Source organism: Populus nigra, chromosome 18 (assembly GCF_951802175.1).
Source record: "Populus nigra chromosome 18, ddPopNigr1.1, whole genome shotgun sequence".
NCBI lineage: Eukaryota > Viridiplantae > Streptophyta > Magnoliopsida > Malpighiales > Salicaceae > Populus > Populus nigra.
This window is the reverse complement of record NC_084869.1, coordinates 6551535-6623623: the sequence shown is the minus strand read 5'-3', so window position 1 is coordinate 6623623 and position 72089 is coordinate 6551535. Positions and strand designations below refer to the sequence as shown.

Sequence of the window (72089 nt, the reverse complement as noted above, 5' to 3'; positions counted from 1 at the left end):
ATTTGTGCAATTCTTTGCTCTTTCTCCCTTCTTTGCATCTCTTTTCCACTTCTCATCTAAAACAATGGACACCACTCTTGAAAAATTAAAAAAGTATTTTCTCGCTCTGCCTCAGAATGCAATTATAAAAATTTACAGTGCTAGGTGCGAGAGATTAAGATTGTTAATGAACCATGGAATTCCTGAACATATTCGCTGGCTAATTGAAGCAAAGATTCGATTATCAGGTGAGTCCTCCAATTCTTTCATTTCATACATGCCTGGAATAGGTAAAAGCACTTTCGTAAAGAAACGTCGTGTAAAACGACTGAAAGTCTGTCACAGATGTGCCTGATGGACTTGTAATGCAAAATATCGTTCTTTAGGAATGATATCTGTAGACCATGAAGATAAAATATAGTTCATTAAGGATGGCTTGAGTAAGGGGTCTTTAGATAATCTTCTATTGACTCTTGAGACGCACCCTAGTGGAGATGTGCATCGTAAAATTCATGATTTATGGCCACAATTCCATAGAGAACATGCTCGACATAGTCTTGGGAATCTGACTAAAAAAAAACCTTGTTTGCTAGTTTTTAAGAAAACTGGATGGGAAGCCTATCCCTGACCTATAGAGAGCGTTTAAGCCGTTCTTGGATGTAAAACCAAGGGAATATGTGAGCCACAATCACAACTGCTTGTACATACACATGTTTTTTAAAAAAATAAAAAAGAGAGAGAGAGAGAGAGAGAGAGACTTCAGCTGGCCTACATATAGGTGATATGATTGCATTTTTAATTTCTCATCTATAAAATCTTCTCTTCCTTCCCTTCATTTCTACTTAACCCACACATTCAACAGATATCAAAGTGTGTAGAAATGGCAGGTTCCTCAAGTCATCAAATAAAAAATATTTGTGTTTTCGGTGGATCCAGTCTTGAGAAAGAAAAAGAGTTTTTAGAATCAGCAAATCATCTTGGTCAAGTATTAGCGAAGAGAAAGATTCATTTAGTGTATAGGGGAGGCAGCCTTGGGTTAATAGGGGATGTGTCAATAGCTGTATTTTTAGGAGGCAGTCAAGTTTTGGGGGTCGTCTCTAAAGTTTTGGCAAAAGAGGACCTCCTTGGAAAAACAATTGGAGAGGAACTACAGGTCTCCACAATGTCTGATCGACTGAATACAATGTTTAAACATGCTGATGTCTTCATTGCCTTACCAGGTGGTTTGGGCACCTTGGAAGAGATCTTTCATATTTCCTCTTAGGCCTAACTGCACATTCACTATAAACCTATAAGTTTGTTAAATGATATTGATTTTTATGATAAATTGTTGTCTTTTCTTGATCAAGCTGTGGAACAGAAATTTCTAACATCTTCGGCACGACAAATCATAATCTCTGCTGCTACTACTGAACAATTGATTGACCAACTACAATCTTTCACCCCTGTAATTGATCCCTTCATGAGTTGCATAAATTGGTCAACTAAGAAAAGCCATAAAAAGTTTAGATTGGATTTGAGTCTTCGTTTGTGAAACCTTGTGTCTTTTGGTTTTATTAATAGCATATTATTTTGTTTTGTTATTTCTTATATTTGTTTAAGTGTATTTCAGATGATGTTTTCTATACTCTATCTTTTAACCTTAGGACATTGAGGACAATGTCTTGTTTTGGTTGGGGGGAAATGGTAGTGGTTGATACTTAAAAAAAAATTAACTAACCATGTTTTCTATTTGCAAAACTATTATTACTAAGATGGCAGAGTCAAGGAGTTTTAAAGTGACTCTTGAGACACATCTTAGTAAACATTCTTAACAAGGTTTATCAGAATACTTCTTGAAATATTCAGGTTTACAAACTCTCGCATTATTATCAATTGATTCTGCTTATATACAAATTTAACAAGTATTCTTAAACCTTCATTTTCACACACACTTTAACATATGATTGTGGGTCGCATATTGGATTATTACATTACTTATGTTCTTTTATTAAAGGTAACAACTAAGGGACATGGATAGTAAATAATTTGCAAAAAAAAAAAACAAAAATAATAATAATAACGTACATAAGTTTGGTTTCGTAGCCTCCCTAATCTAAGCAATTAAGCCCGAATGGGTGTTTTAACACCTAATACCCTAAAGTCAACTAACTTGGGAGTTATTGGCCCAACGCTTGTTACATGGGTTAAGGAGAAAAGCTTAAGGGAATTAAACATTGCACTGTCTATATATCAGTATCTACAACCTGGGTTACTAAGCTCGAAAGGGTGTTTCAACACCTAGCCCTAAGACCAACTAGTCTGGGAGTCAGTAGCTTAAAGCTCGTTACATGAGTTAAAGATGCATTGTGTTTTAAGTTATATGTATATAACTTAAAAGAACAAAAAAGAAAATAATCTCAACCCAAGGAAGTTAACCTTAAACATTAGAACAAAATATTGTTTTCTTCCAATAAAAACCCCATCATCTATGTTTTCATACATTTGAGCACATAAAAAAAAAAGAGGTTTATTAATATTTTATTTAAGAGGTATTGAGCAGATATATATAAATTTAATGAGAGTTTGTTTACTTGGATAGATTAATGGAAGTTGAATGATGAATGTCTTGTTTTGTGGAACTTGCAAATTGTTTTTCTATTTTAACGCTTTGATTACTAGGGACTAGTAATAAGTTGGTTAAGGGGTGTGATTAGTACTTAAAAGTGTATTTTTATTAAGGTTTTATATTTTCATTTTGCACTTGAAGTATCAATAACTCCTTAACCAGAAAATGTTTTATAATAACAAATCTGATAATATAAGATAGCTTTAATTTATGTTAAATGCTCATTTTAAATGTAGGCATATCTCACAATTCAAAGGATTGATTGATGTGAATAACTATTGAAAATGAAAGGACAAAGAAAAGGCTAAGTTTAGAAAGGAGATACCAATTCAATTCAAATTGGAACACTATTCAGTTATTGGGTCATATCTGGAGCTATAGATCTTGGATTTCAGTTTGATTTATATGGATAGAAAGCTAAGAAATAGGCCTACAATGTTTATGAATAGTGAAAGACCCAAATCAGTCTTTTTCAAATTCAAAGTTTGGCCACAAAAGAGAAGTCAAAATCCGTTCTGCAATCCAGCCCAAACACTGCTTAGAATTTTACCCATAGCTGGAGTTCTAAAGGCAAAATGACGTCAAATTTGATGGGTAGAAGGATAAGACAATTTCCAACAACTTTCATGAGACAACCTGCTCAAATTCTGATGTTAGCAATGACATTTCATCTAGACAAGAGTTTGAGGGCTATCCACCACGTCTACCACAAACACTACTCAGTATTTTAGCTATATCTCTGACATTTCATCTAGATAAGATGATTTCCAACAACTTTAATGTGGAACACTTTGCCAAATTCAGATTGCATCAATGTCATTTCATTCAGCCAAAATGCTTGAGTGTTGTTGTCCACCAAGTCCACTAAATCAATTACCAAATGAATAGTTCTAAATTTTAGCCTATAAAAAGGAGGCATTTACCATTCATTTAGGAATCTTGGTTCTTCAGATCAAGATCTTGCTCTTGCTCTCTTTCTTTGTAATGTTCAAGTTTTATTCCTTAATCTCTTGTTTATGCTTTTCATTTCCTTTACTATACTTAGTTAACTTATATCATGTTTATGTTCTTATATTATTTATTTATGTTTTTCTTCTTTATAATGTCTAGCTAAGTTAATTATATCAAGGTGAAATGGTTTCACTAATAGTGTTAGAATATGTATAATATAAACTCAACATGGACTTTAATGTTTATATCCAAGAAAGTTTGCTATTAACATGTCTTATTATTTTTATTTTATTAATTCTTAATACCTTGCTTGCTAAATGGTTAATCTAGATTTGTGTTGTATAACACTTGGTACATCAAATACTTGATCCTTCATAGTTTTCAGCCGACATCGTTGTTATGAGAGGAATGTTTTTTGTTGTCAACATAAGTTAGCATTATGAATACCTGATAAAATTTATAAGTATGGTGTTACGTAAATAAGATGATTAATATGATCATGTTGATAATTTATAAAGAGTTTATACTTTACTTATCTCTAATACTATTAGTGGATCCTCTAACCTTGACATTTGTTTTTATCATTTTTAATCTTCACATTTATCTTACGTCTTAAAGTCCTCTTTAACTCATCATCATCATCATCATTATCATTGTTGTTGTTGTTGTTGTTATTGTTGTTATTATTATTATTATTTATAATTCATATAGTTCACCTCCCTGTGGTTCTATCCCAGTCTTGCCAAGTTATTTATTACTTTGACACTCCTGCACTTGAGATAAGACATCAACTCTTTGATCATGTCAGCAGCAACACAAATTTTCCAAATCAGATTTTTCCTAGTTTATTTAAGACTTCTTAAGGGTGACAAATCTGATTCTAGTATATTTAGCATGATAATTTTCAGATTTTTATTATTTTCTTTTTAGTTTTTGGGTTATTATTACTTATTTGGGTCAATTATAAGTGGGCTTCATATAAGTTCACCTAAGGGGGGTCCATTAGGGTTTCTTTAAGTCTATAGTCAGTATAAATAAAGGCATAACCAAACATGTAAGGTTACACAAGTTTTAGATCAATAAACTTCTTTGCTACACTTATTGTGTGTTGGTGGGATAATCTCCCTTCCTTGATTCTCTAAAGAACTGAAAATGACTTATCGAAGAACAACTGTCTTCGTGGCGTCATCCTTATACTTCTCGTTCGCGAATCAATATTCATTGGGTGGGGGTCTCCGTTTCCAATAATGCTGGTGCCTAGGTACAAGTTATCTTTGTGTCACACTCCTATCAAACCTGATTTTCTTGGCTTTTCTGGAATTGGTGTCTATGCATGTGGGTTGCGTGACCATGTGATCGCGAGGTTCACATCACATAGTATAACGAGTGTAAGAAATTAGTTCCGTATGAAAAAGTTTCAAGGAAAAGTCTAACTTCTCGTCCATCTTTTGAGGAGAGCAAAGAAAACAACTATTACCACTTTATTTCTCCTTCATTGAGAATGTTGGGAAAATAATTTTAACGTCTGAGTCGCTACCCCTTCTACGAAGAGCAAAACAACCTTTGCATTTCAAAATTCTAGCACTTTTTTAAGAGAGTTACAAAGACAAACCTAAGCTCTCAAAATTTTCAATCTTCTAGTCATAAGTTTTAAATCATTCTTGGCTATAAATATTTGAGATGACAATCCTATCAATTAACATTTTCAATTTTCAAGTCATTGAAATGTTAGGAATGTTAGGAAGACAATCCTACCTTCAAAATCTCAAGGTTATGAAACGAGAATTATCAAAATCATTTCTTTTCTTTTCTTTTATTCTTTAAATTGTTTGTTATCTTCTTATAATTAGGACGACAAGCCTAATAATTTATTTTTATTTCACTCAAATTATTAAAATTATAGGGAAAAAAATCTTTCTTTCAAAATTTCCAAGTTATGAAGATAATCACAGCTTCTCAAATCTTTCAGCCCTTCTTCACATGATTCTATTTTTATTTTTATTATTATTATTGGATTATGTGAAGTCCAAGCTATTGGGAGAGTTATCATGACACTTTAACCTCTAAAATTCTTATTTTCAAGGATCCCTTTGCCTAAAATGGCGCGTTGTGACTTTGCATGTTCTCTAACTCTTTAGAACGTGTAAAGTGGCAAATGTGGATACCCCCATTTTGTCCAATTTATTTGAAATCATATTTCTTGCAAATTTATTTAGAGTATTCTCATATTATTATGGATTGAGGTCAAATTGAGTGAATAACCTACCTTGTGGATTAATATTTAGTCTTATATCCCATTGGGGGACCAAGTTTAAATCTTTAAGTTAAAAAAAAAAGGAGGAAGAAGGAAACCGATACTCACATCTGCTTTCCCACAATAGCTAGCTCTTGCTCAATAATGGATGTCATCCAAACCAGTCAATGAGGAGCATGGATTTTGCCTAAAAATAAGCCAAACAATTGCTGCAAAAAGGAGGGGATTTACACAGATACAAGAAAAAAAAATATTAGCTTCCTTTCCTTTTCTCGATTTCTCTCAAATTCTATTTTGATTCTAGATCTCCTTTAACAACACTTGAACCAAGAAAAGAAGATCCAAAAACCTAATCACACAAGACTTTCACTCGTTGTACACAAACCACCTTCCCTTTTAATATGTTGATCATTCAGATAATTTCTTGGTCATTTATGTTATCTATTCATCATTTCTTCTTTTTTTAACAAGGAGAAACTACAATTAAAATTTTAATTTTTAATAAAAATTTGATAACAGTCTCACAAATCAAATGAAGTATAGGCATCAAATATTCCAATTCTAAAAAAACTTAAAAAAAAACTATATTGTTTCAAGTGATACCAAGTAAAAAAATAAAAGGAAAACTCTTAAAATAAATCAACAATAAGGAAAGATAAATTTCAAGAAAGCTGTAAAAAATGTATATATCGAGCTAGTTATTTTTCTAGTAATTAAATGATCTATATGTTGAGTTTTTCAAAACACACATATGCAGCGAAAATGATGAATTTAAAATTTCTTAGGAGTCTCAAGGATATTGTTAGACAGATCTAGAGTTGTTTAGGGTTTATGTGAAAATTACCTGAAAATTAGATGTTCTTTTCAACTTTGAATATTTGTTTCAAGGCTTGGTTGTCTCAAACCACAAGTCTTTCATGTGTCCACCTTCTAACGATAATTCACACGAACCACCAATGAGAAATCTCATAAATCTTTTTAGAAGAGAGAGATTGATATACCTTATAATGCTAGATATTTTTTTTTGTGTGTGTTTTAGGTGTTTACATACTATACTTTTCTCATCCTTCACTTTTTAAGAAATAAGAGGCATATCATTCTATTTATAAGGAAACTTAAAAAACTCTATAAATGCTAAAATATCAATTTTCCCCTTAAGTAATATTATATATATTATTTTGGAATAATTTTAGAAAGTTATTCAATCAAGTCCCTACTTGATTTTTTTTTAGGTCTAGAATTGTAATACCCTATATTAATTATATTATAGTCCTTAATTTTCTAAAATTTATTTACAATCAAGTCATAACTTGATTAATCATCTCATTTTAATTTCTGACCAATGATTCTTATGTGTATAACTCTTTAGGTTCCCTAATAAGTTAGTCTAAATATAAATCATAATCCTAAATAAAATAAAATTAAATAATTTAAATAATTTAATTTATTTTCAATTCAATAATTGAATCTTCAAGTACAATGTCTAACAATTTGTCATGATCCCTCAAATATTATGAAAGTCATAAGTGGTTTGATTTAACTTTTTAGTGACTAATTTATCAATGTAATTAATATCTCTTCATTAAGAATGTTCTGATTTAGACAATATAATATATCTGCTTTGTCAAATCATGTTAATTCTCAACATTATAATTATTGATTCTTTAACTAAGATTTTGAAACTCTTTTCAAAACTCATTCCACCTTGGCCAAGGATTTCGTAATCAAATATTATTTGAGAACACATGTAACATTTTTTCTAATTCACCTAGGGTTGATGTGAACCTCGTGATCACATAGTCATGCAAGCCACACGCTGGAAAGCCAAGTAAATCAGGTTTGATAGGAGTGTGACACAAAGATAACTTGTACCTAGGCACCAACACTATTGAAAACGGAGACCCCACCTAATGAATATTGATTCGCGAATGAGAAGTATAAGGATGACGCCACGAAGATAGTTGTTTTTCGATAAGTTGTTTTTCAGTTCTTTAGAGAACCATGAAAGGAAGATTATCTCACCAACACACACACACACACACACACACACACACACACACACACACACACACACAAAGTGCGGCAAACAAGAAGTTTTATTAATCTAAATTGTCTAACTTACAAGTCTGGTTATGCCTTTATTTATACTAACTCTACACTTAAATAAACCCTAATGGACCCTTAGGTGGACTTATATGAAGCCCACTTACAATTGACCCAAATAAGTAATAATAACCCAAAGACTAAGATGAAAATAATAAAAAACAATAAAAATCCAAAAAATACCATCCTAAATATGCTAGAATCAGATTTGTCACCTTTAAGAAGTCCTAAATAAACTAGGAAATCTGATCTGAAGTTAGAATTAATTTTGAAGTCTTCTTTCCTTGTTGTATCTAGGATGAATAAGGAATCCTTGTAAGAAAAAGATTTTGAAACATTAATGAATCATTACCACACTTGGAAAACTATATTGCAACCTACTAAATATCCTTGTAGAATTAGGATATTTCCAAAACAAGCTTCCACATCCTTTTAGGAAAAGAATCCTAGTCAAATAGGAAGTCCACAAGTAAAAAAAAAAGTAAATAACAAAATTCATACAGCCTCTGTTGACCAGTATCGTGATGCCTTCTCGAACTCCGATTGGCCTGAAAGTTTAATCCAAGGTACGAAAACATGTCAGGAGACTACATGTGAAGTTGCAGCCCTATCCAACGGTCGAATTAAGAATTATGACCATTTCTGTAAAACTGGATAGTTGCACATTTTACGTTAGAATATGAATTTGACCACCTGGATCGTATCATTCCCTCTCTCTTCAAGATGATTCATCCTCGAATCACTAGCAAGTTGAATGGACAATTCCTTAGCCTCATTTTGAAGCCTTTGGAGTTCTTTTCTTGCCAACAATCATCGCCAACAACTTTGGATGAAAGTAGCAGCCATTCTATTTCATATTTCATCATCGCAACATTTTTTCTCCTCTCTTTCTGAAGCTTGCTGCGCATTGACTGCTGCCGTTAACACATCCTTTGGTATCAAAGCTAGGATCCGAAACAAGGTCATATCCTTTTGTTATTTTTGTTTTTTTTAGTGTTCCTTTAAGTTTTTCAGTGTTTGAATCCATCTTCTTATTCTTTGTGTCTGCGTCATCTAAGAAAAAAAAATGTTATATTTCATCTTGTTACTGAATCTATCATATCAGTATATTAAAAAGAAAAAAAGAAGAGAGAGAGAGAGAGAGAGAGAGAGGGATTAGTTGAAATTTAAAGGATCATTCAATTTTTGCCGCAGAAACACAACTCTTGGAGAACCATAAGAAAACCACCTCGGAGTCAATTGAAACTTCATATTTAGTCTATTGGGGGTGAGATCGTATCATTTGGTAAGAGAGCTTGGCTTCATTAATCAGGTTATATCCTTCTAAAATTTTCATTTCTTGTTTCCGCAAAAAATTCCTTAGTGTCCAATTTCTTCTTCTCCTTGATTTTGCACCATATCAAAAAAAAAATATAGTTATTTTGTTTGGTTACTGTCCAAAATATATCAGTAGCATAAAAAAAAAGAAAAAAAAAGGAAAAAAGAAAAACAATCATTCAAAAAGAAGTTTATTAGTTTCTGTCGTAGAAAACTAAACAAAGGACAATTCGACCAAATTAACTTGGAATTAGCTCCAATTTGACATTCTGATTACCAGGGTTCTAATTGCATCCCATATTGATTTGGGGTCAATTGGATATCGTTTGCTTTAGTTTTCAATTTTAGGTCTAATCAGGTCTGATTCATAAAGTTTTTGCGTCAGTATGTCAAACCTTATTGTAAATTGCTCAAATGTTACATTCTGTCTATTTAGGTTGATATCGTACTATATCTGAAATTTTAGCTCAATTGGACATCATTTACTTTAGGTTCTAGATTCTGACCTGACTTGTCGTAAACGAGTTTGTTTTGCGTCAGCTTTTGAAATTCGCTTTCTTTCTATTGTTTTCATTTCTTGCAGTATATTTTCAACATATCCAACATATTTGGGTGTTGTTTCATCATTTTGCATATTTTTTTTCTGTTTTTATTCGAGTTTTCAGTTTTGTTCATATTTCGGATAGATTCGCTTGCTACTCGCGAGACTATCTTCACAGTTTTTTTTTTACTTATTTTCTAGTTTTTTTTTGCTTCTTGAGTCATATATACATATTTGGATTGCGCTGCTAAGTTGGTTCTTCTATTTGATGTTGGTTTGAGTTCCGAAAGAACAGCAAGAAGGTGAGATGAGAGGTGAGCGTGTGAGGATATTAAGAGTGTTTGAGCGAAACATGAGCGATGTAAGGATTTTTTTTACCACTAACCAATTTTTACAGGTACTATCATGTCAAATCAAAACAACACACCAACCCCTCACGATGTAGAACTTAAATTCCAAATGCAAGCTATGACGAAGATGATGGAAAGAATGAATTTCATGATAGGGAACGTGTGTGACAGACTTAAAAAGGTGGGAAACATGGCAGGAACATTGATGTGCATCATATAAATTATAATCCATCTCGTAAAGTTAAATCTAATATGCAAGAGGATTCAGATGGTCCAGTGACAAGAGCGAGAGCGAAATAATTACAAAGGGCCTTGACGAGTCAAATTGGAATGATTGAAGCTGCGTCAGAGTTAAAAATTAGCAATCAGTTTGAAATTGGTTCAAGGGTGCTTATTTGCCTACAATTGGAACTTAAAGATAGGAAAAGCCCTTAGTGGTTCTTTTGATGCCGGGCTACTTGAATTTAGGTTGATAATGCAAATAAGTGAAGGAATTGATGTTGTTTACGGTCAGAACAGTAAATGAATTTGAACCCGAATTTGAAGTCATCCATTGCATGTGGAAACAAGACTAATCTAGGTGGAATTTAAGTTGAGAATGTGATCTTTCTAGATTGTCCAACCATGATTGCATTGGACTTTTGTGATGCCTTTTCAAACTCTGATTGACTTTAAATTTTAATCCAAGGTAGGAAAACATGTCAGGAGACTCCATGTGAAGTTTCAGCCTGATCTAACAGTCGAATTGAGAATTATAACTGTTACCGTAAAACTAGATAGTTGCACATTTTACGTCAAAATCCGAATTTGACCTTGCCTGGATCGTATCAAGGGTGATGAATCCTCTCTTGATTACTTAAATATCTTTATATAGTTTATGTTATACACAATATCTTCCCGTTTGTTATCCTTGATTAGGATAACGTGTAGCAGAAACACTTCTTATATAAGATAACTTGTGATCTCAAGTCCAAGGATCACTTACACAACCATCACATGAATCTTTCTATAGACATAGGTGATCTCTTCATATGAAATTCTCTTGCGGGTTAGTTTAGTGTACATGTCATCTGACAAGCCCCTATATATTAGTTCTAGGTATTCATCATACCTCAGTTTATAAGAGCAACTGCTTCCTTTCATAAAAGAAAAAAATATAATATGCATTGGTCTCAACAACTCTAATTAATATTCAATCTTAATAGAACATTGACTAAAAGCATTTAGGAACAATGCTTTGATGTAATAGGAATATCACAATTATAACAACTTTATAATTTTCTTTGCAAAACATTTTTGTCCTATAAACTTTATCTTTACTATAGATTCATTAAATAAATATTGGATTCATTAAGCAAATATAAATGAATATAAAAGATAAAGAAAACCTTTATTAACAATAAATTTTTTACATGAATAAAATCAGTGCTACATGTAACCAACTAACTAGCTACAGAGCATATTCACTAATACTATTTCTATTCATGGATTAATTTAAAGTAAATTCTTAAATCTAAGCCTATATAAACTGTTCATATTAGATAAAGGAATTACATGATAAATCCAAATACAAATGAATTCTAACTTATTATGTGTCAGCTTTTTTTTAATTACATGAATCCTAACTTATTCTTCAAATATCAGTTTATTCCATTGAGGACTCTTGCTTTAATTAGGATTAAATATTTTGATAAGATATGAAAACTCATTTTATTGTAGTCAATCACTTTCCTAGTATTGTCAATTAATTATACTTGGAATTGAATATGACAAGACTACCTCTAATAAAATGAAGTGTGGATTTTAGATCTCGGACCCTCAATTAGGGAAATGTAATTCTAAAAATACTATCATATAAAGTAAACACAATAACTCTAAGAGAGAATGAGTTTGTTGAAAACTTGAGTCCTAATAATAAAGAAAGTAGAAAATAAAGAAATAAGAAAGCACTAAAAGAAATAAAAACCTCTTGAAAAAAGAAGAATAAATTGCAGGATTTTGAATATGAGAAGCTAACCATATATGGCTCTATTTATACTATTATAGATTTTGAATCCTACTTACATAGATAATTTTAATCCTATACATATATTAGTAATAGATAAATAGGTTTATTAATCTTAATACAAGATAAATTCTTCTTTTATTGATTACTAATTTTTTTTATTTTTTATTAGTTATTTTGTTAAGGGTCCCACTCTAAATAGGATTGTATTTTTTTATTTGGGTGGGCATTGAAACTTTGGTGGTCAATTACTTTTATTTTTTTTTTATCAATCATAACTTCTAATCGACCAATCGACTACTTCTTCAACTCCCCTGTTGATGAAGGACAAGGAGATTTGTGCTTCCACCAAAATTTCTACAAGTTCCTTCAAACACCCGTAACTAGGTGCTCCAGAATTTGGTGTCGCTTAAAAGAGGGAAAGAGAACAAAGACTTGGCCTCTCACAAAGAGCACGTGGCCTTCCAGCTGCACGTCTGGTTCCATTGTCCCATGTTCTGTTGGAAGCAACATTTTTTTTCTATATTTACTTTGCATGCAAACAATATTTTTTAAAAAAATAAACTTAAAAATCAAACTTATTGAAAGGAAGAAAAAAAATAGAAAACAGAAATGATACCAAACAAAAGATTTATTCTTAAACTTCTTTAGAAAATAGCCCATTCTAACATATTATTTAGGCTAGGCAGAAAATTAATTCGAAAATATTAATGAACTTGAACCAAACTTACAGTATTTTTCAGTTTCGATAAAAAGTCCTAGAACTTGTTGAAAATATTTTTTTAGCATCAGATTTATCTACCAAAAAAGTGCTTCCGCTGGCAATTACCCATGCCAAAGTGAGTGGTCATAAGAAAATACTGATATCATAGTAAAAAAAAAAATTGGAATAGAACAATGTTCAATGTTAAAGCAAGTAAAATGTAATTTTCATATTAGAAAATAAGCTAAAGAAAAACCTCTAAAATCCCAAGCCAAGTAGTTTATGCAAACATTAAAATGAAACACTAAAAAAAAAAAACCAGTAGACACCTAGCTGACAGCTCTCTTTTAGAGGAGTTGATTTAAAAGTCAAGGCCATGATTTTCAAGCATTTTAAGATTGATGAATCTGAAGCAACTTCTTTCACAGAATATTCATTACACACGATGCAAGTGTTTACACATTTTAAGCCAGTTCTCATTCGCTGACAACGGGACTTCAAGCAACCAAGTTCACCAAAATCATTCAATCTTGCACAGAAGGCCATATTCCTAATTCTGAATACCCATCTTCAGTAGCACAAGCACGAAACATCCCAGTTGTATTAAATGGCATGGTGACTTCTCCCCTGGCTGACACAGCAACCAACCCAACATCCCCTCTTGGATTACACTCAACAACATGAGCTGCAGCTTCCTTGAGAGAGAGACCTTTATGCTCCATAAGGGCAGCCACATCCCGAGCAACAGTGCCGCGTATAATTGTTTCCCCTTTGCCTGTAGCGGAAACTGCACAAAGATTGTTGGCATATGTCCCTGCCCCAATTATGGGTGTGTCTCCAATCCTACCCACCATCTTGTTAACAAACCCACCTGTAGAAGTTGCTGTGGCTAAGTTCCCATTTTTATCAACAGCAACGCATCCAACAGTCCCAATTTGGCTATCTCCATTACCGGTTGGACTTTCACTTTTTTCATCTTTCTGAATTGGTTGTGTATAATCCATCTATGGATGCAGAATAAAAATCAAAGCTTCAAATCAAAAGGACCATGGAAGTATTATACAGCTTGCATATAATGTTATGCAAAACACCTGAGAATTCGTGAAGATTTCTAATCAATGATGTTATAACATTTCAACCATTCAAAAGTAATAAGATACAATCATTGTCATACTTTATTCATATTAAATATCAAGATCATGGAAAATCAAGATTTGAATCGCAGATCAGAAAGTCCATTTTTGGGATCGCAAATCACATTGAATTGCAAAGCGTGAGATTCAGTAAGAAATGCAAATGACATTATAAAAGATAAATAACATACTACATAATTATTACAACAAAGGAAAAATTATCATTTATGAAAAAGAATGTACATCAATCATTTGATTTGTTAGTTCCCAGTCACTCAATGACCCCAAAGTCTCAAAGCTTCTTCTAGCTAGTTAAACTACTAAAATGTCCTAGTTTTAACAAACTGTAATATTTTCTTCAATTTTGATATCATTATCACTAATGTCATTCTTATTGTCTTTGGCACTCTTACTTTAATTCACCCTTTTCTTTCTTACTGAAATCTAATTCATCTCAGTTTCAAAAAGAAAGATTTACCAAAGAAAATTGTTTATATGTTGTTGTCATCCATGTCCTCTAGACTTCGCATTCCTATAATTACCCATCTCTTTTAAAATTATGCAGTTTACTTTATTTTCTATTGGAGTTGATGCATTAAATTCAATGAATCATACTGAACTGAATGGTGACTGAATCGCATGATTCATGTAAACCTGCAATTCACCCCATAATCCACATCGTTTCATGTGTGAATTGAGGCGAATTGTAAGATTCAAGTTGTGTATCATAAGTTTATAACAACCATGATCAAGATTCATAGCAGTGGATTTCTAGGATTTTAGTTTCCGAAAAACAAATGAAATGTGTGGCAACTGGGAATACAATGATTGTACTAACATGCATCTTGCAGATTATAAACAGTAAATGAAGCTAAGATATACTAGAGCATGATTCAAACATGCCAGAATCTGATGCTGACCTATAAATGAAAGATGAGAAGCATACCTGGACTCTGTCAGCTTCTTTTGCCTGCTTAAGCCTCTCAATATTTTCTGGGGTAATGAAATGACTGGAATCAACGGTCTCAACACCCTACGGAATTCAAAAGGCCACAGATACACGAAAATCCCAGTGAAAAGATCCACATGCATGGAGATTAGAGACAATCTTTTTACGAAAGTATTCAAGATAAATTTAAATTTGGTTACATTCATTATAACAAATGCTTGAAGTACATCAATTATAATAAGAACATTAAATTATTAAAGCTTGTGAAACAGAAGCATAATAAGAAACTGCTAAGGAGATGGAAAACAAGAGTTAAAAGGAGAATTATTAAAACATCTCTCCAAATTCGCCAAGCATACATCAATTTAGCAGCATCAACCGTGAGATATTGCACAGGGACAAGGATCAGATATCAATATGAATGCTGTAAATTTCAAAATCTTTGAAATTCTATACATTCTTTTCAAGATCATTCCCAGAATATAATTGACAAACATTTTTGAACATTTAGGTCTAAGATAAGAACAACTAAAATGGGTAATTAGAAGCAGGGAATCACACTGAACTTCAATTGGGAAAAAATGAAACAAGGTGAACTTGGGTTGGTGGGAATTAAAAATATCGCAGGAAGAGAGAATGAGTATCACTCACTTGTTCCCTAGCAAAAGCCTCAGCTCCATCAAATCCAAGATATATATGAGGAGTGTTGTCCATGACCAATCGTGCTAGAGATATGGCATTAACAACAGTGGTGAGACCAGAAACAGCTCCACATTTCTTTGAATTTCCATCCATGATACAAGCTTCCATCTCAACAGTGCCCCTGCTAGTCAAAACAGATCCTTTCCCAGCATTAAAGTTTGGATGGTTCTCTAATTCCCGGACCTGTAGCATTCATTATATATATATATAGAGAGAGAGAGAGAGAGAGAGGAAAGTTAACTGATAGAAACGAAGAGTTTGAGCAGAGCATCTTAAGAAAAGCAAAACAAATTGAAAGTATAGAGCTACCAGTTTATTAAGAAGATTGAGGTCAAGGTTTAGGTTTAGGTTTAGGTTTGGTGGGCTTATTGGATCAAACAATAAAAATACAAGAGATCATCACTTTCAACTCCAACGGATTCAGAATATGTTTCAGACATGACTGCGTATAGTACGTACCACAAGTTCGACAACATCGAGTGGGTGCTTTTGGGCTTTGAGAGCGGCGACACCAATCTGGAGGCAGTGATGGAGAGCCGCCTCGCGAGGGAGGCGACGCTCTGCTGGAAGTGAAAGTGATATATCTCCGGCCCCCCCGTGTAGTGCAATTGCCCACCCCATTTTCTACGCTCTCTTGGCTCCGCTCTTCACTGTCTCTCTTTCTATCTACTTCCGTTGGAGGGAAACCCCACTGATATTTTATACCACTATGATTCCAGTGTAAAAGGTGCTCAGCCTAACTTTTACGCTATGAGCAAGTGTTTCAGACAGCGGTAACTTTAATTTTTTATCCGAAACACAGTTTACTATTGTTTGGCAAGTTAAATAAACCTTAGTTTAAGCAGTAAAACACTAAATATAATCATCTCAACGATTTATCAGAGGTGTAAATTAAGCTAATTACAAGAATTAGAGCAAAAATACTTAAAAAAACATTAAATAAGCTTGTACAAAATATATGGAGCAAAATGAATCTAAATAAGCATAGAATATTTAAGGAGCATGGAGAACAATCTCTAATTCATTTAATTCAGGTCCAAGAAGAGCCCAATTCATTTGAAACAAGGGGCTAATATGTCCGGCCTTATACCAGCCTTATTAGGCTTGTTTTTTCTAATGATACAAGGATAAAAAGTTAGCAATTTATTTTCCTAAACAATCAAGGAAGTTTCATCAGATCTGATTCCTAAAGAGGGAAGGATTATTTAATGTTTTTCCTAGCCTAGAAAGAAAAGTAATTAAATCAGCAACAAATGAGGAAATTTTTTTCTTATTTATCCAAGTTAAATAAGGAAATTTAAGCTAATCAAGGATCTAAAAGGGGCGGCAGTACAAATTTTCCAAATCAAATTTCTCATAGCTTATATGGGACTTCTATAAGACAACAAATCTGATCCTATCATTTTTAGGATATTAAATTTGGATTTATTATTGTTATTATTATTTTCTTCTTAGTTTTGGGTTTTATTTATATTATTTGGATTTAATTATAAGTAGGCCTCATATAAGTTCACATAAAGGGTTGAATAGGGTTTGTTTCAGTCTAGAGTCAGTATAAATAAAGACATAACCAGATATGTAAGGGTTACGCAATTTTCAGATTAATAAACTTTTTTTGTCGCACTTGTTGTGTGTTGGTAGGATAATCTCCCTTCTTTGGTTCTCTAAAGAACTAAAAAACAACTTATCGAAGAATAACTGACTTCGTGGTGTCATCCTTATACTTTTTGTTCGCGAATCAATATTCTTTGGGTGGGGGTTTCTGTTTCCAATAGTGCTGATGTCTAGATACAAATTATCTTTGTGTCACACTCCTATCAAACCTGATTTACTTAGTTTTCCTGGAATTGGTGTCTTTGCATGTGGGTTGCTTGACTGTGTGTTCAAGAGATTCACATCATTCAGTATCAGAGCTTGGCTCCATTAATCAGGATCTTTGCTGGAATGTCTAGAACTTCGAATCTAGTCTTTAATCAAATCAAATGTATTATTCGTGATAAGCTTGATTTGATGAGGAATGTCGTACCAACAAATGAAAACAAAAGGATCCAACGAGCTTGGAGGGTGAATAACATAGATTCTTAATTTGATAGTTAGCTGGTTGTATTGGTTTCCCTAACGAATCTAGTGAGGTTTCAGTTTATGGTCGGCGGCTAACCTGTAGCCATATGTTGTTTTATTGTAAATCTGGGGTATGCCCCTTATAATGTTTGTATCTTCTTCTTTTAATACATACGTCAACTTACCAAAAAAAAAAATTTTGTTTCTTATTGATTCCGCAAAAATTCCTTAGTGTCCAATTTCTTCTTCTCCTTGAATTTACGGCATATAAAAAAATTGTTATTTCATTCTATTACTATCCAAAATATATCAGTAGCATAAAAAAAGAGAAAAAAAATCGTTTAAAAAGACGTTTATTGGTTTCTGCCGTGAAAAACTAAACAAGGGCAAATTGGATCAAATCAACTCGGAATTAGCTCAAATTTGATACTCTAAATACTAGGGTCCTAATCATACCACATTAATTTTGGGGTCAATTGGATATCGTTGGCTTTGGTTTTCAATTTTGGGTCTAATAAGGTTTGACTCATAATGTTTTTGCGTCAGCATATCAAACCTTATCGTAAATTTCTCAAATTTTATATGTTGTCTATTTGGATTGAAATCGCACTACATCTGAAATTTTAGCTCAATTGGACATCATTTACTTTAGGTTCCAAATTCGGATTTAGAGCGTGTTTGGCAGTGTGGTTGCGGGTGTTTTTCAAATAACTTTTCGTGCCAAAATACATGCCAACGATGTTTTTTTATTTTTTAAAAATCATTTTTGACATCAGCACATCAAAACGATCCAAAACGTACAAACCATATTAAATTTTAGCAAAAAAAAAAAAATTCAAATTTTTTGGGAACGTGGCCGCAGCCGCGTTCCCAAACGGTGCCTTAGCTTGTCGTAAATGGGTTTGTTTTGCGTCAACTTTTGGAATTCACTTTTTTTTCCTTTGTTTTTGTTTCTTGTAGTATATTTTCAAAATATCCAACATATTTGGGTGTTGTTTCATTGTTTTGCATACTTTGTTTCTGTTTTTATTCGAGTCTTTAATTTCGTTCATATTTCGGATAAATTCGCTTGGTACTCGCGAGACTATCATCACAGTTTTGTTTTGCTTGTTTTCTGGTTTTTCTTGCTTCTTGAGTCATATATACATATTTGGATTGCACTACTAAGATGGTTCTATTTGGTGTTGGTTTTAGTTCCGCAAGTAGGTGAGATGAAAGATGTGAGCGTGTGAGGATATTAAGAGTGTTTAAGAAAAACAAGAGCGACGTGAGGATATGTTTTTACTACTAACCAATTTTTGCAAGTACTATCATGTCAGATCAAAACAACACACCACCCCCACCCAAGGGAGAACTTAAGTTCCAAATGCAAGCCATGACACAAATCATGGAGAGGATGAATTTTATGTTGGGGAACGTGTGTTGTCAGACTTGATAGGGTGGAGAAACATGGTAACGGGGCTGGTACAAGCACCCAAGACATAAGGAGGGTACAAGCACCCAAGACATAAGGAGGGTTGGGGTTGAACCGAAAGCAAACAATGGCAGTAGGGCCGAAAAGCTAAGGTGGGTTGATTATAAGGATTTTGAGGGGGATGTTGATGATATTGGTGATGGTGGTTTTGAGGGCGAGACGATAGGCCATCAGGAAGGTTTTTGGTAGCCTAGAAACCAAAGGGATAATGGGAATAGAACTAGGAGTCAATTCGGCCAAAGGGGAAATTTTCGTAGTGTTGGGGGACATGATGATTTAGATGGTGATTTGGATCCTATCAAACTGAAAAATACCTTTCTTTCAAGGTAAGAATGATCCCGAGGCATATTTGGAGCGGGAGAAAAAGGTGGATTGGATTTTTTTATTGCCATACTATTCGGAGGTGAAGAAAGTAAAATTGGTAGTCATCGAATTCACGGATTACGCACTGATTTGGTGGGATAAGAATGCAATTAGTAGAAGGAGGAGTGGAGAGAGGTCGGTAGCGTCGTGGAAGGAGATGAAAGTGTTGATGAGAAGGGGATTTGTGCCTAACCGCTATTATAGATATTTGTATCTGAAATTGCAGGGTTTGAATCAGGGTTCTAGGTTCGTGGATGAGTATTTCAAGGAGATGGAGATCATAATGATTCGAGCTAATGTGATTGAGGATAGGAAAGCTACTATGGCTAGATTTCTAAATGGACTGAATAGGAACATTGCGAATGTTGTAAAATTACAACATTGTGTGGAATTGGAGGACATGGTCCATATGGCAACAAAGGTGGAGAGGCAAATAACAAGAAGGGGTAGTACGCGTTTTCAAACCAATTCGGCTTCATCTTCCTCAACATGGAGGCTGAATCTAAAGAGAAAGGGGGTTGTCCAACCAAAGCCTTATGCAAAGGCCAAACCACCTAACACAAAAAAGGATGCTCATACAGATTGGAAAGGTAAATCTGAATCTCAACCTACTTGTGATAGAGATATTAAATGTTTTAAGTGTTTAGGGAAAGGACACATTGCATCTTGGTGTCCAAATTGAAGAGTTATGCTTATAAGAGACAATGAGGAGGTTGAATTTGAAAGTGACAATCTGAAAGTGAAGAGATGCCACCTTTGGTGGATTATAGTGATGAGGAGATTGCATATCCAGTTGAGGGGAGGCCTTGGTTATAAGGCGTGCGCTGAAGATGCAAATCAAAGAAGATGATGTAGATCAGCAACGGGAAAACATATTTCACACTTGATTTCACATCCAAAACAAGGTATGTAGCATGATAATCAAAGGAGCTAGTCACTAAATAGCATGATAATCGATGTAGTTGTGCTAATGTAGCTAGTGATACTCTTGTGAAGAAATTGAATCTGAGTTGTGTTAAGCATCCTAGGCCTTATAAATTGCAATGGTTGAATGAATGTGGTGAAGTGAAGGTTACTAAGCAAGTATTGATTGCATTTGCTATTGGAAAGTATTCTGATGAGGTTAAGTGTGATGGCGTCCCAATGCATGCTAGTCACTTACTTTTGGGGCATCCATGACAGTTTGATCGGAAGGCAATTCATGATGGGTTGAGAAATAGGTTCACTATTGTAAAAGATGGTAAAACCATCACTCATGTACCTCATTCTCCAAAATAAGTGTATAATAATCAAATAAAATTAAAAATGTAGTGTGAGGATGAGAAGAGTGAAAATTCACGTGAGGACAATAGTGAGAGAAGACCATCAGATTCAGCTACCTCTAAATCTTTAATTAAACCAGTTGAGAGTGGAGGTAAAACCCGAGGAGTGAAGAAAGTAAGCTGGTGTGATGATAATAGTGTGGAAAAATTAAAGAAACAACCTAATTTTTACGCAAAAAGAGCTCAAATCAGATCTGCGTTTTCATTAACAAGCCGATGATCTTACTTGTGTATAATAAGACTTATTTTAACTCTAACGATCTTGATTCTGCTATTTCTAGTGTGACTGTTTCTTTGTTGCAGGAGTTTGATGATATATTCCCTGAAGACATCGTTAGTGGATTAACACCATTAAGGGGAACTGAACATTAAATTGACCTTGTACCCGAGCTTCAATTCATAATCGTCCAGCCTATAGAAGCAACCCCGAAAAGATGAAGGAGCTTCAAAGGCAAGTAGATGAGCTGATGATGAAGGGGTACATTTGTGATAGTATGAGCCCTTGTGTTGTGCCAATGTTACTTGTGCCTAAAAAGGATGAACATAGAGGAAGTCGACTGTCATGCCGTCAACAACATAACGGTAAAGTATCGACAACCTATTCATAGGCTTGATGACATGCTAGATGAGTTATATGGATCATGTATTTTCTATAAAATTGACTTAAAAAGTGGGTACCATCAGATTAGGATGAAAGAGGGTGATGAGTGAAAAACTGCATTTAAGACTAAGCATGGTTTGTATGAATTGTTAGTCATGTTGTTTGGACTTACAAATGCGTGTAGTACATTTATGCGTTTAATGAATCATGTATTGCGTGCGTTTATAGGTAAGTTTGTTGTTGTGTATTTTGATCTATAACAAGAGCTTAAATGAGCATCTTAATCATTTCGTAATGTACTTAGTGTATTGCGTAGTGAGTAATTGTATCCTAATATTAGGAAGTGTACCTTTTGCATGGAGAAAATTGTGTTTCTTGGCTATGTCGTAACTGCGCAAAATCGGTAAGGCCATCCGGGATTGGCCTACACCAAAATGGGTAAGTGAGGTAAGGAGTTTTCATGGACTTGCTAGTTTTTATAGAAGGTTTGTGAAGGATTTTAGTACTATTGCTACACTTTTAACTGAAATTGTGAAAAAGTCTGTTGGATTCAAATGGAATGATGAACAGGACAAGGCTTTTAATTCGTTGAAAGATAAACTTTGTCCGGCGTCTGTTTTAGCTTTGCCAGACTTTACGAGAGCTTTTGAAGTTGAATGTGATGCATCAGGTAGTGGTATAGGAGCTGTGTTAATGTAGGATAGGAGGCTCATTGTGTATTTCAGCGAAAAACTTAATGGGGCAGCCTTGAATTATCCTACATATGATAAGGAGCGCTATGCTTTGGTAAGGACTTTAGAGACGTGGCAGCATTACCTATGGTCCAAAGAGTTTGTGATACATTGTGATCATGAACCATTGAAGCACGTAAAAGGGCAAAGTAAGCTGAGTAGGAGACATGCCAAATGGGTTGAATTTATTGAAACATTTTCGTATGTGATCAAGTATAAGCAAGGAAAAGAAAACATTATGGCTGATGCACTTTCACGCAGGTGATGATTCGAGGTCGAATCCTTTTGAAGAGAGAGGGGATGATGAGGATTAGCTTAACACCAAACGTAATCATGCCAACGACCAATTGGATGTGCCAATTGGGTCAATTACAAGAGCTAGGGTAAAAAAGCTTAAAGAAGCATTGAATAGACTTGTTTAGAACATATGGAGCAAGATGGACCTAGAGGGGTTTGGGACATTTAAGGAGCATGAAGGACAACCTTTAATTCATCTAATTCGGGTCCAAGAAAAGCCCAATTCGTGTGGAACAAAGGCTGATGTGTCTGGCCCCATACCTTTTTTTTTTGGTAAGTTGACGTATGTATTAAAAGAAGAAGATACAAACATTATAAGGGGCATACCCCAGATTTACAATGATAACAGAAACATAAAACAACATATGGCTACAGGCTAGCCACCGACCATAAAACTGAAACCTCACTAGATTCGTTAGGGGAACCAACACAACCAGCTAACTAACAAATTAAGAATCTATGGTATTCACCCTCCAAGCTCGTTGGATCCTTTTGTTTTCATTTGTTGGTGCGACATTCCTCATCAAATCAAGCTTATCACGAATGATACATTCGATTTGATTAAAGACCAAATTCGAAGTTCTAGACATTCCAGCAAAGATCCTTGCATTCCGTTCTTGCCATACATGATACACTGTAGCTGCAAAACTCAGTTTACGAGAAAAATTGACGAAACTCTTGCGATGCCAAGAGACAGTGGCCCATCGAATCCATTCATCCCAGCCTTTTGTCATTCTTGGAATGTCGCATATGTCACAAACATCCCACCAGATCGCTTTAGTATAGGAGCATTCAAAGAACAAGTGGTTGTGATCCTCATTGTTGCGGAGGCAGAGCGAGCATCTATTGGGACCATGTATACCAAACCGATGAAGTTTATCTTGAGTTGTGAGTTTCTGTTGGACAGCCATCCATAGAAGAAATGAATGTCTTGGAACAACATTCTTGAACCACACAATGTCATGCCATTCAACCATCTGACGATGACGTCTTAGTTGTTCCCAAGCTACTTTGATCGAGAATCTGTGATTTGGCGAATCCAACCAAACTATGTCTGGCCCCATACCAGCCTTGTTAGACCTGTTTTTTTCCTAAAGCTACAAGGATAGAAATCCAACAATTTATTCTCCTAATTAAGTAAGGAAGTTGGCTAGATCTTATTCCTAAAGAGGAGATGATTATTAATGCCTTTCCTAACTTAGAAAGGAAAGTAATTAAATCAGCAACAAAGGAGGAAATTTCTTTTCTTATTTGTCCAAGTTAAATAAGAAAATCCAAGTTAATCAAGGACATCAAAAGGGGCAACAACATAAATTTTCCAAATTAGATTTCTCCTAGTTTATTTGGGACTTCTTAAGGGTGACAAATATGATTCTAGCATATTTAGGATGATAATTTTTGGATTTTTATTATTTTCTTCTTAGTTTTGGATTATTATTACTTATTTGGATCAATTATAAGTTGGTTTCATATAAGTCAACCTAAGGGGGGTCCATCAGGGTTTCTTTAAGTATAAATAAAGGCATAACAGAACATGTAAGGGTACATAATTTTCAGATCAATAAACTTCTTTTGTCGCACTTGTTGTGTGTTGGTGGGATAATCTCCCTTCCTTGGTTCTCTAAGGAACTGAAAACGACGTATCGAAGAACAACTAACTTTGTGGCGTCATCCTTATACTTCTCGTTCACGAATCAATATTCATTGGGTGGGGTTTTCAATTTCTAATAGTGCTGGTTACAAGTTATCTTTGTGTCACATTCCTATCAAACCTGATTGACTTGGCTTTCCGGGAATTGGTGTTTTTGCGTGACCACATGATCACGAGGCTTGCATAAATTTTTATTGGCCTAAAATGAAAAAAAGATGTGCAACGCATATGTGATAAATGCATACCTAAAACACTGATTGACCAAAGAAAACCTTAAATTAGAGAGAGAGAGAGAGAGGAAAGAGAGAGAGTGTGGTGCTGTCGGAGCTACATCTACTCCGTCCAAGCTTCTAATGTTGTTCCAGAAATGAACCATGTGTTGGGTTCTAAAGTTGATGAGGTGAAGGTAGGGTCTCATCAACAAGAACAACTAAAACTTAGACCCAAATTGAATTTTTTAAATGCTTTGAAGGGTTCTGATGTTGATGACAATGAGGGTAGCAAGACCCTTGGCATTAGTTCAGTCCGTAATCTGCACTTTGCTCCCCCTACTATGACTGATGGTCGTGTGACAGTAGCTCCTCCACTTGATGTGTTTGAAGATGGCTGCGAATTTTGGAAATCCACCCTAGTTGGTCATTTTGTGGGGCAGAAATTACCGTATCCCGTGGTTAATTCTATTGCCAAAAGAATATGGAGCTCCTACGGTCTATCAGAAGTTTTGTCTTCGGATAATGGTTTCTTCATCTTCACCTTTGATTCTGTCGATCATGCCACTAATGTGCTGGAAAGAGCCTCATGGCACATGGCAAACAGGCCTTTGGTGCTTAAACGTTGGCAACCGAACATGCAATTTTTGAAAGATGATTTAGCAAGAGTTCCGGTATGGGTTAGGCTGTATAATGTCCCTCTCGAGTATTGGACTATTAAGGGGTTGAGATGTGTAGCGAATGCTATTGGAGTCCCCTTTCATGCGGATCATACGACATTGTTGCGTAAAAGGCTTAGTTACGCAAGAGTTTGCGTTGAGACAGATGCTTCGAAGACGTTGGTTAAGGAATATGATCTTCGCTGTCCAAATGGGTTATTCATAACAATTTCAGCTGAATACGAATGGATACCGTCAAAGTGCAGTAATTGCAATGTCTTTGGACACACCACAGCGCTATGTGCTACTAATAACATTGATAATCCCATTCACGGATTATAAAAACCCTAAATTAGAGAGAGAGAGAGAGAGGATTAATACTTTGTTTTCAGTTAGGATTCAAGGCTTGTTTGGATTAAGTTATGGGCTTTTTAATTTAGGGTTTTGGGTCAGTTTTAAGTGGACCTCATTTAAGTCCACATAAGGGGTCCTTAGGGTTAACTTTTCAAGAACTATTTAAACTCATGTAAGCCAAAATTTCTGCAGCTTTTGATGATAATTACTTCTGAATTTTTTTCAGTTTTAATGTGTAAGAGTGATTCTTGCATTCTTTAGTTCTTGAACGAATTGAATATGACTTATCAAAGATTAACTAGCTTCGTGGCGTCATTCTACTCAATCCAATAGTATTTGTGCCTTGGGGCAGGTTTCCATTGTGTCACACTCCTATCAGACCTATTTTGATTTTCCGGGATCAGATCTCAATCTTGATTGTGGGTTGCGTGATCACAAGGTTCGCATCACAGTTGTTCTTCGATAAGTTGTTTTTCAGTTCTTTAGAGAACCATGGAAGGGAGATTATCTCACCAACACACACACACACAGTGCGACAAACAAGTTTTATTAATTTGAATTGTCTACCTTACATATCTGGTTATGCCTTTATTTATACTAACTCTAGACTTAAATAAACCCTAATGGACCCCCCTTAGGTAGATTTATATTAAGCCCACTTAAAATTGACCCAAATAAGTAATAATACCCCAAAGATTAAGAAAAAAATAATAAAAATCCGAAAATTACCATCCTAAATACGCTAGAATCAGATTTGTCACCATTAAGAAGTCCCAAATAGACTAGGAAATCTGATCTGAAGGTAGAATTTATTCTGAAGTCTTGTTTCCTTTTTGTAGCTAGAATGAATAAGGAATCCTTGTAAGAAAAGGATTCTGAAATAATTATGAATCCTTGCGACACTTGGAAACTATGTTGCAGCCCATTAAAGATATTTGTAGAATTAGTAGATTTCCAAAATAAGCTACCACATCCTTTTAGGAAAAGAATCCTAGCCAAATAGGAAGTCCACAAGTCAAAAGGAAGTAAATAACAAAATTCATACAGCTTCTGTTGACCTGTATTGAGATGTTTTCCTGAACTCTGATTGATCTGAAATTGTAACCCCATGTAGGACAACATGTCAGGAGACTTCATGTAAAATTTCAGCTTGATCCAATGGTCGGATTAAGAATTATGATTGTTGCCATAAAACTTGATAGTTGTACATTTTACATCAAAATCCGAATTTGACCTTTCCTGGATCGTATCATTCCCTCTCTCTTCAAGATGATTCGTCCTCGAATCACCAACAAGTTGGATGGACAATTCCTTAGCCTCCTTTAGAAGCCTTTGGAGTTCTTTTCTTGCCAATAATCGTCGCCAACAACTTTGGATGAAAGTAGCAGCCGTTCTATTTCGTATATCATCATTGCAGCGTATTTTCTCCTCTTTTTCTGAAGCTTGCTGGGATTGACTATTGTTATTAACACATCAAGTTCTTGCTTCATCTCCCCTAGAATACGAGATAAACTCTTAGATTTATTTTTTAGAACACTAATCTCTTTGTTTCTCTCCCTTTAATACCACCTCTCCTTTTGAATCCTCATTTTCTTTTGCCATAACACCTCATCAAAATACATGAAATCCCTTTGGTTTTTAGGCTGCCGAAAACATTCCCGATGCCCTATGGTCTTATCCTTAAAACCACCATCACCAATATCATCAACGTCCTCCTCAAAATCCGCATTATCAACCCACCTTGGCTTTTCGGCCTTACTGTCATTGTTTGATTTCGATTCAACCTCAACCTTTCTCACATCTTGGGTACATGTTCCAGCCATGTTACCATGTTTTCCCACCTTCTCAAGTTTGTCACACACATTCCCCATCATGAAATTCGTTCTTTCCATCATCTTCGTCATGGCTTGCATTTGAAATTTAACTTTTACATCGTGAGGGGGTGGTGTGTTGTTTTGATCTAACATGATAATACCTGTAAAAATTGGATAGTGGTAAAAAAATCCTCACATCACTCGTGTTTTGCTTAAACACTCTTAATATCCTCACAATCTTACACCTCCTCTTACCTTCTTGATGTCCTTGCGGAACTGAAACCAATAACAAATAGAACCAACTTAGCAACATAATCCAAATTTGTATATATGACTCAAGAAGCAATAAAAACCAGAAAACAAGCAAAAACAAAACTGCGATAATAGTCTCGCGAGTAGCAAGCGAATCTATCCGAAATACGAACAAAACTGAAGACTCGAATAAAAACAGAAATGAAATATGCAAACAATGATGAAACAGCACCCAAATATGTTGGATATGTTGAAAATATACTGCAAGAAATGAAAACAACAAAAAGGAAGTGAATTTCAAAAGTTGACGCAAAACAGACTTGTTTACGACGAGTTAAGTCCGAATCTGAAACCCAAAGTAAATGGTATCCAATTGAGCTACAATTTTAAATATAGTGCGATATCAACCCAAATAGCTAGAATATAAAGTTGGAGCTATTTGTGATAAGGTTTGATATATTGACGCAAAAACATTATGAATCAGACCTGAAATTGAAAACCAAAGCAAACGATATCCAATTGACCCCAAACTTAAGATGTGATGCGATTAAGACCCCAGTAATAAGAGTATCAAATTTTAGCTAATTCAGTGTTGATTTGCTCCAATTTTCCCTTGTTAAGTTTTATGCGGCAGAATCCAATAAACATCTTTTTGAACGATTTTTTTTTCTTTTTTGTTACTGATATATTTCGGACTATAACCAAATGAAATAACTAATTTTTGTTTTTTTTTATATGCTGCAAAATCAAGGAGAAGAAGAAATTGGACACTAAGGAATTTTTGCGGAAACAACATGAAACAAAAATTTTAGAAGGATATTACCTGATTAATGGAGATAAGCTCTGATACCAAATGATGCAAACCTCGTGATCACATAGTCACGCAACCCACACGCAACGACATCAATTCCCGGAAAGCCAATTAAATCAGGTTTGATAGGAGAGTATGACACAAAGATAACTTGTACCTAGGCACTGGCACTATTGGAAACGGAAACCCCCACCCAACAAATATTGATTCGCGAACGAGAAGTATAAGGATGACGCCACAAAGATAGTGTTCTTCGATAAGTTGTTTTTCAGCTCTTTAGAGAACCATGAAAGGGAGATTATCTCACCAACACACACACACACACACACACAATAGACGAGAGATTTATATGGCCTTCTAGGAATTGTTGTCTTTGCGTGTGGGTTGCTTGACCGCGTGTTCAAAAGGTTCGCATCACTTGTGCTTTGTAGGGGTATGCGAGTTTGATATGTGAAATTAGGTTTGATAGTGTGACACAAAGATAATTTGTACCTAGGCACCAACACTATTGGAAACGGAAACCCCCACCCAATGAATATTGATCCGCGAACGAGAAGTATAAGAATGACGCCACGAAGATAGTTGTTCTTCGATAAGTTGTTTTTCACTTCTTTAGAGAACCATGGAAGGGAGATTATCTCACCAAAACACACACACACACACACACAATAGAAGGGAGATTAATATGGCCTTCTGGGAATTGTTGTCTTTGTGTATGGGTTGCTTGACCGCGTATTCAAAAGGTTCGCATCACTTGTGCTTTGTAGGGGTATTCGAGTATGATCTGTGAAATTAGGTTTAATAGAAGTGTGACACAAAGATAACTTGCACCTAGGCACCAACAATATTAAAAACAAAAACCCCCACACAATGAATATTGATCCGCGAACGAGAAGTATAGGGATGACGCCACGAAGTTAATTGTTTTTTGATAAGTTGTTTCAGTTCTTTACAAAACCAAGGAAGGGATAGTATCTCACCACTCACACATAAAGTTGTGGCATAAGATACGGTCCCACCAAATGATACGATCCAGGCAATGAAAAAACAATTAAATTCAGATTCTGACGTAAAATACACAATTGTCCAGTTTCACGGTAATAGTTATAATTCTCAATTTGACCGTTGGATTAGGCTGTACATTTTCATGGAGTTTGCATATAGGTTTTCCTACCTTGGGTTAAAATTGCAGGTCAATCAGAGTTTTTTTTTTTTGGGTAAGTTGACGTATGTATTAAAAGAAGAAGATACAAACATTATAAGGGGCATACCCCAGATTTACAATGATAACATAAATATAAAACAACTGATGGCTACAAGCTATCCACCAACCATAAAACTGAAACTTCACTAGATTCGTTAGGGAAACCAAGGTCACCGACCAACTAGGTCAATCAGAGTTTGGAAAGGCATCGCAATACTGGTCACCAGAGGCTGTACGAAGTTTGTTATTTACTTCCTTTTGACTTGTGGACTTTCTATTTTACTAAGATTCTTTTTCTACAAGGATGTCCCAACTTGTTTTGAGAATATCCTAGCTCTACAAGGATCTTTAATGAGATGCAACATAATTTCCAAGTGTGGCAAGGATTCATAAATGTTTCAGAATTCTTTTCTTACAAGGATTCCTTATTCATCCTAGCTACAACAAGGAAAGAAGACTTCAGAATTAATTCAACCTTCAGATCATATTTCCTAGTTTATTTGGGACTTTTTAAGGGTGATAAATCTGATTCTAGCATATGTAGGATAGTTATTTTTTATTATTTTTCTTCTTATTTTTGGGTTTTATTTACATTATTTGAGTTTAATTATAAGTGGGTCTCATATAAATCCACATAAGGGGGTTCATTAGGGCTTGTTTCAGTCTAAAGTCAGTATAAATAAAGGCATAACCAAACATGTAAGGGTACATAATTTTCAGATTAATAAACTTCTTTTGTCGCACTTGTTGTGTGTTGGTGGGATAATCTCCCTTCCTTAGTTTTCTAAAGAACTGAAAAATGAAATATCGAAGAACAATTGACTTCGTGGCGTCATCCTTATACTTCTCGTTTGCGAATCAATATTCATTTGGTGGGGGTTTTCGTTACGAATAGTGCTCGTGCCCTAGGTCCAAGTTATTGTTTTGTTACACTCCTATCAAACCTGATTTACTTAGCTTTCCGGGAATTTGGTGTCTTTATGCGTAGGTTGCTTGACTGCGTGTTCAAGAGGTTCGCATCATTTAGTATCAGAGATTGAATCCATTAATCAAGTTATATCCTTTTGTTTCTTGTATTTTTTGTTTTACCTTCGTGTCAATTTTTCTTTATGTTTTCTTTGTTTTGAGTCACATCTTGTTTCAAATAAGTTTTCGTCAGATTATCTTCTTCCTGCGTTATTCTTAATTAGTTGCGTTGAATTGAATCTTTTGGGATAAAAAAAAAGGGTGTCATATTATTCTTTCTTTCTAAAATTTCTTTTTACAGTAAAAAAAATCAGAAAACATTATTTAGGATAAAGAGGTTTGTTTCACTTATGTTTTGCGTCCACTTATCAAACCATGTTGCAATTATGTCAAAATTGAAATTCTGGTTATCTAGGGTGAAATCTCACAATATATAAATTTTCAACTCATTTGGACATTGTTTGGTTTAGGTTTCAAATTCAGGTTTTAAAGGGGCTAATTGGCGTCAGTTTTGCGTCCATATTTCAAATCAATTTAGAATTAAATCGAACTTGATATTCTAGTGTTTTGGCATGAATTCGCTCTAAATATCAAATTTCAGACCATTTGAATGTCGTTTTGGTTTAGGGTGCTTTTTGGTTCTAAAGAGGTTTGTTACGTTCGTCAATTGAAAGTCCACGTCATTTTGGGTCAGTTTTCAGTCTTATGTGTCTTCTTATTTTCTCTCCTATCATTATTAGCTTTTATTTTAGGTTCTGATATAAAAAAAATGCAAATGGAGTATTACAATCAGGATTTCATGTATTATGATGAGGTATTATGGCAAAAGAAGAAGAGGATTCAAAAGGAGAGGTGGTATCAAATGGAGATAAATAAAGAGATTAGTGTTCTAAAAAAAAACCAAGAGTCTATCCTGTATTTTAAGGGAGATGCAGTGAGAACTTGATGTGTTAACAGCGTTAGTCAATGCCTAGCAAGCTTAAGAAAGAGAGGAACAAAAACGCTGCAATGATGATAGGCAAAAGAGAAGGGCTGCTACCTTTATCCAAAGTTGTTTGCAAGAAAAGAACTTCAAAGGCTTCAAAAAGAGGCTAAAACTTTACCCCTTATCCCTGTTAATTATTTGAAGACGATTCATCTTGAAGAGAGAGGGAATGATACGATTCGGTCAACCAAAAAACAATCAGATTCAGATTCTAAAGTAAAATCCGCAACTGTCCAATTTCACGGAAACAATCATAAATCTCAATCCAACCGTTGGATCGAGCTGAAATGTTATGTGGAGTCTCCGGACATGATGGCCAATATTAGGTTGAAATTTCAGGTCAATCGCAGGTTTGGAAGGCATCGCAATACTAGTCAACATAAGTTGTATGAATTTTGTTATTTACTTTCTTTTGACTTATGGACTTTCTATTTGGCTAGGATTCTTTTGCTACAAGGATGTGGCACCTGCTTTTGGGAATTTTCTAGTCTTGCAAGGATATTTAATGGGCAACAACATAGTTTCTGATACGATCCAAACAAGGTCAAATTCGGATTTTGACGTAAAAAGTGCACTTATCCAGTTTTATAGCAATACTCATAATTCTCAATCCGACCGTTGGATCGAGCTGAAATTTTACGTAGAGTCTACTGACATGTTCTCCTACCTTGGTTTAAATTTCAGGTCAATCGGAGTTCGAGAAGGCATCGAAATACGGGTCAACAGATGTTGTACGAATTTTGTTATTTACTTCCTTTTGACTTGTGGACTTCCTATTTGGCTAGGATTCTTTTTCTAAAAGGATGTGGCAGCTTATTTGGAAATCTCCTAATTCTCCAAAGATCTTTAATGAGTTGCAACATAGTTTCCATGTGTGGCAAGGATTCAGAAATGTTTCAGAATCCTTTTCTTACAAGGATTCCTTATTCATCCTAGCTACAACAAGGAAAGAAGACTTCAGAATAAATTCTACCTTCATATCAGATTTCCTAGTCTATTTGGGACTTCTTAATGGCAACAAATCTGATCCTTTTATATTTAGTATATTAATTTCAGATTTATTACTGTTCTTATTATTTTCTTCTTAGTTTAGGGTTTATTTATTATTTGGGTTTAATTGTAAGTGGGCATCATATAAGTCCACATAAGGGGTCCATTAGGGTTTATTTTAGTTTGGAGTCACTATAAATAAGGGCATAAGCAGACATGTAAAAAAGGCAATTTTCAGATCAATAAACTTCTTTGCTGCACTTATTGTGTGTTGGTGGGATAATCTCCCTTCCTTGGTTCTCTAAAGAACTGAAAACGACTTATCGAAGAACAACTGTCTTCGTGGTGTCATCCTTATACTTCTCGTTCACGAATCAATATTCGTTGGGTGGGGGTCTCCGTTTTCAATAGTGCTGGTGCCTAGGTACAAGTATCTTTGTGTCACACTCCTATCAAACCTGATTTACTTGGCTTTCCAAGACTTGGTGTCTTTACGTGTGGGTTGCGTGACAACGTGATCACGTGGTCGCATCATTTGCATACCACTTGTAAGGACTATGGACACCGCCTATCTCCACATTGGTGTGATATTGTCCACTTTGGGCCTAAGCCCTCATGGATTTGCTCTTGGGTTATACCCAAAAGGCGTCACATCAATGGAGATATTTATCCATCCTTATATACCCATGATCCTCCCCACTTCTAGCCAATGTGGGACTTTGGTCGTATACCCAACAATCCTCCCCTCGAACAAAGGACCACCGAGCCTCCCCTCCCCTCAAACCGATCATTCATCCGTCCACTCTCTACCAACCATGATTCTTCATTCTCTACTTCACCGTGTTGGGGTCAGGACACGTCCATGAAGCATCCGGAGAGCACTACTTGACTTGAGAGTTTGCTCTTTCTAGGTCAACTCCTCTTCACCGTGTTGGGATCAGGACACGTCCATGAAGGGAGCACACCGCCTATCCAATAGAGCTGATCAATGGATTACATCGTGATTGGGGGCCCACCACCTTCGTTCGGCATTCTGAGGATTCATCCATCATGGCTAAAACTCTAGGGCCTGGCTCTGATACCAAATGATGCGACCACGTGATCACGTGGTCGCATCATTTGGTATCAGAGCTTGGCTCCATTAATCAGGTTATATCCTTCTGAAATTTTTGTTTCTTGTTGATTCCGCAAAAAAAAAAAATTCCTTAGTATCCAATTTCTTCTTCTCCTTGAATTTGCGGTATATAAAAAATTTTTTTGTTATTTCATTCTGTTATTGTTCAAAATATATCAGTAGCATCAAAAACAAAAAAAAAAGAGAAAAGAGAAAAGCAAAAAAAAAAAAATTCGTTCGAAAAAAGATGTTTATTGGATTCTGCAGCAGAAAACTAAACAAGAGAAAATTGGATCAAATCAACTCGGAATTAGCTCAAATTTGATACTCTAATTAATGGGGTCCTAATCGCACAACATATAAAATTTGGGGTCAATTGGATATCGTTTGCTTTGGGTTTCAAATTCGGCTCTAATCAGGTCTGATTCTTAACGTTTTTGCGTCAGTATATCAAACCTTGTCATAAATTGCTCAAACTTTATATTCTGTCTATTTGGGTTGACATCGCACTATATATGAAATTTTAACTCAATTGGACATCATTTACTTTAGGTTCCAGATTCGGACTTAACTCGTCGTAAACGAGTCTGTTTTGCGTCAACTTTTGAAATTCGCTTGGTTTCTGTTGTTTTCGTTTCTTGCAGTTTATTTTCATCATATCCAACATATCTGGGTGTTGTTTCATTGTTTTTCATTTTTTTTTTCTGTTTTTTATTTGAGTCTTCAGTTTCGTTCATATTTCGGATAGACTCGCTTGCTACTCGTGAGACTATCATCCCAGTTTTGTTTTGTTTGTTTTTTGGTTTTTATTGCTTCTTGAGTCATATATATTTGGATTGCGCTACCAAGGTGGTTTTATTTGGTGTTGGTTTCAGTTTCGCAAGAACAGCAAGAAGATGAGAGGAGAGGTGTGAGATTGTGAGGATATTAAGAGTGTTTGAGCGAAACACGAGCGATGTGAGGATTTTTTTTCCACTAACTAATTTTTGCAGGTATCATCATGTCAGTTCAAAACAACACACCACCCCCTCCCGATGTAGATCTTCAATTCCAAATGCATGCCATGACGAAGATGATGGAAAGAATGAATTTGATGATGGGGAATGTGTGTGACAGACTTGAGAAGGTGGGAAAACATGGTAACGTGGCTGGAACATGTACCCAAGACGTGAGAAAAGTTGGGGCTCAACACAAATCTAACAATGGCAGTGGGGCCGAAAGGCCAAGGTGGGCTGATTATGAGGATTTTGAGGACGTTGATGATATTGGTAATGGCGGTTTTAAAGATGAGATCATAGGCCACTGGGAAGGTTTTTGGCGGCCTAGAAACCAAAGGGATTTCATGTATTTTGATGAGGTGTTATGGCAAAAGAAAAGGAGGATTCAAAAGGAGAGGTGGTATCAAATGGAGAGAAATAAAGAGATTAGTGCTCTAAAAAAAGAATCCAAGAGTCTATCCCGTATTCTAGGGGAGATGAAGCAAGAACTTGATGTATTAACGGTATCAGTCAATGCCCAGCAAGCTTCAGAAAGAGAGGAGAAAATACGCTGCAATGATGTTATACGAAATAGAAAGGCTGCAACTTTCATCCAAAGTTGTTGGCGACGATTGTTGGCAAGAACTCCAAAGGCTTCAAAAAGAGGCTAAGAAATTGTCCATTCAACTTGTTGATGATTCGAGGACGAATCATCTTGAAGAGAGAGGGAATGATACGTTCAGACAAGGTCAAATTCAGATTTTGATGTAAAAAGTGCACCTATCCAGTTTTATAGCAATAGTCATAATTCTCAATCCGACCGTTGGATCGACCTGACATTTTACGTGGAGTCTACTGACATGTTCTCCTACCTTGGTTTAAAATTTCAGGTCAATCAGAGTTCGGGAAGGCATTGCAATATGGGTCAACAGATGCTGTACGAATTTTATTATTTACTTTCTTTTGACTTGTGGACTTCCTATTTGGCTAGGATTCTTTTTCTAAAAGGATGTGGCAGCTTATTTGGAAATCTCCTAATTCTCCAAAGATCTTTAATGGGTTGAAACATAGTTTCCATGTGTGGCAAGGATTCATAAATGTTTCAGAATCCTTTTCTTACAAGGATTCCTTATTCATCCTAGCTACAACAAGGAAAGAAGACTTCAGAATAAATTCTACCTTCATATCAGATTTCCTAGTCTATTTGGGACTTCTTAATGGCAACAAATCTGATCCTTTTACATTTAGGATATTAATTTCAGATTTATTACTGTTCTTATTATTTTCTTCTTTTTTTTTTGGTAAGTTGACGTATGTATTAAAAGAAGAAGATACAAACATTATAAGGGGCATACCCCAGATTTACAATAATAACAGAAACATAAAACAACAGATGGCTACAGGCTAGCCACCGACCATAAAACTGAAACCTCACTAGATTCGTTAGGGGAACCAATACAACCAGCTAACTAACAAATTAAGAATCTATGGTATTCACCCTCCAAGCTCGTTGGATCCTTTTGTTTTCATTTGTTGGTGCGACATTCCTCATCAAATCAAGCTTATCACGAATGATACATTCGATTTGATTAAAGACCAAATTCGAAGTTCTAGACATTCCAGCAAAGATCCTTGCATTCCGTTCTTGCCATACATGATACACTGTAGCTGCAAAACTCAGTTTACGAGAAAAATTGACGAAACTCTTGCGATGCCAAGAGACAGTGGCCCATCGAATCCATTCATCCCAGCCTTTTGTCATTCTTGGAATGTCGCATCTGTCACAAACATCCCACCAGATCGCTTTAGTATAGGAGCATTCAAAGAACAAGTGGTTGTGATCCTCATTGTTGCGGAGACAGAGTGAGCATCTATTGGGACCATGTATACCAAACCGATGAAGTTTATCTTGAGTTGTGAGTTTCTGTTGGACAGCCATCCATAGAAGAAATGAATGTCTTGGAACAGCATTCTTGAACCACACAATGTCATGCCATTCAACCATCTGACGATGACGTCTTAGTTGTTCCCAAGCTACTTTGATCGAGAATCTGTGATTTGGCGAATCCAACCAAACTATCTCATCCTTTTGCCCCATCTTAGGATTAGAATTGGAAGGAATAGCTTCTATAATGGGGTGCCAGCCAATAGCTTGGGTGGTAGGAGTTTTCCATTCGGAGTTATGAATTAGCACATTCACCTTCGCGTTCTTGGCCGTACCTGAATCATAGATGAATCTTTCCCCGTAAGAATCCGCGAGTGGGCTGTGAGGATGCCAATTGTCAAACCATAGAGAGGTTGTCATTCCATCTCCTATGATGTACTTCATCTTCGGCCATGCTAAGGATCTGAGCTTTAGAATCTTTCCCCAAGCCCAAGAGCAATTCTGTGGCGTCTTGATTGTCCAGAAATTCCTACCTCGCAACAGATTGGATCTGATCCAAGTAGACCATATTGAGCCATCTGAGTCATTGCACAGGTTCCAAATGTGTTTCAACAAAGCAATCTTGTTCCATTCTGTTATCCTTTTTATTCCTAGCCCCCCCTCCTGTTTTGGAAGACATACCTAATCCCAAGCCACTTTAGCCCCAGTAGTTCTCATATCTGAACCTGACCAAAGAAAGGATTTCATAATTTGCTCCACATTTTTAATTACTTGCCCAGGTAAGAGAAAGAGAGATGCCCAATAGACCTGTATGGAAAATAAGACTGAATTAATCAGTTGTACCCGTCCTGCATACGAGAGTGTTCTACTAGTCCAATGTCAAACTTTAGAGGTGATTCGATCCACGAGGCCCTTACAATAAACAACCTTTAGTCTGGACGAGAGAAGAGGTACTCCCAAATATTTCATAGGGAGCTCCCCCTCTCTAAACCCAAGAATATGAATAATTTGTTCCCTCTCAGCATTTAACACACCGCTCAAGAAGATGTCACTTTTGTTTGGATTTGGATACAGACCTGATAGGTCTTGAAACTTTGTGAGCACAGTTCTGATCATACGAATTGAGTTTACATCCCCGTTGCTAAAAATCATCAAGTCGTCAGCAAAACAAAGATGAGAAATTTTGTCCTTCTTGCATCTCCAGTGGAACTTGAATTCTTGGTTGGCACTCATCTTGTAGAATAGCCCCGAAAGGATTTCCATACATAGGACAAACAAATATGGGGACAATGGATCCCCTTGTCTCAGCCCTCTTCCTCCTTGAAAGTAACCTGCAAGCTCACCATTGACGTTGATAGAGAATTGACATGATGTAACACAAACCATGATCCAATCAATTACTGTTCTAGGGAATCCCATTTTTATTAACATGGCTTCAACGAAATCCCACCGCACCGAGTCATAAGCCTTCATCAGATCAACTTTCATAGCACAACGAGCAGGTCCCGTAGATTTATGATAGCCTTTCATTAGTTCCTGAGACAAAAGAATATTATCACTGATTCTCCGTCCTGAGATAAAGCAGTCTGATATGGACCAACTAAGGATGGCAAAACAACTTTGATTCTCCCAGCTAGAATCTTAGCGATGCATTTGTACACTGTATTGCAGCAAGATATAGGACGAAAATCTGTCAACCTTGTAGGATTAGTAACTTTAGGAATAAGGGAAATGGATGTAGCATTCATTTCTTTAAGCATTCTACGAGTCTGAAAGAAGGATGTAACAGCGTTGATTACATCTTCCCCAACTATGTGCCACATTCTTTTGAAGAAACCTGCGTTAAAGCCATCTGGGCCAAGGGCTTTGTTGTTCTTCAAACTAAACATAGCATGCTTAATCTCCTCCCTTGTTACATCTTGTGCGAGTAGATGCTGTTATGTTGAAGACAGTTTCAAGTTAATTGTTGATTCCATCACTTCCTCGTTCAGAACCCTAGGCATCTGATCCACTCCTAACACACGATGGAAGTATGCAATTACTTCTGATTTGACTGCCTCGCGTCCTTCGACAACCTCTCCATCTTCCCTTGTAAGTGATAGAAGCTTATTTCTAGTCTGTCTTCCATTTACTGATTTGTGAAAATAGCTAGTATTCTGATCCTCCAAGCTAAGCCATTGTATCCTTGCCTTCTGTTTGAAAAAACTCTCTTCAGCCCTGACGGTAGAAGCGTATTGACGAACAGCATCCCTTTCTCGCATGCACAAAATTGGATTCTCATGCGCTGTATGCAGAGCCTGTTGAGCCTTATCCATTTCGTTTTTTGCATCTTTAACTCTATCTGAAATGTTAGAGAAGTGAGCCATATTGAAAAGTTTCAATTCCTGCTTTAGCTTTCTTAGTTTGCAACACAGCTGATACATTGGACAACCCCCCGAATTCTGATCCCATACCTTCTTCACCAAGGGCATGAACTCGTCATGATCCATCCACATATCGAAGAATCTGAATGGTTTCTTTATGTTTTGATCATTGCCAATAACCTTTACCACCATAGGAGAATGGTCTGACATACCTGAAGGCAAAAATCTCGCTTCCGATAATGAAAAGTTCAGATTCCACTTCTCATTGACAAGCACTCTATCTAGTTTCCGCATGATCAGATTCTCAGGACATTGGTTCGACCAAGTATAATGCATACCTGAATACCGAAGATCATCTACTTTCGCTTCTCAAATACATGTATCGAATCTGTCCATAGTACCTGCCCACGTAGTAGACCCTCCTAACCTGTCCGACTGGTTGCGGATAGCATTAAAGTCACCCATAAGAATCCACGGGGTTGACTCCCATCCATCACTACGACTCACTATATCAGACCATAATGCCTCACGTAAGGAAGCATTATTGTCTCCATAAATAATTGAAGTATTGAAACTGATATTGGTAGCTAAGATAGTGACAGAAACATGAATAGCCTGGTCTGACATTCCAACAACATCCACCTTCACCGTATCAGCATTCCAACAAACCCAAATACGACCACGACAAGAGAAATCATAATTATACAAGAAGGACCAAGAACGCAGAAGAAGTTTAGAAACATTATCTTTATTCTTGTCTTTAACTCGAGTTTCAACCAAACCAAAAAAAGCTATCCTCTCTTGATGGATGAGTCGACGCAATTCTGAATGCTTTATAGGATCATTCAAACCTCTAATATTCCAACATCCAATAATCATAGGAAAATAGAGAGGAGTACAAACAGCAACACAAAGATTACCTTGACGTGCCTCCTAGAGAGGAGCCAGATTTCTGATTCTTCTTTGAAGAGGCTTTTGAACCCTTTTTCTTTTTCTCTAGAGAGTCTCTAGCTTTAATAGCTAACTGATTAACAGTTTCCCTTTCGGTGGAATTCAGGGTTTGAGGGGTTGTCAGGATCGTTGACGTTAACTCCTTATCGGTTTGTTCCCCATCTGTATCACCTCCCATTGCATCCATATCTTGATCTAAAGCAGTACTTGCAGCCCCTTGCTCCTGTTTCATGTCTTCTCGTAAACTCTTCAAGACAAGAGGAGAGGAAGGATTTTCATCTTCATGACAAGCAGTATTGCGCACATCTGATGTCGCATGATCATTCATATTACAATCAGACATATGTATACCAGATGTTGAACACCCATTCTCATTACAATTACCCACTTTAGATGCCAAGGGAGCATTCTCCCCACTCACAGAACCCTTGTTTCGTTTACCAACTACCTGCCACTGAAACTGATTCTGCTTGTTATCCGCAGATTTAGAGTTCATAGCTCCTACATTCCTCTTACCCTCTGCCACCACTTTAAGTTTATCAATGTTATTAGTAGCACATAGCGCTGTGGTGTGTCCAAAGACATTGCAATTACTGCACTTCGACGGTATCCATTCGTATTCAGCTGAAATTGTTATGAATAACCCATTTGGACAGCGAAGATCATATTCCTTAACCAACGTCTTCGAAGCATCTATCTCAACGCAAACTCTTGCGTAACTAAGCCTTTTACGCAACAATGTCGTATGATCCGCATGAAGGGGGACTCCAATAGCACTCGCTACACAGCTCAACCCCTTAATAGTCCAATACTCGAGAGGGACATTATACAGCCTAACCCATACCAGAACTCTTGCCAAATCATCTTTCAAAAATTGCATGTTCGGTTGCCAACGTTTAAGCACCAAAGGCCTGTTTGCCATGTGCCATGGGGCTCTTTCAAGCACATTAGTGGCATGATCAACAGAATCAAAGGTGAAGATGAAGAAACCATTATCCGAAGACAAAACTTCTGATAGACCGTAGGAGCTCCATATTCTTTTGGCAATAGAATTAACCACGGGATACGGTAATTTCTGCCCCACAAAATGACCAACTAGGGTGGATTTTCAAAATTCGTAGTCATCTTCAAACACATCAAGTGGAGGAGCTACTGTCACACGACCATCAGTCATAGTAGGGGGAGCAAAGTGCAGATTACGGACTGAACTAATGTCAAGGGTCTTGCTACCCTCATTGTCATCAACATTAGAACCCTTCAAAGCATTTAAAAAATTCAATTTGGGTCTAAGTTTTAGTTGTTCTTGTTGATGAGACCCTACCTTCACCTCATCAACTTTAGAACCCAACACATGGTTCATTTCTGGAACAACATTAGAAGCTTGGACAGTAGAGTGTTTCTCTATACTAGCATCAGAATCAGCTTGAAACTGAGAAATCCTCATCCCATGGCTATTCAACATATCTTGCAGTTCTAATCTTAATGTATGTCCAGACTTAACTTGATTGTGTTGTTCAATGTTAGAGCTGACCATTGGAACATTTTCCACAAAAGAACATAGAGACATTATGGTAGCATACAAATACTAGAGAGAGCAAAATTCTAATAAGATAAACTGAGGCCAAGAAGCAACCTTAAGCTCAGAAATAACAGCAACCTAACTCATAAACAACAAGATGCAGATTAGTTCATGAAGGAAGAAGAGAATTACAGAATTACAAGGCCAATATCTCCCAGCACACCGGTTGTAACAATAATCCGTTCGGTCAAGATGTAGAGTAGGTTCCGAAGAACAACATACTAAAAAATGATAACGATCCAACGGTGAACAAAGGAGATCAAGCTACGACAAACCACTCTGAAACTAGCAAGAAAAATGAAACTTTTCCAAAGAACTATGATTTAATCTTCACATATGGCAAAGGACTTCATGTCTATGACAGCCATAAGAGAAATCATAAAGAAAATCCATTCACTATGCTGCAACTTCACCACTTCTCCATAGTTCCAGAACTGAAAATGTAGAATAGTAGAAATATTGCGAGATCAATATCTCTTACCTCGTTGATTGGATAACAAATTCGTTCGGTCAATGTTGAGAGAAGGTTGGAAGGAACAACATAGTCAGAAATGAGAACAATCCAATGGTGGACGGAGTAGATGTAGCTCCGACAGCACCACACTCTCTCTCTTTCCTCTCTCTCTCTCTCTCTCTCTAATTTAGGGTTTTTAATTACTTTTCCAGACTAACCCTTTCATCAATTGGCAAAGGAATCAAATCCATTGGAGTTAAAGGGTTAAATCCATACAGAATTTCAAATGGTGAAAATTCAATAGTAGAGTGCACACAACGATTATATGCAAACTCTATAAATGGCAAACAATCTTCCCAATTCTTTAAGTTCTTATTTCTTCTTAGTTTAGGGTTTATTTATTATTTGGGTTTAATTGTAAGTGGGCATCATATAAGTCCACATAAGGGGTCCATTAGGGTTTATTTTAGTTTGGAGTCACTATAAATAAGGGCATAAGCAGACATGTAAAAAAGGAAATTTTCAGATCAATAAACTTCTTTGCTGTATTTATTGTGTGTTGGTGGGATAATCTCCCTTCTTTGGTTCTCTAAAGAACTGAAAACGACTTATCGAAGAACAACTGTCTTCGTGGCGTCATCCTTATACTTCTCGTCCACGAATCAATATTAGTTGGGTGGGGGTCTCCGTTTTCAATAGTGCTGGTGCCTAGGTACAAGTTATCTTTGTGTCACACTCCTATCAAACCTGATTTACTTGGCTTTCCGGGAATTGGTGTCTTTGCGTGTGGGTTGCGTGACCACGTGATCACGTGGTCGCATCAGTTTCCATATGTGTTATGGATTCCATATTAATGTGGAATCCTTATGGTGTATGGTAACAATTATTTTATCCTTATTGCAAATAAAGAAACTAAAGAGGAGGCAACTTCAAATTTTATTCTCATAGCTTATATAAGACTTCTAAAGGGCATCAAATTTGATCCTATTATATTTAGTATGTTAAATTCGGAATTATTATTGTTATTATTATTTTCTTCTTATTTTAGGTTTATTTATATTATTTGGGTTTAATTATAAGTGGGCATCATATAAGTCCACATAAAAGGTCCATTAGGGTTTGTTTCAGTATGAAGTCAGTATAAATAAAGTGATAACCAGATATATAATTTAGACAATTCAGATTAATAAAACTTCTTGTTTGCCGCACTTGTTGTGTGTTGGTGGGATAATCTCTCTTCCTTGATTTTCTAAAGAATTGAAAAATAACTTATCGAAGAACAACTGACTTCGTAATGTCATTCTTATACTTATCGTTCGCAAATCAATATTTGTTGAGTAGGGGTTTCCATTTCCAATAGTGTTGGTGCCTAGATACAAATTATCTTTATGTCACACTCCTATCAAACCTTATTTACTTGGCTTTTCAGGAATTTGGAGTCTTTGTGTGTGGGTTGCTTAACCGCATGTTCAAAAGGTTTGCATCATTCATTCAAGATTAAAATCTTAATTGTAGTTTCTCTAATTGAGCAGCCCTCACTAGACATGCCATGCAATGGTTCTTCATAATCTTACTCTCTTAAGAAATAAAGAGTTGAACATGGACAAAGTCATAATGCTCTTATTGATGCGAACCTTGTGCTTGACCGCTTTTTATGTTCGGCTTGTTTTAACTCGCAAGTGCACGAGTGTGCGATGTAGCAATTAACTCGGTAAGATCGAGGTCATATCCACAGAGAGCTAGATCTGGAAATTAAGCTAGGTAACAAAAAAACTCAAGAGAAATTAAATTAACAATAACTTGGTTGAAAATAATTGATGGATTTGTTTTCAAAGATGAAAAAGTGTAAATAGATTTTAAATGACAAGAAAAAGTAAGTCTTGGTCCAAATCAATTTTAATTGTGATGTATTGGTGATTCCTTCAACATATATAAGATAACTCAACCTAATATCAACGATGGTGATATTAGATCGGAAGATATTACAATGAAGTTTAAAAAGATGAAGATTGATTATTGTTTAAGAATGAACAAGTACTTTCATATTAAGTAAGACATTGAATCAAACAATCTCTATACCAAAACTAAGGTGTGCATAAAAATTCAAGATTATAACATTACCTAAATGATTTCTAAAATTTCTTTGCAATAATAAACATTCATGAAGAAAATGAAAAGATAGACATTAAGATTCATTCATATCTTAAAGAACTCACCTCAACCACCATCATCCTTGATTTGGATCCAAGAAGGAGATTAGCCAACCATGATTATATGTAATAACACTTTAATAAATATGAAATAACTTAAATCAAACTGAAATAATAAGTTTTACAATCTAAAGAACCGAAATCTATAAAGAAGAACACAACACAATTGCAGTAAAAATTCGGACACAAATCTGACTCTAACTTTGGACAGCAATTCGACCCTCTTAGAAGCCTCCTCTGGAGATGGCTATTAGAGACATATTTATAGGCCATTCTGTTAGCTTTCCAGATCATTAAAGAACAGCTCATTTGGACATCTGAGTCAAAAGTTATGGACAAAACACCGAAAGGTGTTCTGGAAAATCAAACCAGGCCAGCTTGGAGAACACTTTGGTGCACGTTTTTCTTCCTCCTTTATGAGTTGTCTCTTTCTTCTTTTGACCCAAAATAATGTCACAATGTCCCCTCCAGCTTTCCATCCATGTGCTTGCCCTCTTGGATCAATGAATTACCCAAATAAATCAAATGTTATTTATTGTGTGGACATGTAGGATCATGGATTGTGTTTGGGCTGATTTGGAGGGTGATTTGGGGCTGATTTTGGGGCTGCTTTGGGGTTGAATTTAAGCATCAAATAAGGATACAAATGTACCTTTTATTTGGGCTAAGATTGACATTGAAACCTTGAGTGTTTGATGGTTGAAGTTTGCACACAACATAAGGCAAGTTTGGACTTGAAATAGATCATATGATATTCTTTTCTAGAATTGTAATAGAATTGATTTTTGGGGCAAATTTGGAACACTTATTTGAACCAAGATTTGCTTCAATCTTCAACTAAATTTATCTTTAATTCTTTGTTCCGAATTCCGACGTTGAATTTTCTGAAATAATTCATTTAAGCTCCAAAAACCTATCGAAACATTAAAAGAAACTTCATTACTAAAAAGCACATCAATTATTATAAAAAACCCAAATAAAAACAATAAATACATATGTAAAATAAGAGACTTAATGATACTTTTGATACACAATCACCTCGTGAACACCTGGTCATGCAACCCACAATCAAGATTAAGATCTGATCCCGGAAAGCTGAAATAAGTCTGATAGGAGTGTGACACAATGGAAACTTGCCCCAAGGCACCAACACTATTGGATTGAGTAGAATGACGCCACGAAGCCAATGAATCTTCGATAAGTCAGATTCAGTTCGTTCAAAAACTGAAGAATGCAAGAATCACTCTCACACTAAACTGAAAAATTCAGAAGTAATTATCATCAAAGCTGCTGAAATTTTGGCTTACATGAGTTTAAATAGTTCTTGAAAAGTTAACCCTAATGGACATCTTATGTGGACTTAAAAGAGGTCCACTCAAAACTGACCCAAAACCCTAAACTGAAAAGCCCATAACTTAATCCAAACAAGCCTTGGATCCTAACTGAAAACAAAGTATTAATTAAGCCCAAACAAGCCTTGGGCTGTAGCTAACAAAATAAAACAAAGCCTATAATATTAAATCCATGTTCTGTCATGAGAAGAAGAGAAGGAAGTAAAATATTATAGAACTGATTCAAGGCTTATTTATAGCCTTCCATGCAGCCCCTTAATCCGAGAAATAAAAGGAAAAGGTAGCCACCCATGTTGTTTCCAAGTTGTAGAAGGATTCTTTATTGTTTCCTTTAGTATAAATAAAGGCATAATTAGACATGTAAGTTAGACAATTCAAATTAATAAAACTTCTTGTTTGCCGCACTTTGTGTGTGTGTGTGTGTGTTGTGATGAGATAATCTCCCTTCCATGGTTTTGTAAAGAACTGAAAAATGACTTATCGAAGAACAACTATCTTCATGGCGTCATCCTTATACTTCTCGTTCGTGAATCAATATTTGTTGGGTGGGGGTCTCCGTTTCCAATAGTGCTGGCGCTTAGGTACAAGTTGTCTTTATGTCACACTCCTATCAAACCTGATTTACTTCGCTTTCCGGGAATTGGTGTCTTTGCGTGTGGGTTGCCTGACCACTGGATGATGAGTTTCGCATCATTTGGTATCAGAGCTTGGCTCATTAATCAGGTTATATCCTTCTAAAATTTTAGTTTCTTGTTGTTTCCGCAAACAATTCCTTAGTGTCCAATTTCTTCTTCTCCTTGATTTTGCAATATATCAAAAGAATAAAAAAAATTAGTTTTTTCATTCTATTTTTGTTCAAAATATATCAGTAGCATCAAAAACAAAAAAAAAACAGAGAGAAAAGCAAAAAAAAATCGTTCAAAATGACGTTTATTGGATTCTTCCGCAGAAAACTAAACAAAGGAAAATTTGACCAAATCAACTCAGAATGAGCTCAAATTTGATTCTGTTATTACTAGGACCCTAATCGCACTGCATATTGATTTTTGGGTCAATTGGATATTGTAAATCCCAAGAAAAACCAAGGCTGGATTAAATTAAAGAAAATAAACTAAACTAAAAAGAAGTGGGGGTAAGAACCAATACACTTAAAGAAAATGGGGCCTAAATGCAAATAAGAATAATTATAGAGCATAAATACTCCTATTCTCACCAAAAACAGATCTGCAGCTACGTAAAGAAAGAAAAGAGGGAGTTTTTATATCTATTTTTAGAAATTAAGAGAGAAACACCAAAATTTCAAGAACCCATCCCAGATTGAGGGTTATATGTAAAATAAACCCTGGTGGGAAAGGGGGTCAACAAGAAAAAAATTGAATAAGAAGAGAAGAGGGGAGGGTCGGCTGTCATTAGAAAGAAAAGGAGGGTTCGAAGCCTTGATTCGCATCAGGTAAGATATTCTAAACCTGGTCTTATGAGTTATTTCAAGTCGATTATGAATTGATGCCTGGATGTTAATTTATATATTGAGTTCTTAGACTTGAATTGAGGAAAAAGTAAGAGTTGTTAAAGTAAAGAACTTCATGTGTTGTGTGTAAATGGAAAGGTTGATGAATCTGGACAGTTTCGTCTCTTTACCTTCAAAGAGATTTTGGGTAGGAGAATGAAGGAATTAGGATCAATTTCCTTCATAGAAATTGTAGTTTTGGATGTTTGTTAATGAGCGATTTTGACTACCTTAGAGGCAGAACTAGGTTCTTCCTAAAACAGAGAACTTGTAGCCTCATGTCTTACCTTTCCAATGCCATAAATTTCACTTGAATCGGAGTTCTATAACTCCAGATATAGTTAAAAATCTGAGGAGAGGTCAGACAGTAATAGTTCGAAAATGGACAGTAACAGTCCAAGCGTTTGTTAATGAGCGATTTTGACAACCTTAGAGGTAGAACTAGGTTCTTCCCAAAACATCGAACTTGTAGCCTCATGTCTTACCTTTCCAACGCCACAAATTTCACTTGAATCGGAGTTCTATAACTCCAAATATAGTTAAAAATCTAAGGAGAGGTCAGACAGTAACAGTTCGAAAATGGACAGTAACAGTTGGACAGTAACAGTCCAAGCGTTTGTTAATGAGCGATTTTGACAACCTTAGAGGCAGAACTAGGTTCTTCCCAAAACATAGAACTTGTAGCCTCATGTCTTACCTTTCCAACGCCACAAATTTCACTTGAATCGGAGTTCTATAACTCTAGATATAGTTAAAAATCTGAGGAGAGGTCAGACAGTAACAGTTCGAAAATGAACAGTAACAGTTGGACAGTAACAGTCCAAGCATTTGTTAATGAGCGATTTTGACTACCTTAGAGGCAGAACTAGGTTCTTCCCAAAACATAGAACTTGTAGCCTCATGTCTTACCTTTCTAACGCCACAAATTTCACTTGAATCGGAGTTCTATAACTCCAGAGATAGTTAAAAATCTGAGGAGAGGTCAGACAGTAACAGTTCGAAAATGGACAGTAACAGTTGGATAGTAACAGTCCAAGCGTTTGTTAATGAGCGATTTTGACTACCTTAGAGGCAAAACTGGGTTCTTCCCAAAACATAGAACTTGTAGGCTCATGTCTTAGCTTTCCAACGCCACAAATTTCACTTGAATCGGAGTTCTATAACTCCAGATATAGTTAAAAATCTGAGGAGAGGTCAGACAGTAACAGTTCGAAAATGAACAGTAACAGTTGGACAGTAACAGTCCAAGCGTTTGTTAATGAGCGATTTTGACTACCTTAGAGGCAGAACTAGGTTCTTCCCAAAACATAGAACTTGTAGCCTCATGTCTTACCTTTCTAACGCCACAAATTTCACTTGAATCGGAGTTCTATAACTCCAGATATAGTTAAAAATCTGAGGAGAGGTCAGACAGTAACAGTTCGAAAATGGACAGTAACAGTTGGACAGTAACAGTCCAAGCGTTTGTTAATGAGCGATTTTGACTACCTTAGAGGCAAAGCTGGGTTCTTCCCAAAACATAGAACTTGTAGTCTCATGTCTTACCTTTCCAACGCCACAAATTTCACTTGAATTGGAGTTCTATAACTCCAGATATAGTTAAAAATCTGAGGAGAGGTCAGACAGTAACAGTTGGACAGTGAAAGTCCAAATATAAAGAAAGGAATGATAACTAGGATTGGACAAAGAACGACAGTAATAATGTGAGATGAGAAAAAACATAAAGTACTAAGAAATGACTGAAAGAAAGACTTATTGGTTGTTGATATGGTCATTATGAAACATATCCTTGAGTAAGGAAAATTTATGAGATAAACCTGTGATTTGCAGGAGGGACCACAGACGTCGTGCAACAGCAGCAGCAGGGGAGCACGAGTAGAGCTTCTATTGCAGGTAGGTGTTTCACACCTATGCTTCCTAGTTAAATTCCATGATTTAATATATTTTGATGTGAAATGTGAATTACTGAATGTATGTGTATTCAAGGTGAAAAGTTGTTATGTGAATTGCCAAGTGATGAAATTATCACTGAAAAAAAAGAAAATATTAGAAGTGTGATTTGGGGCATAACTAGCATACATTGAGTGTATGTTAGGATCCCGGGTAAGGGGATCACCATGTATTGTCTAGCATACATTGAGTGTATGTTAGGGTCCCGGGTAAGGGGATCACCCTGTTTTGGCTAGCATACATTTAGTGTATGTTAGGATCTCGGGTAATGGGATACGACTCCTAGATCAGGGGGAATAGTCACCATAGTGCAATGGGTGAAAGGTATGAGAGAGATGGGTTGTATGACTTACCGGGGTGAAGAGGATGCTGAGGTTGCTGGGCATTGGCTGAGGAAAGTGGAAAGAGTTATAAATCAGATGCAGGTGCCAGAGGAGCTACGGGTGGATTGTGTGACTCAGCTATTGGTTGAAGGTGCCCACTCTTGGTGGGAGAGCATTAGAGAAAGGAGATCAGGGGAGGTATTGAGATGGAGGGATTTTCGTGAAGAGTTTGAGGAGAGGTACTATTCTTGGGAGCATAAGAGGGAGAAAGAACAGGAGTTCTTGAAATTGAAGCAGGGAGATTTGACAGTGCTGGAGTATGAGAGGAGATTTCAAGATTTAGCAGCTTTTGCCTCCACTTACCTTCCCACAGAGCGCCACAGGGTGGAGAGGTTCCGTGATGGACTGAGGCGGGAATTGAGGATGATATTGATAGCCATGCAGTTTCAGTCGGTACGAGAATTGGTACGTGCTGCTCAGGGTATGGAGAGGGTAATAAAGGATACCCCAAAGCTAGTGGTCGAGCAAAGTCAGGCAATGGGAGCTAAGAGGAGAGATTTTGAGTTTATAACCGGGAGACCTCCTCTCCCAAAGAAGGGGAAGAGCGGGCCATCATCAGGACAGTTCCAAAGAAGGGGTGGGAGTTTCACCCCAGGAGGGAGCTCAGGAGGATCTAGACAAGTCAGTGGAAGAGGAGCTTGGAGAGGACAGTCTAGACAGGGAGTCAAAACTGCTGGAGGGTCTACAGAGCAAAAGGGACCAGTATATCCGTTTTGTCAGAGGTGTAAGCAGCGACACCCGGGAGATTGCTCTGCGATGCCGGGGAGATGTTATATTTGTAGAAGTGAGGGGCATCGATGGAGATAGTGCCCGCATGTAGGAAGAGGTTGTTACTATTGTGGGGACACGAGTCACCGAAAGAAGGATTGTCCTCGTAGAACTACCGAGGGAGCCCATGGTCAGAGGATTGAGGTTCAGAGCCAGCAGCAATCGGTGACAGTCAATCGTCCTATCAGGCCTACCCAGTCAGGCACGAGTGCTACACGTGGGAGGCCCAGAAATCAGGAGGGGAGGACTCAAGGTCGGGTATATCACATGACCTACGAGGATGTGGGAGCTGTACCTAATGTGGTGGCAGGTACTTTACAGTTAGATACAATGCAAGTTTATGTTTTAATTGATCCTGGAGCTAGTGATTCCTTTGTATCTTATAGAATTGTGAATAACTTGCATGTGTTATCTAGTAACTTGGGAGTAGGGGTGACGGTTAGTACACCTTTGGGAGAGAATATACATATTGATGATATTTATAGAGGGGTAAAACTATATATTGGAGGATTAGAGTTGAGGGCAGATCTTATGTCGTTAGAGTTATATGATTTTGATGTGATTCTGGGCATGGATTGGTTAAGTAAACATAAGGCACAAGTGGATTGTTTCACCAAGACGGTGACAATCCAAGGAATAGGTGATAAAAGAGTAGTGTTTAAAGGGGAAAGAAAGGTAATTTCAAGTTGTGTAATCTCAGTCTTGATGGCTAGAAAATTACTGAGGAAAGGTTGTTCTGCTTGGTTAGCCCATGTAAGAGAGCTGGAAAAAGGTAGCATAGGTTTGGCTAGTATTCCTGTTGTGAGGGAGTTTCAAGATGTATTCCCAGAAGAGTTGCCTGGATTACCTCCAGTTAGAGAAATTGAAGTTTCCATAGAAACTATTCCAGGAGTTTCTCCTATAGCCCAGTCTCCTTATAGGATGGCACCTATGGAATTGGCAGAACTGAAGGTCCAGCTTCAGGAATTGTTAGATAAAGGCTTCATCCGGCCTAGTAACTCACCCTGGGGAGCTCCGGTATTGTTTGCAAAGAAGAAAGATGGCACCCTTCGTTTGTGCATTGATTATCGTCAATTGAATAAAGTGACGGTGAAGAACAGGTACCCACTCCCACGAATAGATGACTTGTTCGATCAGTTGAAGGGTGTTAGGGTATTTTCTAAGATAGATCTGAGATCTGGATATAACCAGTTGAGAATCAAGGAACAAGACATACAAAAGACTGCCTTCCAAACCCGTTATGGGCATTACGAGTTTTCGGTGATGCCATTTGGGTTAACCAATGCTCCGGCCATGTTTATGGACTTGATGAATCGGGTGTTTCGGCCTTACCTGGACCAATATGTGGTTGTATTTATTGACGATATTTTGGTGTATTCAAACTCTCATTTGGAGCATGAACAACATCTAAGGGTTGTGCTACAAACTTTAAGGGAAAATCAATTATATGCAAAGCTGGATAAGTGTGAGTTCTGGCTCGAGGAAGTGGTATTTTTGGGCCATGTAATATTCGCAGAAGGAATATTTGTAGATCCAAGAAAGGTTGAGGCCGTGTTAAAATGGGAAAGGCCTACCAATGTGACAGAAATCTGGAGTTTCTTGGGTCTTGCTGGATATTACCGAAGGTTTATTGAAGGATTCTCCACCATAGCATCACCTTTAACTAAGCTGACCCGCAAGGAAGTCCGGTTTGTTTGGTCGGAAGAGTGTGAAGCGAGCTTTCAAGAACTGAAGGAGAGACTCACTTCTGCTCCTGTGTTGGCCCTTCCATCAGGGACAGAAGGGTTTGTGGTATATAGTGATGCCTCAAAAAGGGGTCTGAGATGTGTATTGATGCAAAATGGGCGTGTCATTGCTTATGCATCAAGACAGTTAAAGTCGCATGAGGTGAATTACCCTGTTCATGACCTATAACTCGCAGCGATGGTGTTTGCCTTGAGAGTATGGAGACATTATTTATATGGGACACAAGTTCAAATCTTTACAGACCATAAAAGTTTGAAGTATTTGATATCACAGAAGGAGTTAAACATGCGGCAGAGAAGATGGGTAGAGTTAATAAAAGATTACGATTGTGTTATTGATTACCATCCTGGTAAGGCTAATGTAGTAGCCGATGCCTTGAGTAGGAAGGGAAAAACAGTGATGAATGATATGGAGCTTAAGGAACAAGAAAGTATAGTGGAATTAAAGAAAATGGGCTTGCAGCTAAGTGTAGGGCCCGAAGGATCACTGTTAGCTCAGTTAAAGATCCGATCTGTGCTTCGAGACAGGGTCTTGGTGGTTCAACAAGCAGATGGGAAAGTAAAAGAGATCAAGGAGAGGGTAAACCAGGGTATAGAGACATCATTTCAAATGTTATCCGATGGGCTAATAGCTATGGGTAGGCGAATTTATTTGCCTGAGGATAAGATTTTAAAAGATGAAGTATTAAGAGAAGCTCATGAATCTCTTGCTACTCATCCTGGGAGTACAAAGATGTATAGGGATTTAAAGGGAAACTACTGGTGGCCAAATATGAAGAGGGAAATAGCAGAATTTGTGTCGAATTGTGGGATCTGTCAACAAGTAAAGATAGAACACCAGAAACTTGCAGGGAATTACAGTCATTATCAATTCCGGAATGGAAATGGGAGGATATTTCTATGGATTTTGTGACTGGATTACCCAGGGGAAAGAAGGGGAATGATGCCATATGGGTGGTCGTGGATCGATTAACAAAATCTGCTTTGTTTTTGCCAATGAAGAAGACTGATTCGGTGGATAAGCTGGCAAAATTGTATGTAAATGAAGTAATCAGACTTCACGGAGTGCCGGTTTCAATTATATCGGATCGGGATCCAAGGTTCACATCAAGATTGTGGCCTAGCTTACAAAGGGCAATGGGGACAAAGTTGAATCTGAGCACGGCATTTCATCCTCAGACGGATGGTCAATCTGAAAGGACCATCCAAACTCTTGAGGATCTCTTGAGGTCATGTGTGCTGGAGTTTGGAGGGAATTGGGAGGATCTCCTGCCATTGGAGGAGTTTGCTTATAATAATAGCCATCAAACTACTATTGGTATGGCTCCATATGAAGCATTGTATGGGAGGAAATGTCGTACCCCAATTTGTTGGGAGGAAGTAGGAGAAAGGAAGCTTTTGGGACCTGAGATGGTGCAACTGACAACTGATAAGGTGAGGGTGATCAAAAAGAGAATGAAGGAAGCCCAGGATAGACAAAAAAGTTACGCAGATCGCCGAAGAAGGCCGTTGGAATTCCAAGTAGGGGATAAAGTATTTTTGAAGGTGGCTCCTTGGAAAGGCATCATTCGATTTGGAGTAAAAGGGAAATTAGCCCCGAGATAGATTGGCCCCTTTGAGATTAAAGAAAGAATCGGGCCAGTTGCATATCGATTAGAATTGCCTGTATATTTGGATAAGATTCATAATGTGTTCCATGTATCATTGCTACGAAAGGCCAAGATAGACCCCTCACGAGTATTGCCACAAGTTCCTATGAAGATTAAAGGGGATTTAACCATGAAAACTAAGCCCGTCAAGATCTTAGATCGAGATGAGAAATTGTTGAGGAATAAAAGAGTTTCCTTGGTGAGAGTATTGTGGAAAAGCTCTCAAATAGAAGAAGAAACATGGGAAAGAGAATCCGAGATGAAGGAAAAGTTTCCGCACTTATTCTCCGACATAGGTACGTAACTTGAATTTCGAGGACGAAATTTTTATTAGGAGGGGAGATTGTAAATCCCAAGAAAAACCAAGACTGAATTAAATTAAAGAAAATAAACTAAACTAAAAAGAAGTGGGGGTAAGAACCAATACATTTAAAGAAAATGGGGCCTAAATGCAAATAAGAATAATTATAGAGCATAAATACTCCTATTCTCACCAAAAACAGATCTGCAGCTACGTAAAGAAAGAAAAGAGAGAGTTTTTATATCTATTTTTAGAAATTAAGAGAGAAACACCAAAATTTCAAGAACCTATCCCAGATTGAGGGTTATAGGTAAAATAAACCCTGGTGGGAAAGGGGGTCAACAAGAAAAAAATTGAATAAGAAGAGAAGAGGGGGGGGGTCGGCTGTCATTAGAAAGAAAAGGAGGGTTCGAAGCCTTGATTCGCATCAGGTAAGATATTCTAAACCTGGTCTTATGAGTTATTTCAAGTCGATTATGAATTGATGCCTGGATGTTAATTTATATATTGAGTTCTTAGACTTGAATTGAGGAAAAAGTAAGAGTTGTTAAAGTAAAGAACTTCATGTGTTGTGTGTAAATGGAAAGGTTGATGAATCTGGACAGTTTCGTCTCTTGACCTTCAAAGAGATTTTGGGTAGGAGAATGAAGGAATTAGGATTAATTTCCTTCATAGAAATTATAGTTTTGGATGTTTGTTAATGAGCGATTTTGACAACCTTAGAGGCAGAACTAGGTTCTTCCCAAAACATAGAACTTGTAGCCTCATGTCTTACCTTTCCAACGCCACAAATTTCACTTGAATCGGAGTTCTATAACTCCAGATATAGTTAAAAATCTGAGGAGAGGTCAGACAGTAACAGTTCGAAAATGAACAGTAACAGTTGGACAGTAACAGTCCAAGCGTTTGTTAATGAGCGATTTTGACTACCTTAGAGGCAGAACTAGGTTCTTCCCAAAACATAGAACTTGTAGCCTCATGTCTTACCTTTCTAACGCCACAAATTTCACTTGAATCGGAGTTCTATAACTCCAGATATAGTTAAAAATCTGAGGAGAGGTCAGACAGTAACAGTTCGAAAATGGACAGTAACAGTTGGACAGTAACAGTCCAAGCGTTTGTTAATGAGCGATTTTGACTACTTTAGAGGCAAAACTGGGTTCTTCCCAAAACATAGAACTTGTAGTCTCATGTCTTACCTTTCCAACGCCACAAATTTCACTTGAATCGGAGTTCTATAACTCCAGATATAGTTAAAAATCTAAGGAGAGGTCAGACAGTAACAGTTTGAAAATGGACAGTAACAGTTGGACAGTGAAAGTCCAAATATAAAGAAAGGAATGATAACTAGGATTGGACAAAGAACGACAGTAATAATGAGTGAGATGAGGAAAAACATAAAGTACTAAGAAATGACTGAAAGAAAGACTTATTGGTTGTTGATATGGTCATTATGAAACATATCCTTGAGTAAGGAAAATTTATGAGATAAACCTGTGATTTGCAGGAGGGACCACAGACGTAGTGCAACAGCAGCAGCAGGGGAGCACGAGTAGAGCTTCTATTGCAGGTAGGTGTTTCACACCTATGCTTCCTAGTTAAATTCCATGATTTAATATATTTTGATGTGAAATGTGAATTACTGAATGTATTTGTATTCAAGGTGAAAAGTTGTTATGTGAATTGCCAAGTGATGAAATTATCACTGAAAAAAAAGAAAATATTAGAAGTGTGATTTGAGGCATAACTAGCATACATTGAGTGTATGTTAGGATCCCGGGTAAGGGGATCACCATGTATTGTCTAGCATACATTGAGTGTATGTTAGGGTCCCGGGTAAGGGGATCACCCTGTTTTGGCTAGCATACATTTAGTGTATGTTAGGATCCCGGGTAATGGGATCGTCACGAATGGACTAACATACATTAAGTGTATGTTAGGATCCCGGGTAAGGGGAATCTCCACGTATTGGCTAACATACATTCAGTTTATGTTAGGATCCCGGGTAAGGGGATCACCATGGAATGGCCAGCATACATTTAGTGTATGTTAGGATTCCGGGTAAAGGGATCGCCTTATATCGACTCCTATGGGGTGGTGATGACAATACCAGTGAAATTGGTATCGGTAATGTGATAAGCAAAAGAAATCACGTTGATCTTATAAAGTCTGGAATGAAGGTTGATAGTGGCAGAGGGAACGGTTATTAATAGTTTGAATAAGGAAGAGATTTTTTTTAAATAAAAAAAACTAGAAGGGAGAAGTAAATGAAATATGAATGCATGTTACCCTGTTAAAATTATTAGATTTTCATATTATTATATTTATGGAAATATTCACCTTGCAATAATATGTATTTTGTTTCAGGATCATCGCATGCACGACAGGAGTAGATCCTAACTTATGTTTCCTTTTTGAAGTCTAGGTTCTAGGGAGTATACCCTTGTATTTTGTAAACATGAAAATGGTTGTATAACTTAATTTGTATAATAAATGTTTAAACTTGATTGGATGAATTTAACGTTGTAGTTTATATAACCATATTTCATGTCTATGTATTTATATTATTTAAATTATCCATCCACAATGATATTTTTTTGTTATATAATGCATATCATAAATATTATGGTTGATAGGTGCGAGTATAATTGTGGAATTGAAACCCAGGATGATTGGGTCGGGAATTGAGTTATGAGATGCGAACTGTTACAAGTGTAAGCAGGTTACATGTCGGTAACTTGGGACCTTCCGGTATAGGGGGGACTCTGTCGAAATTCTGGTAGATGTTAATACGAAGACCATGAATATGTATATATATATATAAAAAAAAAATTAACTACTCTGTTTTTCTATTGACATGAGATTGTGGTTTTATCCCAGAAATGAGGGATGTTACAGATATCATTTGTTTTGAGTTACAAATTCAGGTCTAATGAGGTCTGATTCATAACGTTTTTGCGTCAGTATATCAAACCTTATCGTAAATTGATCAAATTTTGTATTCTGTCTATTTGGGTTGATATTACCCTATATCTAAAATTTTAACTCAATTGGACATCATTTACTTTAGGTTCCAGATTCCGACTTAACTCGTCGTAAACGAGTCTGTTTTTGCGTCAGCTTTTAAAATTCAGATTCTTTCTGTTGTTTTCTTTTCTTGTAGTTTATTTTCATCATATCCAACATATCTGGGTTTTGTTTCATTGTTTTTCATATTTTGTTTCTGTTTTTTATTCGAGTCTTCAGTTTCGTTCACATTTCGGATAGACTCGCTTGCTATTCGCGAGACTATCATCACAATATTGTTTTGCTTGTTTTCTGGTTGTTATTGCTTCTTGAGTCATATATATTTGGATTGCGCTGCCAAGTTGGTTTTATTTGGTGTTGGTTTCAATTTTGCAAGAACAGCAAGAAGGTGAGACGAGAGGTGTGAGATTATGAGGATATTAAGAGTGAGTGAAACATGAGCGACATGAGGATTTTTTTTTCCACTAACCAATTTTTGCAGGTATCATCATATCAGTTCAAAACAACACACCACCCCCTCCCGATGTAGAACTTCAATTCCAAATGCAAGCCATGACGAAGATGATGGAAAGCATGAATTTCATGATGGGAAACGTGTGTGACAGACTTAAGAAGGTGGAAAAACATGGAAACATGGCTGGAACATGTATACCCAAGACATGAGAAAGGTTGGGGCTGAACCGAAATCAAATAATGGCAGTGGGGTCGAAAGGCCAAGGTGAGCTAATTATGAGGACATTGATGATATTGGTGATGGTAGTTTTAAGGATGAGACCATGGGCTATCGAGAAGGTTTTCGGCAACCTAGAAACCGAAGTAATTTCATGTATTTTGATGAGGTGCTGTGGAAAAAGAAAAGGCAGATTCAAAATGAGAGGTGATATCAAAGGGAGCGAAATAAAGAGATTAGTGTTCTAAAAACAAAATCCAAGAGTTTATCCCGTATTCTAGGGGAGATAAAGCAAGAACTCGATGTGTTAACGGTAATAATCAATGCCCAGCAAGCTTAAAAAAGAGGGGAGAAAAAAGGCTGCAATGATGATATACAAAATAGAACGGCTGCAACTTTCATCCAAAGTTGTTGGCGACGATTGTTGGCAAGAAAAGAACTCCAAAGGCTTTGAAAAAAGGCTAAGGAATTGTCCATTCAACTTCTTGGTGATTTGAGGACGAATCATCTTGAAGAGAGAGGGAATAATACGATTCAGGAAATGTCAAATTCGGATTTTGATGTAAAAAGTGCATCTATTCAGTTTTACGGCATATTTATAGCCTTCCAGGCAGCCCCTTAATCCTAGAAACAAAAGGAAAAGGTAGTCACCCATGTTGTTTCCAAGTTGTAGAAGGATTCTTTTGTTTCCTTTGCTGTCCTCACCTCATGGCCCAAATAAGGTTGTGTTGGACCCCTCTTGCACATGGATAAGATGTACTAGGGTCCTCTATTGATACTCTAATGGACCTTTCAATTCTGACTTGGTTGAAACATTCAAAACCAATGCATTCAATGCCTTTGTCTTGAACGTCATTGGACCATTTGGAACATGTAATGGGTCCTTGCTGGTGTTTCTGGGCTGGTCCACATCACTTATGTAGGTTGTAACTCTGGCATCTTCCACATCGTTCCTTCATTAGCTTCTAAAAGGTACTTTGGCTTTCTTATACCTTCAGCACAACATCACACATAGAGATTTTAGGGATTGATAGTGTAGTCAGGTGATCAAAACCAGTGTGGCCAAAATTTAGTCAACCATTGATGACTCCTCTTGAAGGATCATTCTTTCATTAGAAAACAAACTTATATAATACGAATTTAAAGGTCATTTAGAGATAGAGAACACACAAGCAAAACTTAATATAATAACATTGCGATAGTCAATAAAAATATATAGGCCATGATCAATCAACTTATTCAGATTTAGAATAAGCTAATGAAGAATCCATCTTCCACTACTTTCCTCAAGGCACTTAGAGGGTGAGTATTAAGGTATCTTCTGACAAGAAACACTTTAATAGAACTGTATGAAAGTTCCCAACCATATTCCAGGTATCACACATTCACGTCAACAACTCCAACAACATTGAGCACAATCATATATGAGGCGCCACCTACTTCGCAAGAACATAGGAAACTTTTAGGCAATTTCATGGCTTAATAGGTTTACTTGTAGACAACCCACCTGCACTAGGGAAATATAATGCCTCATAGGTTACCTTCTATTAAAATAATATCAATCATCTTGTACCTTATAAACATGTTTTTGACCAGTATCCTAAAGGAAGGATTGATATGATAGAACTAGCCCACATCTAGCCCACCATTTATGATCGATGGAGTTGGACATTGTACATACAATAAGACCTGAATACCATGCATCATAGATTTTTTTAGGAGAAAATATAAGATTGTTTTCACGAGCACTTTCCCATAATAAAAGCAAAAGTAATGCTAGTTGGCTTGGCTAAAAGTATTGAAGATCTAGAAGAGTCCATAAAAAGCTACACGTTTCACTTCAAGACTCTCAAAATCAAGTGTAGTGTAGATACAACAGAGAAGAAGTGTAGTGTAAATACAACTGAGTAGAAGTGTATTAAGTTGATTATAAAAGGTATGCAATAATAGAAAAAGAGGTTTGTGAGAACAACATATACTAATGAGGGGACTTACCCTTATATATGACACTTCTTGATATGAAAGATTTTGGGTGAACAAGCAAAAAAAAAAAAAAGCCACTAAAGGGGACTACCTAGTTGGCTACTTGAAGTGATTGACTTAAACTCTAATGAGTATAAAAAATCAGCAATAGCCAATATCGATCAAAAACTCAAGGAGGGTAAACTAATTGAGATTACTATGTCCAGAGCACCTAAAAAAGCTAGCAAGCTTAGTAGAAAAGAAATAAAGGCCACCAAAGTTGTTGATGAGGAAACAAGTATACTTTTTTACAATAAAAGACATGAATTAATTTTTGACCACTTCATATGGGGAAGTCAAGCTCAATATTAATCATATACTTTACATTATTAAACATATCAAGGGGACGAAATACTATAAGTGTCATGACTCATAGAGACATTACACCAATAGTTGTGATATCTTAAAAAAAAACCCAAAAGACATTTTTTTTGGGTAAGTTGACGTATGTATTAAAAGAAGAAGATACAAACATTATAAGGGGCATACCCCAAATTTACAATGATAACAGAAACATAAAACAACAGATGGCTACAGGCTAGCCACAGATTCAGAAACATAAAGCATTCATCAAGAGAGGATAGCTTTTTTTGGTTTGGTTGAAACTCGAGTTAAAGACAAAAATAAAGATAATGTTTGTAAACTTCTTCTGCGTTCTTGGTCCTTCTTGTATAATTATGATTTCTCTTGTCGTGATCGTATTTGGGTTTGTTGGAATGCTGATACGGTGAAGGTGGATGTTGTTGGAATGTCAGACCAGGCTATTCATGTTTCTGTCACAGTTTCAATACTTCAATTATTTATGGAGACAATAATGCTTCCTTACGTGAGGCATTATGGTCTGATATAGTGAGTTGTAGTGATGGATGGGAGTCAACCCCGTGGATTCTTATGGGTGACTTTAATGCTATCCGCAACCAGTCGGACAGGTTAGGAGGGTCTACTACGTGGGCTGGTACTATGGACAGATTGGATACATGTATTCGAGAAGCAAAAGTAGATGATCTTCGGTATTCAGGTATGCATTATACTTGGTCAAACCAATGTCCCGAGAATCTGATCATGCGAAAACTAGATAGAGTGCTTGTCAATGAGAAGTGGAATCTGAACTTTCCATTATCGGAAGCGAGATTTTTGCCTTCGGGTATGTCAGACCATTCTATTTTTTTATGGTAAGTTGACGTATGTATTAAAAGAAGAAGATACAAACATTATAAGGGGCATACCCCAGATTTACAATGATAACAGAAACATAAAACAACAGATGGCTCCAGGCTAGCCACCGACCATAAACTGAAACTTCACTAGATTCATTAGGGAAACCAATAAAATCAGCTAACTAATAAATTAAGAATCTATGGTATTCACCCTCCAAGCTCGTTGGATCCTTTTGTTTTCATTTGTTGGTACGACATTCCTCATCAAATCAAGCTTATCACGAATGATACATTCGATTTGATTAAAGACCAAATTCGAAGTTCTAGACATTCCAGCAAAGATCCTTGCATTCCGTTCTTGCCATACATGATACACTATAGCTGCAAAACTCAGTTTATGAGAAAAATTGACGAAACTCTTGCCATGCCAAGAGACAGTGGCCCATCGAATCCATTCATCCCAGCCTTTTGTCATTCTTGGAATGTCGCATCTGTCACAAACATCCCACCAGATCGCTTTAGTATAGAAGCATTCAAAGAACAAGTGGTTGTGATCCTCATTGTTGTGGAGACAGAGTGAGCATCTATTAGGACCATGTATACCAAACCCAAAAGACATTAAATCTAGTTACATCTACTTTCTAAAAATAAAAGTGGATAATTATTCATTTCCCAAAGTGACAACATTAGTATTCACTCTCAAGTTAGAAAGACTCCTTTGTAAAGGGTCATTATAGAAAATAAAGAATTAGAATATAGTCCCATCCACTTTCTATGTAAATGGTGGCATTCGCCTCTAATGCGATGTTCTATATTTCTATTGTGTAATTAGGAAAATATGCAATGTTGTGTTGGCATAAATGGACTCCAATTGTTTTATCCACTTTATGACCGAAAGAATCGAACAACCATTTATAAATTTTTTTCCTGAATAACCAACCTATATGGTTTTGCCTGCCTAAACAAGATTCAAACCTAATAGATACCAACCCAAATGCGTGGGTATTTTTTGAACTTGATGGATAATAGCTATGTATGTGATATGATTCAATAAAGGTCAGATTTGAATTTTGGTATAAAATTTCCTCCCATCTAGTTTTACACTATTGAACATAACTCCAAATCAAACCTTGAATCGAGTTGAAACTTTACTAGACGATTCCAGATGTAATTTTCCATGTTGCGGCAAGCTTTTAGGTGAATCGAAGTTCGAGAAGGACTTACAATATAGATCATAACATGTTGTACGAATTTGTTATTTACTTTCTTTTGACATGTAGACTTCCTATTTGTAAGGATCCTTTTTCTATAAGGATATGGTAGTTTGTTTTTGGAATTTCCTATTTCTACAAGGATCTTTAATGGGCTGCAACGTAATTTATAAGTATGGCAAAGATTCAATAATGTTACAAAATCCTTTTCTTACAAGGTTCCTTATCCATCCTAGCTACATAAAGAAAGAAGGTTTAGTGGTATTTAATGAAAAATTGGTTTCTAAAATCATTGGACAACATTATAGGCTATATAAATAAGCCTTATATCAGTGTTGCGATGTCGCGGTCACACAAATTAATTACCCTAGCTTAAATAAACAAAATGGTATATAACAAGCAAGGGGTCGATCCCACAATGAAGGTTTAGTTTAAATTTTTATGCTATATGAGATGCAATTGGGGGGGATTTTTAGGTTATCTAAGCCATAGCAGATTAAAACAATCAAGCTAAATTAAATAAATCAGAAAACAATCAAGAGAACAAACCTTGGTTTCAAGTAGACGTCCACGTGGGGAAATCCGAACTGATCATTGAAACAATACATCAATTTATATTATGAATATTTATCTTTTCTTAACATTGGTTAGTTATCAGATCAGCCGCATAACTAACCCTAACCATCAAACAACCACAATGTCTGCACTAGTAATTTAATTCAATGGCAGCCTTAAGAACGAGATAAGTTGATTAATCTAGAGAACATAACTGTCTATAGCTCATGTTTGATTTAATCGAATGTTTTCCCTAAGATTAATAACATAGATCCGCTACGATTATTAAACTTAGTTGCTTCACAAGTTTACATACCACAACTCTGGTTTTGATAACAAACTTTGCAATAGATTGTTTACAATAATAACTTAGACTCCGCTCTAGCAATTAAAATAAACAATCATAGGAAATCAGTATAGGAAAACAAGCATATTCATCATATAAACTAAAAACAAAAGGTGAAATAAATCTCATAGTTCTTGAAATCTGAAGGTTTCTATGCCCTTGCAACCAAGAAAAAGAGTTCAGCCTTGCATGTCTATTGAACAATTAATCAAAAAGAAAGAAGAATGCATGATTTCGGGTTTGTGGAGGAAAGGGTGCGTTTTTCTTCTCTTTTCTAGCCACCCTTTTTCCTTTCTTTGTCTCTTTCTTTTTATTTGATAGGAAACCCTAATATCTTTTCTACAAAATAGTGCTATGAAAGTTGATATGATAAAGGCTTATGACTCGATTTGGTGGGATTTCATTGACGCTACGTGAATAAAAATAGGATTCCCTTGAATAGTCATTGATTGGATCATGGTTTGTGTTACATCATGTCAATTCTCTATCAACGTCAATGGTGAGCTTGCAAGTCAGTTTTACGGCATATTTATAGCCTTCCAGGCAGCCCCTTAATCCTAGAAACAAAAGGAAAAGGTAGTCACCCATGTTGTTTCCAAGTTGTAGAAGGATTCTTTTGTTTCCTTTGCTGTCCTCACCTCATGGCCCAAATAAGGTTGTGTTGGACCCCTCTTGCACATGGATAAGATGTACTAGGGTCCTCTATTGATACTCTAATGGACCTTTCAATTCTGACTTGGTTGAAACATTCAAAACCAATGCATTCAATGCCTTTGTCTTGAACGTCATTGGACCATTTGGAACATGTAATGGGTCCTTGCTGGTGTTTCTGGGCTGGTCCACATCACTTATGTAGGTTGTAACTCTGGCATCTTCCACATCGTTCCTTCATTAGCTTCTAAAAGGTACTTTGGCTTTCTTATACCTTCAGCACAACATCACACATAGAGATTTTAGGGATTGATAGTGTAGTCAGGTGATCAAAACCAGTGTGGCCAAAATTTAGTCAACCATTGATGACTCCTCTTGAAGGATCATTCTTTCATTAGAAAACAAACTTATATAATACGAATTTAAAGGTCATTTAGAGATAGAGAACACACAAGCAAAACTTAATATAATAACATTGCGATAGTCAATAAAAATATATAGGCCATGATCAATCAACTTATTCAGATTTAGAATAAGCTAATGAAGAATCCATCTTCCACTACTTTCCTCAAGGCACTTAGAGGGTGAGTATTAAGGTATCTTCTGACAAGAAACACTTTAATAGAACTGTATGAAAGTTCCCAACCATATTCCAGGTATCACACATTCACGTCAACAACTCCAACAACATTGAGCACAATCATATATGAGGCGCCACCTACTTCGCAAGAACATAGGAAACTTTTAGGCAATTTCATGGCTTAATAGGTTTACTTGTAGACAACCCACCTGCACTAGGGAAATATAATGCCTCATAGGTTACCTTCTATTAAAATAATATCAATCATCTTGTACCTTATAAACATGTTTTTGACCAGTATCCTAAAGGAAGGATTGATATGATAGAACTAGCCCACATCTAGCCCACCATTTATGATCGATGGAGTTGGACATTGTACATACAATAAGACCTGAATACCATGCATCATAGATTTTTTTAGGAGAAAATATAAGATTGTTTTCACGAGCACTTTCCCATAATAAAAGCAAAAGTAATGCTAGTTGGCTTGGCTAAAAGTATTGAAGATCTAGAAGAGTCCATAAAAAGCTACACGTTTCACTTCAAGACTCTCAAAATCAAGTGTAGTGTAGATACAACAGAGAAGAAGTGTAGTGTAAATACAACTGAGTAGAAGTGTATTAAGTTGATTATAAAAGGTATGCAATAATAGAAAAAGAGGTTTGTGAGAACAACATATACTAATGAGGGGACTTACCCTTATATATGACACTTCTTGATATGAAAGATTTTGGGTGAACAAGCAAAAAAAAAAAAAGCCACTAAAGGGGACTACCTAGTTGGCTACTTGAAGTGATTGACTTAAACTCTAATGAGTAGTTTTAAAAAATCAGCAATAGCCAATATCGATCAAAAACTCAAGGAGGGTAAACTAATTGAGATTACTATGTCCAGAGCACCTAAAAAAGCTAGCAAGCTTAGTAGAAAAGAAATAAAGGCCACCAAAGTTGTTGATGAGGAAACAAGTATACTTTTTTACAATAAAAGACATGAATTAATTTTTGACCACTTCATATGGGGAAGTCAAGCTCAATATTAATCATATACTTTACATTATTAAACATATCAAGGGGACGAAATACTATAAGTGTCATGACTCATAGAGACATTACACCAATAGTTGTGATATCTTAAAAAAAAACCCAAAAGACATTTTTTTTGGGTAAGTTGACGTATGTATTAAAAGAAGAAGATACAAACATTATAAGGGGCATACCCCAAATTTACAATGATAACAGAAACATAAAACAACAGATGGCTACAGGCTAGCCACAGATTCAGAAACATAAAGCATTCATCAAGAGAGGATAGCTTTTTTTGGTTTGGTTGAAACTCGAGTTAAAGACAAAAATAAAGATAATGTTTGTAAACTTCTTCTGCGTTCTTGGTCCTTCTTGTATAATTATGATTTCTCTTGTCGTGGTCGTATTTGGGTTTGTTGGAATGCTGATACGGTGAAGGTGGATGTTGTTGGAATGTCAGACCAGGCTATTCATGTTTCTGTCACAGTTTCAATACTTCAATTATTTATGGAGACAATAATGCTTCCTTACGTGAGGCATTATGGTCTGATATAGTGAGTTGTAGTGATGGATGGGAGTCAACCCCGTGGATTCTTATGGGTGACTTTAATGCTATCCGCAACCAGTCGGACAGGTTAGGAGGGTCTACTACGTGGGCTGGTACTATGGACAGATTGGATACATGTATTCGAGAAGCAAAAGTAGATGATCTTCGGTATTCAGGTATGCATTATACTTGGTCAAACCAATGTCCCGAGAATCTGATCATGCGAAAACTAGATAGAGTGCTTGTCAATGAGAAGTGGAATCTGAACTTTCCATTATCGGAAGCGAGATTTTTGCCTTCGGGTATGTCAGACCATTCTATTTTTTTATGGTAAGTTGACGTATGTATTAAAAGAAGAAGATACAAACATTATAAGGGGCATACCCCAGATTTACAATGATAACAGAAACATAAAACAACAGATGGCTCCAGGCTAGCCACCGACCATAAACTGAAACTTCACTAGATTCATTAGGGAAACCAATAAAATCAGCTAACTAATAAATTAAGAATCTATGGTATTCACCCTCCAAGCTCGTTGGATCCTTTTGTTTTCATTTGTTGGTACGACATTCCTCATCAAATCAAGCTTATCACGAATGATACATTCGATTTGATTAAAGACCAAATTCGAAGTTCTAGACATTCCAGCAAAGATCCTTGCATTCCGTTCTTGCCATACATGATACACTATAGCTGCAAAACTCAGTTTATGAGAAAAATTGACGAAACTCTTGCCATGCCAAGAGACAGTGGCCCATCGAATCCATTCATCCCAGCCTTTTGTCATTCTTGGAATGTCGCATCTGTCACAAACATCCCACCAGATCGCTTTAGTATAGAAGCATTCAAAGAACAAGTGGTTGTGATCCTCATTGTTGTGGAGACAGAGTGAGCATCTATTAGGACCATGTATACCAAACCCAAAAGACATTAAATCTAGTTACATCTACTTTCTAAAAATAAAAGTGGATAATTATTCATTTCCCAAAGTGACAACATTAGTATTCACTCTCAAGTTAGAAAGACTCCTTTGTAAAGGGTCATTATAGAAAATAAAGAATTAGAATATAGTCCCATCCACTTTCTATGTAAATGGTGGCATTCGCCTCTAATGCGATGTTCTATATTTCTATTGTGTAATTAGGAAAATATGCAATGTTGTGTTGGCATAAATGGACTCCAATTGTTTTATCCACTTTATGACCGAAAGAATCGAACAACCATTTATAAATTTTTTTCCTGAATAACCAACCTATATGGTTTTGCCTGCCTAAACAAGATTCAAACCTAATAGATACCAACCCAAATGCGTGGGTATTTTTTGAACTTGATGGATAATAGCTATGTATGTGATATGATTCAATAAAGGTCAGATTTGAATTTTGGTATAAAATTTCCTCCCATCTAGTTTTACACTATTGAACATAACTCCAAATCAAACCTTGAATCGAGTTGAAACTTTACTAGACGATTCCAGATGTAATTTTCCATGTTGCGGCAAGCTTTTAGGTGAATCGAAGTTCGAGAAGGACTTACAATATAGATCATAACATGTTGTACGAATTTGTTATTTACTTTCTTTTGACATGTAGACTTCCTATTTGTAAGGATCCTTTTTCTATAAGGATATGGTAGTTTGTTTTTGGAATTTCCTATTTCTACAAGGATCTTTAATGGGCTGCAACGTAATTTATAAGTATGGCAAAGATTCAATAATGTTACAAAATCCTTTTCTTACAAGGTTCCTTATCCATCCTAGCTACATAAAGAAAGAAGGTTTAGTGGTATTTAATGAAAAATTGGTTTCTAAAATCATTGGACAACATTATAGGCTATATAAATAAGCCTTATATCAGTGTTGCGATGTCGCGGTCACACAAATTAATTACCCTAGCTTAAATAAACAAAATGGTATATAACAAGCAAGGGGTCGATCCCACAATGAAGGTTTAGTTTAAATTTTTATGCTATATGAGATGCAATTGGGGGGGATTTTTAGGTTATCTAAGCCATAGCAGATTAAAACAATCAAGCTAAATTAAATAAATCAGAAAACAATCAAGAGAACAAACCTTGGTTTCAAGTAGACGTCCACGTGGGGAAATCCGAACTGATCATTGAAACAATACATCAATTTATATTATGAATATTTATCTTTTCTTAACATTGGTTAGTTATCAGATCAGCCGCATAACTAACCCTAACCATCAAACAACCACAATGTCTGCACTAGTAATTTAATTCAATGACAGCCTTAAGAACGAGATAAGTTGATTAATCTAGAGAACATAACTGTCTATAGCTCATGTTTGATTTAATCGAATGTTTTCCCTAAGATTAATAACATAGATCCGCTACGATTATTAAACTTAGTTGCTTCACAAGTTTACATACCACAACTCTGGTTTTGATAACAAACTTTGCAATAGATTGTTTACAATAATAACTTAGACTCCGCTCTAGCAATTAAAATAAACAATCATAGGAAATCAGTATAGGAAAACAAGCATATTCATCATATAAACTAAAAACAAAAGGTGAAATAAATCTCATAGTTCTTGAAATCTGAAGGTTTCTATGCCCTTGCAACCAAGAAAAAGAGTTCAGCCTTGCATGTCTATTGAACAATTAATCAAAAAGAAAGAAGAATGCATGATTTCGGGTTTGTGGAGGAAAGGGTGCGTTTTTCTTCTCTTTTCTAGCCACCCTTTTTCCTTCCTTTGTCTCTTTCTTTTTATTTGATAGGAAACCCTAATATCTTTTCTACAAAATAGTGCTATGAAAGTTGATATGATAAAGGCTTATGACTCGATTTGGTGGGATTTCATTGACGCTACGTGAATAAAAATAGGATTCCCTTGAATAGTCATTGATTGGATCATGGTTTGTGTTACATCATGTCAATTCTCTATCAACGTCAATGGTGAGCTTGCAAGTTACTTTCAAGGGGGGAGAGGGCTGAAACAAGGTGATCCACCATCTCTATATTTGTTTGTGATGTGCATCATGGGAATTATAATCCATCTTGTAAAGCTAAATCTAATATGCAAGAGGATTCAGATGGTCCAATGACAAGAGTGAGAGCAAAACAACTACAAAAGGCCTTGACAAGTCAAATTGGAATGATTGAAGCTGCGTTGGAGTTAAAAGTTAGCAATCAGTTTGAAATTGGTTCAAGGATGTTTATTTGCCTACAATTGGAACTTGGAGATGGGAAAAGCCCTTAATGGTTCTTTCGATGCTGGGCTACTTGAATTTGGGTTGATATGCAAATAAGTGAAGGAATTGATGCTGTTTATGGTCAGAACAGCAGATGAATTTGAACCAGAATTTGAAGTCATCCATTGCATGTGAAAACAAGACTAATCTAGGTAGATTTCAAGTTTAGAATGTGCTCTTTCTAGATTGTCCAACCATGATTGCATTGGACTTTTGTGTAGGAAGTTATAGTTGTTTTAAATTTGGTCTATTTATGTTAGAATGGTCAAAAAAACGTGAGCTAGTTAATTTGTCTAGGTTAGTTTGTCAAAGTTTGTTTTTTGGGCTTGACTTCTGCTATGTTGAATTTTTCCTAACTTTGATGTTCCAATTATAAATATAGTATCAGAATATGTAATAAAGGACTTTTGGCCAAGATTTGAAACTTAATTAAGAGAATTAAGAGTTGTTCTTCCAAATTGATTTTGCGAAGGGACTTGACTTATCACTCTTCAATCACAAAGAGTGTGGCGTCGAAATCCTAGATTGATCTTTGTGGCGTCCAGATCGACTTATCAAAGTATCATTCTAGTCTATCCTTCATCTTATTTACCTTAAAAATCACTATAATCCAGCCTAAACACCAAAAGAAAGACAACTAACCAAACCCATCCTTCATCCATTTTCATCAGATTCGTTGTTGCCGATTTTCGAATCAGTCACAGCACATCATTCTAGTATCAGAGCATCAGTTGCGACCTAAGGCAGGAGCCAAAAACAGAAGAGAGGCTTGCTGAAATTAAGGTTAATAAACTTAATTATGGCTAGAGATAAAGAAGTTTTTTTTTTTGGTAAGTTGACGTATGTATTAAAAGAAGAAGATACAAACATTATAAGGGGCATACCCCAGATTTACAATGATAACAGAAACATAAAACAACAGATGGCTACAAGCTAGCCACCGATCATAAAACTGAAACCTCACTAGATTCGTTAGGGAAACCAATACAACCAGCTAACTAACAAATTAAGAATCTATGGTATTCACCCTCCAAGCTCGTTGGATCCTTTTGTTTTCATTTGTTGGTTCGACATTCCTCATCAAATCAAGCTTATCACGAATGATACATTCGATTTGATTAAAGACCAAATTCGAAGTTCTAGACATTCCAGCAAAGATCCTTGCATTCCGTTCTTGCCATACATGATACACTGTAGCTGCGAAACTCAGTTTACGAGAAAAATTGATGAAACTCTTGCCATGCCAAGAGACATTGGCCCATCGAATCCATTCATCCCAGCCTTTTGTCATTCTTGGAATGTCGCATCTGTCACAAACATCCCACCAGATCGCTTTAGTATAGGAGCATTCAAAGAACAAATGGTTGTGATTCTCATTGTTGCGGAGACAGAGTGAGCATCTATTGGGACCATGTATACCAAACCGATGAAGTTTATCTTGAGTTGTGAGTTTCTGTTGGACAGCCATCCATAGAAGAAATGAATGTCTTGGAACAGCATTCTTGAACCACACAAGTTCATATTCCACTTCTCATTGACAAGCACTCTATCTAGTTTCCGCATAATCAGATTCTCAGGACATTGGTTCGACCAAGTATAATGCATACTTGCTATTCAACATATCTTGCAGTTCTAATCTTAATGTATGTCCAGACTTAACTTGATTGTGTTGTTCAATGTTAGAGCTAACCATTGGAACATTTTCCACAGAAGAACATAGAGACATTATGGTAGCATACAAATACTGGAGAGAACAAAATTCTAAGAAGATAAACTGAGTCCAAGAAGCAACCTAAGTTCAGAAATAACAGCAACCTAATCTCATAAACAACAAGATGCAGATTAGTTCATGAAGGAAGAAGAGAATTACAGAAGGCCAATATCTCCCAGCACACTGATTGTAACAATAATCCGTTCGGTCAAGATGTAGAGTAGGTTCCGAAGAACTACATACTCAAAAATGGTAACGATCCAACGGTGAACAAAAGAGATCAAGCTACGACAAACCACTCTGAATCTAGCAAGAAAAATGAAACTTTTTCCAAAGAACTGTGATTTAATCTTCACATATGGCAAAGGCCTTCATGTCTATGACAGTCATAAGAGAAATCATGAAGAAAATCCATTCACTATGCTGCAACTTCACCACTTCTCCATAGTTCCAGAACTAAAAATGCAGAATAGTAGAAATATTGCGAGATCAATATCTCTTACCTCGTTGATTGGATAACAGATCCGTTCGGTCAATGTTGAGAGAAGGTGGGAAGGAACAACATAGTCAGAAATGAGAGCAATCCAACGGTGGACGGAGTAGATGTAGCTCCGACAGCACCACACTCTCTCTCTTTCTCTGTTTTCTCTCTCCCCCAAATTTCCCTTTGTCTTTTACCCTTTCATCTCATTATCATCAAGATATAATTCTTTAATATACTCAAATCCTAATACAATTATTTAATATACTCAAATCCTAATAATTTAGTATTCAAAGTATTAAGAAGAACATACCTACACGACAAAGCATTTGCAACAAATTTTCCTGACCTTGCTTGTACTTAATCACATATGGGAAAGTTTCAATAAACCCAATTCACTTGGCATGTCACCTATTTAGCTTACCTTGACCCTTTAAATGTTTTAATGACTGGTGATCGGTATGAATAACGAACTCTTGGGGCTATAGATAATATTGTCAAGTCTTCAATGCTCTCATTACTGCATACAACTCCTTATCATAAGTGGTACAATTAAGAGTTGCACCATTGAGTTTCCCACTAAAATAAGCAACGAGCCATTTCTCTTGTATTAGAACAGTTTTAGTACCTATTCCTGAAGCATCTCCTGAAGTATCACATTCAATCTCAAAAGCTTTATTAAAATCAGGTAAAGATAGTAATGGTGCCGAAATTAACTTTAACTTTAACTTTAACAAGCTAAATGCACTTTCTTAATGATTTTAGTCAATGAAGAGGCTAACATACTATAACAAACCTCTTATAGAAACTAGCCAAACCGTGAAAACTTCTAACTTTTGTTATTGATTTTGGTGTAGACCATTTTTTAATAGCCTTAACCTTAATCCATCTCTATACCTTTTGCACTAACAACATATCCAAGAAAAATAATTCTATCCATGCAAAAGTCACACCTTTTCAAATTAGCATATAAGGACTCCTTTCTAAGCACATCAAGAACTTGTCTCAAATGATCCATATGCTCATCAAACTCCTTACTATAAATCAAAATATCATCAAAGTAGACAACTACAAACTTACTAATGAAAGCACGCAAAACATAATTCATCAATCTTATAAAAGTATTAGGTGTATTAGTAAGTCCAAAAGGCATAACCAACCACTCATACAAACCATATTTAGTTTTAAAAGCAGTTTTCCATTCATCCCCTTCTTTCATCCTAATTTGATGATAACCACATTTTTTTTCAAAAACATTTTAGAACCATGCAATTCATCCAAGATATCATCTAATCTAGGAATAGGATGTCAATATTTTATAGTGATGTTGTTGATAGCTCTGCAATCGACACACATTCAC

The 72089-nt window shown here is 36.2% G+C and overlaps 1 protein-coding gene and 1 pseudogene across 1 annotated transcript; one reads left to right on the top strand and one right to left on the bottom strand.

Annotated features, from left to right (window-relative positions):
• Positions 1-13171: 13171 nt before the first annotated feature.
• On the bottom strand, positions 13172-16297 carry LOC133678849 (isoaspartyl peptidase/L-asparaginase 1). The gene is made up of 4 exons (XM_062101362.1): positions 16055-16297; positions 15545-15778; positions 14891-14977; positions 13172-13815 (listed from the first exon to the last, which is right to left on the bottom strand). Exons 1-4 carry the CDS (start codon positions 16214-16216, stop codon positions 13336-13338), a joined length of 963 nt encoding a protein of 320 aa, XP_061957346.1. The 5' UTR covers positions 16217-16297; the 3' UTR covers positions 13172-13335.
• Positions 16298-49016: 32719 nt separating this feature from the next.
• On the top strand, positions 49017-53530 carry LOC133678846 (uncharacterized; annotated as a pseudogene).
• The last annotated feature ends 18559 nt before the right edge of the window (positions 53531-72089 follow it).

Coding starts and splice junctions, on each gene's coding strand:
- LOC133678849 (XM_062101362.1), bottom strand. CDS start 16,216: ATGGGGTGGGCAATTGCACTACACGGGGGGGCCGGAGATATATCACTT. Junction 15,779..16,054: donor TCGATGTTGTCGAACTTGTG/GTACGTACTATA, acceptor TGAATGCTACAG/GTCCGGGAATTAGAGAACCA. Junction 13,816..14,890: donor AAGAAGCTGACAGAGTCCAG/GTATGCTTCTCA, acceptor CTGCATCCATAG/ATGGATTATACACAACCAAT.